This window comes from Aedes albopictus, chromosome 3 (assembly GCF_035046485.1).
Source record: "Aedes albopictus strain Foshan chromosome 3, AalbF5, whole genome shotgun sequence".
Classification (NCBI taxonomy): domain Eukaryota; kingdom Metazoa; phylum Arthropoda; class Insecta; order Diptera; family Culicidae; genus Aedes; species Aedes albopictus.
This window is the reverse complement of record NC_085138.1, coordinates 371,835,932-371,908,020: the sequence shown is the minus strand read 5'-3', so window position 1 is coordinate 371,908,020 and position 72,089 is coordinate 371,835,932. Positions and strand designations below refer to the sequence as shown.

Here is a 72,089-nt window from a genome sequence, read left to right as displayed (position 1 = left end):
GCATCGGGATCAACGGAGATGCTGCGTCCGAAGAAAACAGCTGGGAAGACTTCGAAGTAATATTTTTAAGTAAATTAAACACAACAAGTGTAATTGAGTATTTCGGCTCCGTCCTATTAAATAAACGAAATGGAAAAAATAGCTAGCACAAATGAGTTGCAACTGGTGCACTGGTGAGAGCACTACACTGCATCATAATCAAAATTTTGGAGGAGGAAGTATTACCGGAGGAGTGGATGGAAGGCATCGTGCGTCCCATCTATTATACAAAAAGGGCGACAAGTTGGATTGTGTGATTACACTACTGAGCGCTGCTTACAACCCAAGTAACAATTGGACAGCATTTTAGCATTTGATGGAATTTATAATGGTTTTATCGATGTAACGAGCATGCTAAAATGCTTACATGAAACATTTAACAATGCTTAAGCTAAAAAAATACAAATTTCATGTCAAGCTACTTTCGTAACCTTTTCTAGACAAACTGAATATCCATTATTTTTTGATTTTCATGACAAGTTTATTACGGCTTTCAAAACTTGCTCTAAACCGTGTTAAAATACACAATAGTATGATTTTATCAACGCTGTGACAAAAGCATCTTCTAACACTTTTGGTTATCACAAAAGCTACGTTTAAACCTATAATTTCGCTTGATAGCTCTTCCCAAACTCACTGACTACTCACAATTTTGAACCGTTATAAAACGACACTCCGATTTATTGCTTGGCAATTCACAATACACTTAGCAATTTTATCAGTAAGCAAGTCGATTTCAAGTGGTAAATTAAGAAAAAAAATCGCCATTCTGACTGATTTCAGGATGAATTCTATTTTACATCACGCTTCAGCTGTCAAATTTTGATGGTTGCCGTTTGACTACCATAAAAACTGAAAAATGGCAAAACGGTAATCAATCGGCATTGATAAATGCTGTTCGGCATTCATAAATTTCATTTTAAAGCAAAATGCTCTTTTTTCAAATTTTATGAAGGCCGAACAGCATTGATCACTGAAACTGTCACTTACGGGCTCCGCCATGTTTATTTTTCTCTTTTCAAGAATTTGTGCGAATTTTCAATTGTATTATTCTCGATTTTTCTGCCATAAAAGAGAAATGACCTGATTTAGAACATGATGCAATGTTGTTCGGAACATAAAAAGTGAACGAAAATAGCACCACCTGCAAAAATCATCAACTTGCTATTTTTTGTGTTTTTCAAAATAACTTTAAATATGTCACTTTCCGAAGGGGCATTTCAAATATACGTCTTTTTTTTACGTATTCCGCAGTAAATTTCACGCGGCACTATAAATTTCCCCTCTATAAGAGAGATATTTCACATTAAAAATCAGGAAATTACAGCTCTCGATTTTGTTTTCAATCTTGTGTTTTGGTTGAAATAAATCTGTCAAAATTGACGAACTGCACAAATTCAACTATGCAATGATAAAAGATAGTTGTAGTGGAACCAGCATTTGTCTAGAAAAAGTGGCATAGAGACGACAATCATAAATGCCAAACGGCATCCCTGGGGCAGCATTAATAATCTCTTCATAACCTTGAGATGGTTGGGCCAACTAGACATATTCTAGCCTCCAAGAGGTTTTGATAGATAGTTTGGAGGTTAAAATGCTTTAACTCCGGTTTTATTGATCACGATTTATGACACTCTTGCAGAGTTTTATAAAACTTAAATTGTTACTTGGGAGATACTCTATCAAATTTTATGCCACCGTCTATCACCGATTGCAAGAGAGTTCGTGGGGCAATATCAGGCTGGATTCATGGGTGAAGGCGCTACAACGGACCAGATGTTCGCAATCCGCCAGGTGTTGCAGAAATGCCGTGAATACAACGTGCCCACACATCACTTGCTCATCGATTTCAAATCGGCGTATGATACAATCGATTGAGACTAGCTATGGCAGATAATACACGAATACGGATTCGATTAATCAAGGCGACGATGGATCGAGTGATGTGCATAGTTCGAGTATCAGGGACACTCTCGAGTCCCTTCAAATCTCGCAGAGGGTTACGGCAATGTGATGGTCTTTCGTGTTTGGTGTTCAACATTGCTTTAGAGGGTGAAATAAGGAGAGCGGGGATAAACACGAGTGGAACGATGTTCACGAAGTCCGTTCAGATGCTTGATTTCGCAGATGATATTGATATTATAGCTCGCAAATTTGAGACGATGGCGGAAACGTACATCCGACTAAAGAGTGAAGCCAGGCGAATAGGATTAGTCATTAATGATGGCAAAGGACTCCAGGGAGGAATCACCGCGCCCGCCACCCCGAATTTATATCGACGGTGATGAAATCGAGCCGACAAGGAACTAGCTGAGAAATTCAGAGGCGCATTGTGGCAGGAAATTGTGCTTACTTTGGACTCCGCAGAACTCTACGATCGAACAAAGTTCGCCGTCACAGACCGCTGATCAGACCGGTAGTCCTCTATAGGCACGAAACATTGACTCTACGTGCAGAGGACCAACGCGTCCTTGCAGTTTTCGAACGGAAGGTGTTGCGTACGCAGATGGAAAACGAGACTTGGAGAAGGCGAATGAAACAAGTGCTGCATCTGCTGCTGAGAGAACCAACCATCGTCCACATCGCGACAATCGGGAAGCTATGGTGGGCGGGTCACGTCATCAGGATGTCGGATAGCAACCCGACCCGAATGGTTCTCAAGAGTTATCCAACCGGTACAAGAAGACGTGGCACGTAGCCAGCTAGGTGGGTCGATTAAGGCGAAACTGGAAACATTTCCTCATTTTTTTGGTTTTTGATTTTTAATAAAATAACGAAGCAATATTTTCAAAATCGGGTTTCGTGCACATGTAGAGTATGGATCAAGGTATCTCCTGAATTTTTCCCTGGTGGAAAAAGATTTTCGTTTTTGCAGAAACCTTTTTTTTGTGCAATTTTGTTTAAAAATGGTTTCTGCAAAAACGAAAACCTTTTTCCACCATTCAGGGAAAAATTCAGGAGATACCTTGATCCATATTCTACATGTGCACGAAAACCGATTTTGAAGATATTGCTGTGTTATTTTATTAAAAATCAAAAACCAAAAAGTGAGGAAATGGATCCAGTTTCGCCTTAAGTGGAGGACGATTTGCGGACCCTTCGCAGAGTGCGGAACTGGGAGACACAGAGCCATGGACCGAGTAGAATGGAGACGACTCTTACGTGCAGTAGAGGACTCTCAGGCCTTAGCCTGACTGGTAAGTAAGGTAAGTAACTTTAGATTGTATAAAGGAGTCAATAAAGAAAGATCGATAAAAATGATCAATGTTGCTCTGGATTACGGTAACTATTTTTCAACAGTATAAAAGATGACTTGATCATGACAAAAATCACAAATTTTCATTTGCGACTATTATAATGTACCGAGTTACATAGAGAGCATACCGAAATCTACTTCCTGGATTCAAACTGGAGTATTGCCATTAAACATTTATCATCGTCCTACAAGGCCGCATCGAAATTCAATAGCAACAAACATTAAAAATCAATTTTCTCCTTGAACCAATCAAAAGTCAATTAACTGGTCCAAAAACAAGAGCGCGTCACACTACTGATTGCGCTCTAATCTTTTTGCGCTGTTGGTTGGTTGGGTATCACCCCGGCGCAACTCGTTAGACGAGACCCGTTAACCAACAACGGAGCGAGCCGCGAGGAAATCTTTATTGCCCTCAATGAAACGCAATCTATTGAGTTTGCAAAAAATCTAACCCGATGCGATGGGTTGTGCTATATTAGATCCGCAGGCGACGCGCCGGCCGCCGCCTAGTTACCACTCCGGCCACCCCCAGCGATGACGATGACGTCGTCGCCACCGGCAGCCTCAGACATCGATCGTCGCGTGTAGCGACAGAAACTCCAATTTATGCATCGCGCAGCAGTTTTGGTGCGCGCTCAAATCACCCAGCTGACCCTACATAATGGCTCTAAATTGCTACTGCTGCTAGCTATCATATGGTCGGAACAGAGTGCTACCCCAGACAACCAGTCATCGTATAAGATGTTGCATAAGATGTTAAAGTGGAGGCGATATGCGTACATTTTACATGCGCCTAAATGGAGGCATGCACGCATAAGGCCTCCACTTTGTCATCTTATGCAACATCTTATACGATGACTGGTTGTCTGGGACCGAGTTGGGGACAGTCTGTTGACACTGACCGACCGTACCTAGTAGCGGAGGAAGATCCGTAAACTCACAAACTAATGCGCGAATCAATTGACGATCAGGTGACTAGTGGCGGCCGCACAGCTGATGCTCCATGCACTGGGGTTTGCACGGGAACATATGTTTGGACAAATGGCAGAGTGGTACATACTTGTTTAGCATAGTGGAACGATCACGAGGAACCCACTGATTGGGCATAAAAAGAGAGAGTTTTGTACATAAAATAAGCACCTAAGGGCATAAATAAGGAATCCTAGTTCGCGAGAACAGGTCTTGCTTCTGGTCATTTGAGATGGGGTCAAGGGGGTTTTCCCGAAGATTCCAAAAATGGGGCTTCTTTTGGGGGATATCCAGGAGCCTGTTAAGGGCATTTGAACAGGTTTTGTTAGCATTTGAATGTGATTACGGGGATTTCAGGGACGTTTCAAGGGGCTTGAGGGGTGATTCAAGGTATTTCAGAGAGTTTCAGGGGGTTTGTTTGATAGTATTTCGGGGGTGTTTCAACAGGTTTTCCAATGCCTTTCAGAGGGTTTCTGGAGCCTTTTAAATTGGTGTTTCAAGGGATTTCAATGTTTTTTTTTTTTTCGAAAAAGCCCTAAGAGTTTAAGGGTATTCAGGATATTGCAAACAGATAACAGAGGTTTCAGAAGTGTTTCAATAACATGTATGAAGCTTCCCAGTGACCCCCTGAAACTACCTGAGACCCTTTAAGGACATTTACTAGACGTCCAAGTACCACTGAGACTCTCTGAAATGCTCCTACGACCTCTAGGTAAACCCTGCAACTCCCTGGAATGCCCCTGAACCCCCTAAAACGTCCTTTAGCCCTGAGATCTCCTAGAATCCGCTTTGAGACCTTCTGGGATTTCCTGAAATCCCCTAAAACGCTCCTGAGGTCCCAGAAGTCGCCATGAAAATTTCGACACCCTGAAACCTCCTGGGACTCCCTCGAAATGACACATTTGTTTTTCTTCTAAGCCATGGGGGAATAATCTGCTCAACAGACACCTGAACAAGGAAGGTCCAGGTAGTGTGAGGTTAAGGACCGTCTTCTTCAACAAAAGTGAAAGCCAGGACTGCTCTTTTCTTGACCCACAAAACAACATTCCCATGGTCGCCAAATTCTTTGTCTCTCCGGTACCACCAAGAAGGCATTGCTAGAGAGAGGGGCTAGTGCGCACCCTCAAGGTTATCTGCATTGCCTAAAGCAACGAACATCGATGACTCGCTTTGGGGAGCTCACTAAGGTAGCATGCTGGCGCTTAGCCAGTTTCCCGAGTGGTATTTACCACTATACAGGCACCAAAATTTTCCCTCACTCACGCGAGTAACGATCTATCGCACAGCGATATTATCCGGATAAAGCAGCCTGTGATATTTTCCTTGCACCCATAGACGATTGAAAAGGCTCTCACTCCGATTCCTTGGCGTGATAAAAGTATGCTCTCTCCAACTAGCGCTCACTCACAAATCGTTTGTTCTCGCAGGAGAAAATGGTTGCTAAGTCTGCACCAACCCACGTTTTCACCCGGTTGACGTCTAAACGGTTCCGTGTTATCTAGATGGCCATGAAAACAAAAACAATTAATGTAAACACGGCAGTACTAAACGTCAAAACGTGCATCGGTGGAGACATTATGTGACTCGGAGACGGAGTGAAAAATTTGATGCTTTGTTGTTTATCCGTGAGTTGTGCATGGAGAGAAAGAGAATTATCGCGAGCGCTGGAGTGAGAGACTTTTATTTTTCATCCCATGCAGTGAAAAATCATGATCGCGGAGGTGGATAAATCCGAGGAATCCGATCACGTGAGTGAGAAATTTGATGCCTGCCACTATACGACTGTACCCTTGGTCATCGGATGACAAGCAGAATCGACACCAGGCCTGCTTCCAATTGCTTAGCAAGTATCAACAACTGATACCGCGTGCACAGCGATTTGACCTTCCCTAAAATGCCCCTGGGACCACCTCAAATGTCCCTGAAGCCCCCGTTAAACCCCCTGGGACTCCCTGAAAAGACCCCCCTCAGAACTCCAGATACTCCGTGAGCTGCTCCATGCTTCTGAGACCTCCAGGTAACTCTTGAAAACCACCTGGGACTTTCTAAAACGCCCTTAGACCTCCTGGAACGCCTTTGAGACCCTCTTAACTCATTAAAATACCCTGGTATCCACGGAGACCCACAGAATCGTCTCTGAAGCGCCCCCTGAGATGCCCCTGAGACCCCCTGAAGCACTTCTGAGACCTCTCGGTACCTTCTGAAATGCTCTTGAAGTTCCCCCGAGATCTCTGGGAATCCCTGGAATCCTCTGAAATGTTCCTGAGACCCTACTCTTGGAACTCCTCTCCCCTATAAACGCTCCCTGATAGCTGTTATCATAGTTACCGTCATTACTACATTTCCTTATACACAATATTGATTCTGATAGCTCTCTCTTTTTCTATGCAGGGTATGATAAGTAATGCATGAAGTAAAAGTTTATAAAAATACCCTGTCTAAAAGGAATTGCGTAAATTGGTGAGCTCGTTTTATGTTGATGAGTGACTGTGAGAACCGTTCAAAGCATCTGTGGAAGGTTTCCTAGTTTCTGTGAGAAGCATTTTCAGCTTCTTCGAAAAGCATTTCCAATATCTGTAAGAAGGTTTTCAGAATTATTTGACCCAACTTCTGTGAAAAAGTACTTTGAGAAGATTTTCCAGTTTCTATTTGAAGTTTTTCTAGTTTCTTTCAGACGTTTTCCCAACTTCAGGGGAAGTTATGAGAAACTTTTCCAGCTTTTGTGATATGTTTTCCCAGCTTCTTTGAGAAGGTTTTCCAGCTTAAATTTAAAAGCTTCTATGTAAAGTTTTCCCAGCCTCTTTGGAATGTTTCCCAATTTTTGGAGAGAAGTTTTTACAGTTTCTGTGAGAAGTTTTCGCAGTTTCTATAAAAAGCTTTCGTAGTTTTCACAACTTTTGTGAATAGTTTTTTCAGCTCTTCCGTGCGCATTATTTTTTTTAAAGTTACTTTTAGACCATATGTTTACTTTCAGAAACCGCTTTCGGTTGGTATACTTTTTTCGAAATCTCATCTCATCGAAACAACATAAAGTCAATTTTGTCAAGTAAGTAACGAGTGAGAAGTGTGCAGTTAGAAGTAAGGAGTGAGCAATGAAGAATAGGGAGTAACTGGGACGAGCTAGAAGCTGGAGTTAGCTGTGAGGAGTAACCTGTGCAGACTGTGGGGCAGTGAGGAGTAAATAGTGAGCAGTGTGGGGTGCCAAGTGATGTGTTTGAAGTGAGTAGTCAGCTGTGAATAGTTAGGATTCAAATTTATGCAGTGTACAGTGAGGGTTATGAAGTGAACAGTCAGGAATAAGTAGTAGGGAGGGTAAAGCAATTGGAAGTATACCTGAGGATTGAGCAGTGAAGAGTGTAGAGTGAAAAGTACGTAGTGCGAACTCCTCGCGCCACACTAGTGAAGTGCAGTGAAGATTAAGTAGTGAAAAGTGAGCTGTGTAAAGTGAGGAGTGAGAAGTAAAGAACAACTTAGAACAAATTACAGTAAAAACCTTAGTAACGAAAACGTAAACGCCCAATAATAAACATGTTGTGTTAGGCCGGGCAACCACAAGATGGCGGTAGTAAGTAAACGTCAAACAGGAGAAGAAACGAGTGGCACCAGTAATTAATCGACCAACTACCGAATATTTGAATCAATCTTTAAAAAGGTAGTCGATGGAGAGTAAGTAGAGTATGACGCCTGTTTCCCTGTGGAATCAGCATTGAAAAAAGAGGAGTGAGAAGTTAGCAGTGATGACTGAGCAGTATCGAAAGAGCAGTGAAAAGTGAATATATATGAATGAGAAGGGATGAATGAGAAGAAAAAAGTGAGGAGTAAGCTGTGAAGAATAAGAACTGCAAGATATGAGCTGTGAAAAATGAAGAATGAGGTGTGTAGAGTAAGAAGTGAGGAATGAGAAGTGAGCTGAGAAGATTGAGGGATTGGAAGTGAGTGAAAAGTAAGGAGTATTAATTAGTAAAGATTGAGGAACGTGAATCAGTGAGAAGGGAGCAGTCAAGCCTCAGAAATGAGAAGGCAGTGGAGAATGAGAAAATAAAAAGAAGGAACGAGTCGTGTGAAGCGTTGCGTAGGGAACGGAGAGAGTGGTAAGTGAACAACTAGTAATTCAAGTAATTAAACATCTTTCGTCAAGATCATTTCAAAAATACATTTTTTCTGCTTTTTCGGAAACTTTTTTATATTCCTTTTTACTATTTTAGACACATATCAATCAAAAATGAGCGGGTTGGAAGCAAAAAGCTGTCAGTGACAAAAACCTACTTTCGAGTAAATGAGGTTTAAAAGCTCCAATGTTAAGTATTTTTTTTATTCTTCAATCACTTAACCTAATTTACAGCTCTATTGTCCACTTGGCCACTGCGTGAGCGATTCCAATGGGAAGCTGTACATACATACACTTTGTTCAGCGCCTAATATATTCTATTTCTAATTGTACTACATCGAACTGTGTGGCCGTTGTGCTGCTTTCACCCTATCATGGTAGAATGATGAGCTCGAGGATGTTGATGGGGGTCCATTATGAGTTGTCAGTCGCCGATGGGCTCAGAAGAGGGTCAGTGTCTGCTGCTCTCGGGGGGAAAGCGCAACTAACGAAAGTGCAGGGCTGGGATCGAACTCATGACCATCTGCTTATGAAGCAAAAGTGTAGCCACTACGCCACGGGCCCCGGCAAGGTTTAGTATTGAAACAATACATTTTATTGCAAAAGACCTCTGTTAGAGAACAGTCATGAAGCAAACTATATGTTGATGTCATTTCTGTGAACTTTTTTTTTTCTTATATATCTCTGGTTTTGTCAAAATATTGAACTCGTTACTACAGCAATACTGTCCAAAATTGTGAGTTTCCTTCAACTGTGAAGAGATTTCTCTGTTATAATGAATAATTTATTTTGAAAACATTATGGAACGTGCTCACCAATTCTAACGTCCATTCGTTCAATTGCTACTTTATTCTGTGGCTAATGTTCCACTCTGATTCGACCCAACATAGCGCATATGCTGCTAAATCGTTGCGCGGGGCTTGTTCACCAATTGAGCGCGATGAGTCTGATTGGGCGCACACCAATCAAAGAGAATGGGGTTTCCTTTGCTACGACGGTTCTGACGATCGCCGCCGTTCTAACCATGGCCACGGTTGCCTATCTACAAAACGGGGGTCGTTTGTACGTACATATGTTTATCGTTTTATGGATGTTGTCGTCGTTGTTACTTCAAGCTGCATTGCTGCAAGTTGTGAAACTCATATTTACCTGTTTCTTAGTAGCACTCGTACTCGGACAGTCAGTCATCGAGCACGGTGAAGGCCGTTGCGGTTGATTATATTCATAATTAGTCATTTGAGTTTCCCACTACCCGACGTGCATATGACTAACTGTTTTATAGCAGCCGTCTGCATTTATCGGAGGGGTGTGCACAGAATCGGAGAGGTACAGCAATCGTAATTACAAGCGTGACTTTTGCTAGAATTCACCACTATAGCTCGAATCGTGTGGTCGAATCGAGCAGAATTGAGAACAGGGGGTTATGAGTGAAAAAACTATAGCAGAGCCAGAAACTTGCTTGTCGCTTGAATCTCAGTGGATTGAGATGTAGATGGCGTGAGAGCACGTGTTGTGAGCTTTAAGAGGTATAAAACATTGTCTCTGTATAACAATTTTGGAAAGTGCCACTTGAACAGATTATATGTACTATGCTGTAACAGATGGGCTTTTTTTTTATTATCGTACAAATTGGACCAAAAAGTCTCAGATTTTCATGATTTTTTTTTCCACAGGCTGGGCTAATGAATATATGAACAAAAAAAAATCAGGGTCGCCTATTTTCCCGGAAAACTCAGGTGGAAATTCTTTGTTTTCCCCTGACACTACTTACTTTGAAAAATCATAACTCAAGAACGAAGCATCATAGAAACATAATTTGTTTTTAGGAGATCAAAGCAAATTTTCTCAGAAAGCCAAAAAAAAAATATGATCTGGAAAAAGTTTTCCACAAAATTTTCCACAGATGAGAAAATTTGTAAAGAAAAGCCGGAAAAACAATGCCCGAACTCGTGGAAAATTTTCCAAAAAAAAAATTATTGAGAAGGTTATTTCATAAGCTTTAATCGCTGAAATTTTTTGTTTTTGAGTTATGGCCAATTTTGTTGAAAAATGCCCAAATGTTCCATATAAGCCTTTTCTTTGAAAAATTATAACTCAAGAACAAAGCTTCGTAGAAACAACGTTTTTTAATGAAAATGAAAGCAAATTTTCTCAGGATTAAAAAAAAATATGAAGTGGAAAAAGTTTTCCAGAAAATTTTCCACCGTTGAGAAAATTCAAAAAGAAAAGCCGGAAAAAATATTCCCGAAATCGCGGAAAATTTTCAAAAAAATATTATTGAGAAGGTAATTTCATAAGCTTTGATCGCTGAAATTTTTGGAATGGACTTTTCTTTTTCTTTTGTGCAAAATAACCATGTACGCATATATTATATGGTTATTTTTCACATAATTGGCCAAAACTCAAGAACGAAAAAAACGTAAAACAAGTGCATTCCAAAAATGCACTAATTTTGTACTTACCAGCTTTTATAACTAAACGCAATACGATGAAATTGAATATAATAACATTATATTCTACTAGCAGTTGTATTTTGTACAATACGTCAAAGAAATCTCGTCTGATCTACATAAATCAACGTGGTGCCAGTAGCGATGACCAATTTCTGGAACATTAAGGATTTTTATTCACTCGTGCATTATTTTCCTCTGACTTTTTTTTTCGATAATCTCTACAAAACATTCATAACAAATTATAGCGGAACTCTTTTGGAAATTACGAACTCTTTTGAGGACTTACCTAGAATTTTCTGGTTCCTGTATGAGTCTTTTTAAAATTATGTTCCAATACTATTCGCTGGAGGAATTCCTCCAGAAATTCTTGAACGAATTTAAAAATCATCAGGTAATCCTGGAGAAGTTCTTAGGTACATCCCTGAAAAGGTGATTGAAGGAATTTTCGCAAGAACTCCTGAATGAATTTTTTAAGAAAGCCTGAGAGGATTTTTTTTAAGAAATCATTGCAGGAAATTCTGGAGCAATCCCTAGAAGAATTCCCGGAAGATTTTCTGGATAAAACCCTGAATAAACACCAGGATGAAGTCCTGGAGCAATCCCTGGAAAAAAACCTGGAGGGATTTCTAGAGAAATCTCCAGAGGAATTCTGGGAGGAATTGCTGGAGAAATTTCTGAAAAAAAAAACATCAGAAATTCCAGGAGGAATTCCTGAAGAACACTTGGAGGAATTCCTGGAGGATTTCCTGGAGAAATTCGTGGAGAAATCCCTGAAGTAATTCTTGGACGAATCTCTGGAGGAATTCCTGGAGGAATCCCTGAAAAAATCGTGATAGTATTCTTGGAGAACTTTCTGAAAAAATCTCTGGAGAAATCCCTATAGGATTTCCTGAAGAAATTCCTGGAGGAATTGCTGACTTTGTTTCTTGAGGATATCTTGGAACCATTCCTGGAGAAATTCCTGGAGGAATTCCTGAAGAAATTTCAAGGGTATTTTCTGGAGGAATTCCTGGAAAAGTTCCTGATGAAGTTCCTGGAGGAGAGCCTGGAGGAATTCCTGGAGGTATTCCTGCGGGAATTGCTGGAGTAACCTCAAGAGGAACTCTTGAGAGAATTACTGGATGAATTTCTAGAGGAATTCTGGGAGATTTCTATTTCTATTTCTGTCATTTTTCTTTTTCTGAAAAAATCCCTGGGGAAATCCTTGAAGAAATTTGTGGAGAAATTCCTGGAAGAATTCCTAGAGGTGTTCCTGTGGGAATTGCTGGAGGAAGCAATGATGAAATTCCTGGAGGAATTTCTAGAGGAATTCTTGAAATAATTACTGCATACATTTCTAGAAAAATCTCTAGAGGAATTCTGGGAGATAACTATTATTTTTCTATTTCTGAAAAAAAAAAAACCTTCAGAAAATCTTGGAAGAATTTCTAACGGAATTTCTGGAGGAATTCCTGGAGAAATCTTCGAAGAAATTCCTGAAGGAATCTCTGGGGAATCTTTGAAGAAATTTGAGGAGAAATTCCTGGATAAAATCGTGGAGGAATGCCTGGAGGAATTCCTAGAGATATTCCTGTGGGAATTGCTAGAGGAAGCCATGATGAAATTCCTGGAGGAATTTGTAGAGGAATTCTTGAAATAATCTCTAGAGAAATCTCGAGCGAAATTCTTGGAGATTATTATTAGGGTGTTAACCGGATCCTTTGTAGAGCCTAATGAAGTCTTCAACTGATTGCTTCTGCTAGAAAATACTAAATCGATCCCGAAATTTCTGAGCTTAGATCGTAAATTCTTAGTGATGTGGGACTGATACTCGCTTCAAAGATTCTGAAATAGGGGTATGAGTTGTTAGGGAACCTCTCCTTTTTGATGATGATGGCCTGAATTGTCCTTTCCTTGTAGATTTAGTTTCCTATTATTTTTACCTAAGATGTATAAAACGTGTAGAATGTGATGGATCTCTTCAGTCGAGTCAAGTACAAGACACAGTAGACGACCTTACAGTTGAGGTCGAAATACGTATCTGTCAAAGGATGCAAATTCTTAGTGGAATTCAAAGGAACAGTACTTAACACGATTTTCTTTTTACTTATAGATATTCCCCTAACAAGCCCAGGTTAATCATCAAGATTATTATTATTTTTCTATTTCTGAAAAAATCCCTTGAGAAAATCCTGCAAAAAATTCTAGCGGAATTTCTGGAGGAATTCATTGAGAATTCTTGAAGGAATCTCTAGAGAAATACCTGGAAGAATCCCTGAAAAATTTCTGAATGTATTCCTGGAGAGTTTCCTAGGAGAATTTCTGAAGAAATCCCTTGAGGAGTTGCTGGAAGAATCCTTAGAGGAGCTTCTGGAGGAATCCCTGGGAAAATCCCTGGAGAAATTCCAGAAGAAATCCCTGGAGTTTCCCTGAAGCAATTCATGAAGGAATCTCAGGAGAAATTCCTGGACAAACGCCTGAAGGAATCACTGGAAAATTCCTAAAAGTATTCCTGGAGAATTTCCTGGAAGAATCCTTCTGGAAATAAAAATCCCAAGAAGATTTTCTGGAAAAATTTCTGGAGAAATTGCTGACATAATTTCTGAAAGATGTCCAGGAGCAAGTCCTGGATCAATTCCTAGAGAAATTGCTGGAGGAATTCCAGAAGAAATTCTTGGGGTAATTCCAGAGAATTTCCTGGAGGAGTTCCTAATTTCTGGAGGAATCCTTGAAGGAGTTCCTGCAGGAATCTTTGGAGGAATGCTTGAAACAAGTACTGGATGAATTTCTGGGGGAATCTCTAAAGAAACTCTGGGAGAAATTTCTGAAAAATCCCCTGATAAATTTCTGGAGAAATTTCTAAAAAAAATCTAGGGGAATTTCGGGAGATTTCTATTTCTGGTGGAATTCTTGGAGAAATTCTCGAAAGGAAAGGAGAAATACTGAAGGTATCCATAGGGAAATCTTTGGAGAAATCCATGGAGAAATTCATTGAAAAATCCCTGAAGAAGTTCATTGAAGAATTTTTAGCGGAATTCCTAGAGCAACTCCTGCAGCAATTCCTAGATGAAAATCTGGAAAAATTCATGGAGGCATTCCTAAAAAAAAATCTAGAAAGTATTCCTAGACACAATCCTGGAAGAACTTTTGAAGAATTTCCTGGAGAAATTCCAGCATGATTTGCTGACATAATTTATGATGGAATTCCTTGATTTCTTGGAGAAAGCAATTCCTGGAGGAATCTCTGCAAGAATCCAAGGAGGAATCCCTGTAAGAATGCCTGGAAAATTTCCTGGAAGAATGCCTGGAAGAATTCCTGGTGGAATTTTTGGAAGATTCCCTGAAGTAATTTCTGGAGAAATCTTTAGAGGAATTCCTGTAGGAGTCTCTGGAAAAAATTCCTTGAAGATTTCCTGGTTAAATTTCTGTAGGAATTCCTCGTGGAAATCTTAGAAGAATTGTGGAAGCAATTACTGAAGATTTTTTTTAGAGGAATCTCTTATACAATTACACAGCACAACATTTTTTTTGTCTCAAAAGCAAACTTCTGTGTCTCTGACAGATTTTGGGCTGCTCAATCCGAATCTGGACACAGATTTGCTCCAGCACGTCACAATTTTGAGCTGTACCTAAATTTATAAGGCATAATATGCGACTTTGGACACTTTTGATTGCCAGCCATTAAGCATGGAAATATTTTTTTAAGCAATCAAAGAGTAAATTGGTCAATTAACATCTAAATTAACGACTTATGCAACATATTTCGTTTTACCAAATCAAATTTGATAGTTTTAAGCGATTTATGTTAGGTACGATATTTCCCATACAAGTCATCCTCCAAAAGTTGCATGCAAGTATTGCAAGTTTTCTTACTATCATAAAATTCTTAAATCTATCAACCAAATCAAAGGTAGAACAAAATATTTTGCATGAGTCGTTAATTTAGATGTCCATTGACCAATTTACCTTTTGAATGCCTAAAACAAATATTTCCATGCTTAATTGCTGGCAGTCAAAAAAGCCCAAAATCCTGCAATCCTGAAATTTCCTGCAGGAATTCCCAGAGGAATCCCTGGAAAAATTCCTAGAGGAATTCCTGATGAAATAAGTGGATGAATCTCTTAAGGAATTCGTAGAGGAATACCAGGAATAATTCCAGAAGAAATCGCAGATGGAATTCTTTGAGAAATTCTAGAGGAATCCTTAAAGGAGTTCCTGAAGAAACTTCAGAAGGAATCCCGGAAGCAATTTCAAAAGGAAATCCTAAAGGAATCCCTAAACAGACCCAGAAGGAAGTACTGAAATAATTCCTGAAGAAGTTCCTTAAAGAATAGAAGGAAGAATTCCTGAAGAATTCCTAAGAAGAGTTCCTGGGGGGCTCATTGGAGGATTTTTTAAAATACGTTGTTCCAGAAAGAAACACAGAAGGAGTTATCGAGTTATGCCCTGCAGAAATTCTTGGAGGAATCCCTGGAGGATATCCTAGAGGATTGCCGATAGGGATTACCGGAGGATTCTCTAGAAATACTTCTGGAGGAGTAAGGAATCCCTGTAGCAGTTCTTGCAGGAATCCCTGCTGGAGTTCCTGATGAAACCTCAGGAGAAATCCCGGAAACAGTTCCTAGAGGCATTCCTAAGGAAATCCCTCTAAACAGTCCCTGGAGGTAGTACTGGATTGATTTCTGGAGGAGTTCCTGAAAGAATTCCAGGAGGAACTCCTGAAGGAATTCTAAAAATGTGTTCCTGGGGCAATCCTAGGAGGAATTTTTAAAATCATTCCTGGAGTTGTTCCTGAAAGAAACACAGAAGAAATTCCCGGGTGAATCCCTGGTGGAATTCTTGAAAGAAAACCTGGAGGAATTCCTAAAGAAATTTCATGAGGAATCTCGGAAGCAATCCCATGAGGAATTCCTTTGGAAATCCCAGGAAAGCTTTCTTAACAAATTCCTGGAAGAGTTTCTGTTGAAAAAAATATGAAGGAATCCATGTCTGCAATAATTTTGGACGCATAATTGTTGGAATCTTTGTATGGACTCCCAAAAGAATGTATTGTACAATGTTTTAAGGAACTCCTGGATTAATTTTTAGCTAATCTCTGGTAAGATTTCCTGTAAGGGTTTCTGGAAGATATTCCTGCTGAAATACTTCGAATTATTCCTGATTAAGTTATTGGAGCAATCTCTAGTGGAATTCTTGAAGGAATATTTGGAGTAATCCTTGAGTAAATCTCTGAAGGAACACTTGCAAAAATACCTGAAAGAATTTCTGTTGACATTCCTTTGGGGATCCCTGGAGGAACCCTCGAAAAAAAAAGCACTGGAACAATCACTGGAGGAACTTCTACACGCAGAAAAAAGCATGGTAAAATCAAAAATATTTCAGGTAAACTCAAATAAATTGTCAATTGGTTCTGGCAACAAAAATATAACTGTTTGGAGCAAATCGAACGTCAATTCAATTCATTTTTGAAACAAACATGCATCTTCTGACAGGTTATGATAGAAACAAATGTAAAAATTTTTGTTTTTAGAGGTGGGTCGGCCCTACGGAAATATTTGTTTTCCAATTAAATTTACAAAAACATTTCCTTCTCTAGGAAAACCCACTTCCCGCGTGGCACTTTCAATGCCAACATCATGTAGATAGCATTGGCTCCCGAAATCAATGGGATTTCGTGGAAACTTTTGGTGAAACTTGACTTTTTTTTTGCAAGAGGAAATCTTGTTTGGTGCTGCAGCTGAAGCTTGAGAGTTTTGTTTATGTTCTCGACGGCGGAACGGGGGGCTCTTCAATGGGTACTGTAGAAATCAATATGTAATTGAGTTAGTTTTAAAAATTAATATTTTAGTTTTAAATATTTTATCAGTTTACCGAATAAACATGAATATTTTTGTTTCAAACGAACGAAATTTGTCTCCGTGTAAGGCTTTGAAATTGGACGCAAATTGGCGGAGATATAAGCTTCTGATCGGGAGTATAAGTCTAGTTCAGCAGACGTCAATGCCATTCAACTCTAAACAAACTCCCAACACCTTCGACACCTACTGAAGTTCATTTCCAGATAGCATCCTTACAGTGCAGAAGTTGAACTATCATTGCTCATATTTCTCTTCACACTAGGTCCAGCATTTCCTCCCACCCCCACTGCCCATTCACAGAGACACACTTTTCCCAACGCAACATCTTCATTTATTTTCGCAAAGCCATACAACTATTTTCTTTGATATCAAATCTCACTTATACACATGTAAATGTATGATAATCGAGTGTAATCATAACACCTCCTTGAATCTTGGACTAGACTTTCTCAGCTGGCATCATCGTCACCGACGTCAGAGAAGTTGGCCCATCTACTATCGTTTTGGTTGTCGTCGTCGTCATCATCGCCGTCTTGATAGCTGGGCTCCTTGGGCTGCCCATCGACGGTTTCTTCTGTTGCTTCTTGCCGTCGTCATCATCGTCTTTGCCGTTGGCCTTGTGGCTTCGCCGGTGCTTGGTCAAGGCGTTGGATTGCACAAAAGTTTTCGCACACACGTCGCACTTGTGGGGCCTCAGGCCGGAGTGGATCAGGACGTGCCGGAAGAGGTCATACTTTTCCTTGAACGCCTTGCCACAGGTGTCGCAGCTGTACGGGCGCTCGTCGGTGTGCGTCTTGAGATGCCTGAAAATGGGGTGGTGGAACAAGGTGAAACGGGGTTGTTAGTGATGATGATGAATATATGCAGGAGAGCGTATTGCACAGAATATAAAATTATGGCTAGCAAGACGTAACTAAGAGAGAGTATGTGTTTATTATTGTAGGGCCCATATAGCCGAGGCGGTAAACGCACGGGTATTCAGCACGACCATGCTGAGGGTGACGGGTTCGATTCCCGGTCGGTCCAGGATCTTTTCGTAAAGGAAATTTTCTTGACTTCCTTGGGCATAGAGTATCTTCGTGCCTGCCACACGATATACGCATGCAAAATGGTCATTGGCAGAGGAAGCTCTCAGTTAATAACTGTGGAAGTGCTCATAGAACACTAAGCTGAGAAGCAGGCTTTGTCCCAATGAGGACGTTACGCCAAGAAGAGAGAGAGATGTGTTTATTATAGTCTGTAATAATATAAGGTCTTTACATGATGGATGCTCAAGTGGATGCTTAAATTGTTCAACAGCCTGTCGCTTTAAGCAGACAGTTCGCTTTAATTTTGTCATATTTGCTTCAGTAACACAAGAACGTTTTGAATCACTTCTTTGTATAATTTGTCTATAACTCAGTAGCTTTATTATCAAAATGTGAAATTTGGCAAACTTGTAGAGCAGTTCTTAGTTACACGGATTGAGTGTTATTAGATTTTTATCTTTTAACCCCGCCCTTCAAATTAGGGCTGACCCGACTGATGATAACTAACACTGTGGATGACGGTTTTACTAGCCCGAATACTAAAAGCCCGAATCTGACAAGCACAGCCACACATTCTTAGTAAATTATAATATTATAAAAGACCTAAGTGGCTACACGTTCGCTTCATAAGCGGATGGTCATGGGTTCGATGCCAGCCCCGGCACTTCGTCAGTTGCTCTTACCCCCGAGTGCGGCTGACACTTGACCCTCTTCTGAGCTCTCATAGCTCAAATGGACCCGGATAATTGGATATCGGCGAACGTCGTCAACCCATAATGGACGACCCCCAATCAGACTGGAAAAGGAACAACAGCCACACATCATTTCATCATCGTGCTCATCATTCTACCAAGGACAGGGTAGAAAAGTGAAAGCAGCACAAAGGCATACCAGTTCGATATAGTAGAATAAGAATATAATAGAACACATTTAGGCGCTGTACAAAGTGTAAGTACAGCTGTCAATTAGAATCGCTCACGTAGTGCCCTAGTGGACAAAAGAGCTGTAAAATAGGTTAAGTTGTTAAGAATTAAAAAAAAAGTCACTTAATTCCCGTGTGAAGAATTAGCAATAAGTTAAAATTCACAAATACAAAGAAATTAAAAAAAAAAAAAAAATCACTTAATTCCCATTACGATGCACATAATTTCGACTAAACGTCAATACGACTTAAGGTGAAACATCAAGAAATCCCATTGCAATTTCGAACGAAGCATCGAACCAAGCCACACTTGCTTATCTTAACTTTGCTTACTTACTAAATTTGAAATCTACATTCTGAAAACTTTAACCCTCTAATACCCAACCCCACCTTTAGACATGTTTGAGCATTTTTGTAATTTTTGTTTCGTGGAAAATCAAAATTTTTATATTTTTGGCTGATGTTTAGGACTGTTTTGTATGTTTAAAAACAATTTTTGGGGTATTTAAAAAAAAAAAGACACTACACCGTCTTCAACCAGAGGTTGTACAGACTGAACAAGCACTAACATATGACAACGGACAACACACATAACACCCAGTGGCCCAGTGGAGAATTTTCCGTTTGACGAAAAGTTTTCCCCGACTGGAGAGGGAATCGAACCCACACTCCCAGGCTTACGAAACGTCTAGATGACTGACGCCTCTAGCCGCACGGCCACGAAGCCCACAATTTTAAAGCGTATTTACATTTTTTAAAAATCATTGAAAAATATATGTTCTAGTCACTTTTTAGAAGTCATTGTTTATTTTGTATTTAATCGGTACAATTAACATATTTTAAAATTTTCCCAAATCATTCTACCCTAGGGAATCGAATACACTGTAAAATTATTTTCCTTAAAATTACACGGAAAAAAAATTTTCTATGAAAAAAAAATAAAAATAAAAATATTCCAACAATAATCATAAAATCTCAAAATGTTTTCGTCTAAAAAAATCCGTACCCCAAATGGGCTTCCAGGAAAAAATATAAAAAAGTGGGGATGTTCAAAAATAAAAATTAGAAAAATCAAGAACTGAAATTCACGAAATCGAGAATTAAAAAGAATCATCTTCCAAAACATGTTAAAATCAAAAATTTTGGTATTAGAGAGTTAAAGCACGTTTCAACTTTACTTGATGCAAATTTACGCGATCATAGACTCTCAGCTGTGCATCCGTCGCAGGCTTAAACCAAAGTATGCCTTCAAGCGCCACCGATTTTGAGAAGTACGTCGCTTAAAATCCAAAAATCATGAATATTAAGTGTTAAATTTGTGAAACATCACCGCTTACATCAAACATATTCGAATCCGCCGATATTATAAAAGTTTCGGGTGTTTTTTTTTCTCTGGGGATTTCGACTTTCAGTCAAAGGAAAGCGTTGATTTACTTATCTCATCGCCAACAGTTGACTGCAAGCCGAAATCCCCAGAGAAAGAAGTCAATTTCGAGTGTTTGTTCGACAGAAAAGTGGTTTACAAATTGTTCATTGCATTTTGGAAGCGCCTCCGGCAGCGTAATTTTGCGATTGGTTGCAAGTTTGACACCATCGAGTTCAAAGTGATGACGAAACATGCGACGCAACACATATACTTCGGAGATCCCATTGCCAGGGTCAAATTGATCAGTTTAAAACAACTTTTGTAGAACAATTGCTACATTTCAAATATTGGAAAACTCATTTCTTGATTTTGCAGAGAAAATCACTATGAGACTACGTGACAGAATTTTGTTCAAAAAATTTAAACCTATAGTTAAATAACTCCAAAAAAAAAAGCCACTTTGGGACGCAATTGATTGATTGACGCATACAATTGGACTTCGGTTAGAATAGAGAAGAGCCTTCTATTGATATATTGATCTTCTAATAACGAATAACGTGTCTAAACTCTTACAACTAAAGATTTCGGCTGTTAAATGGCAAAATGAAATTTATAAATTGACCATTAAACCCTGAAGATATGCAATTTTGTTTTGAAATAAAATAGTTCAACCACATTATATCGCTTTTTAACTAAAACTGCAACTTTTGAAACTGTTCCATGTCCAGAATAGCTACATCACATTACAATCAAGCTTTCAAAAAAAAAATGTGAATGTTTACAGGTACTCCTAGTGGCACTATCGGCTATCTTAGAAAGACGTTGGAAAAACTCTAACAAATAACTAAGACTCACTATTTCTAAAAACTGAAAAGTCCACACTCATCTGTAGACATCTTTGTACTAGATGCCGTAAGAATTTTATGATCATAACGATATGTAGATGTTGCTAATATGGAATTACAATTCAGACCTCGAATGACCAATTTGACCCCGGTTTCCGGTACTGGCAAACCCTGTGTCACACAAAACAATAAGAATACACAATATGTATTATCATCGGGTGATTTCAGAGAACTGACATATAAAATAATCTTTATTGTCACGGATGGAAGGACATTTCTTCAAAGAATTTATAAATGAAGGAAAAGAAGAAAAGTCTTTGAGTGAAATCTTCAAGCCGGTTGAAAAGTTATGTGGAAATCTGTTTTTTTTACCCTTCTTACAACCATAAGAAAGGTATAAATATCGCTCGAAAAAAACGACTTTCGATCCGAGGCCCGGACGGCTGAGTCTCATATACCAATGAACTCAGCTCGACGAACTGAGCAAATGTCTGTATGTGTGTGTGTGTGTATGTGCGTTACAAAAAAAAATGCGCACGTTTCTCAGCCGTCTGTCAACCGATTTGAGTTCTATTGGAAGCAAATGAAAGCTACTACATCCTAGTAGAAAGCTATTGATTTTTTTTTTCGATTGGACGTTTGGTTACCTAGATGTTTCTCGAAGAGTACTTATGAGTCATACATCTAAACTTTTTAAGATTTTTGACCAAGTGTATCATAATAAATATTTTGGTCGTTTGTCAATCGATTTGGGTTCTTTTGGTACCAAATGAAAGCTACAGCATCCTAGTAGATCGCCCAGAAATTTTATTTCGATTGGACATTTGGTTACAGAGATATCTTTCGAAGAGTACTTAGGATTTATACAACTAAACCTTTTTGAGGTTTTTGACCAAGTGTATCAAATAAATATCTTCGCCATCTGTCAACCGATTTCGGTTCTCCTGGCACTAAATGAAAACTACAACGTTCTAGTAGAACCCTATACAATTTCATTAGGATTGGACATTTGGTTACCGAGATATCTTTCAAAGAGTACTTGGGAGTAATACAGGTTAACTTTTTGATAGATTATTGACCAAGGGTACCATAATAAATATCTGAGCCGTCTGTCAACCGATTTGGGTTCTCTAAGCACCAAATGAAAGATACAATATCCTTGTCAAAGGCCGTGAAATTTTATTTCGATTCGACATTTGATTACTGAGAGTATTTCAATAAATTATTTTAATATTATTATATTCACTTGTTATCTTGCATGAGTTTGCTGAAAGTCTCTTTAATAAAGACAAATCAATCAATCAATCAATTGCATGAGTTTTTGACCAGTCTATGGGAAATTATTTTTCAATAAATGATGCTGACCTCATACAGCTGTATGTACACTCTAGAGTGTATACTAGCAGGTTATTGTTTTCAACAAAATTATTAATAACAAATTACAAATACAAAGGAATTTTATGAATACTAACAATATGTTAAATGAAAGCTTTGAATTTATATACACTCAAACCTCCATTTAACCATTAAAGTTAATTCCATTAGAGCCCCTCCATTTAAGTAACGCAACTTAAATGGAATTTGACTGTATTCACAGCAAAACAAATGTAAATATGCTACGGTTTCGAAAACATCTGTTCTTCGAAAAGGTCATTAGGCTGAATAGGTCAAATAGGGTCTTTTTCGGCCAGTCATGAGGCTGAATACGTCATTAGGCCGAACAAGTCAATAGGCCGAATAGGTCATTAGACTGAATACGTCATTAGTCCGCAAACATCAGTAGGCTGCAAAGGGCTTTAGGCCGAAAAGGTCTTTATGCTGAAAAAGTCTGTACAGGTCGGACTCGATTATCCGGGTGACTCCAAAAAAAATTCACCCCGGATAATCGAATTTCCGGATAATTGAGCCATATTTGTTTTATTTTATTTTTAAGATTTATCAATCAAAAACAGTTCGATAAACCTAGAAGCAAGCTTGTATGAAATTATAGTCCTTAAACTCAACGGCTGGCACGATTATAACCATAGTTGTTGAGAATGGAATTTTAGTCGAAAAAACTGCACAATTAAAATAATTCTCAAATAGGCTGAATCGGATTTATGGGTGTTGTATTTGACATTTGCTACATCTTTTGACATTTTGCCATCTAAAATTATGCAAACAAAACGAACAATTTTTTGGTCCCCGGATAATCGGGCCCCCGGTTAATTGAACCCCCGGATAATCGAGTCCGACCTGTACATATATCGGAAAGGTCTTCAGGCCGAAAAATTCATTAGGCCGAAAAGGGCATAAGGTCGAAAAGGTCTTTAGGCCCATTTGTTATTCGATTCAAGATCTTTTGGCAGTTAACAAAAGATACAATATTCCAGAATATATGAGCTATTTTTTAAACATTCCATACAATATTCTACGAGGTGTCTGGCATTTCCGGTAGTTTAGTCCATGGTCCATGATGCTGTTTTGGAAACCAATCCACTAGATGCCAAATCCACAATATTTTCTAGAACTTTTGATCAATTACACAAAATAAATATGTTAAATACAAATAATATTTACAACAATAATTTTAATAAGTGTAAGAAGGGTTCTGTTCACCATAAGTGGATTAGATCGGGTTTTTTGAAATTGATTTCGCAGAGTCATGTTACGGAAACCATTGTGCAAAAGTTCGTTGTCGCGTTAGAAGAGGTCGCAGTTGCCCAAAACATATTTTGGAAAACCAGTTGTGTCTCTCTGAGAAAGCACTACGTGAGATAATTAATGCTACGACCATATAAATGTACTGAAAACACCACTGCGACCAAAACACCACTTTACATTACATTATTGAATATTTATAAAGTTTCTTGGACCCTTAATGAGTACTGTACATTGTTTTGCAAACGAAAACACGTTTTTTTTCAAGCGAGCGTTGAAAAGCACCCCCACAGTGTGTCTGAAACCGTTATTAACAAAATAAAATACTCATCTAAGCGGTAGCCACCATTTGAAAGATATAGTATCCAGGTATCATCTCTGAAATTTTGGAAATGTTTCATCGAGGGAATTGAGCATTTCTGGTAAGCATTGTTACAGATCCGCTAGACGTCCTTTGACCATTCATACGTTGATTGCAAAGTTTGTATCAATTTCCTTAAAGTTTTATATTTAGCGGTTCCACGTTAAGCAGTTCTGAGAATGCACTGCACTGAGAAATCTCTTGGTGTGTTTGGAGAGCAAGCTATTGAGAGGGTTCCCAGCGATTTTGCCGAAACATGGGGGAGTTATTATACACCTTATACATCGAAATCCTATTTTATTCAACTATTGAATGCTGTGATTGACTACAATAGCGAACTGATTCTGGTTATTTGTAGTAAATGGTAACCGTTTATTTGCCATGAATACTGTAGAAACCTATGGATATGGATTATAAATTCATTCGATTTCGTAGATAAACTGTTCTCAAATTTTCAGTAAGAATACTCGAATACCATACGTTTCGAATGTTGAATTCCAAATTTATTAGGGATAGGTCGATGGCCACGATCGTGATACAGCCAAGTTTGAATATTAATAGTTCAAAGAGAATTTCATTGAAAATCGCCCTAAAATTTCAAATCGCTCAAACTTGACTGATATCGCTACCAGCACAGTGCCTCTCCTTTATTCAATCAAGGTATAACAAGCTGTGTGATGCACCTCCAAGAATGTACCTACAATCCAACAGAAACATTTTTAAAATTTCAGAGATGATACCTGGAAACTATATCTTTCGAATGGTGGGTATCGCTTAGATGGGTATTTTATTTTGTTAATAACGGTTTTAGACACACCGTGACCCCTAAACTTCAAAAACGTTACACAATTTTGTGTGGAGCTACACCAATACTACCAGTCATTGTTGTCCACGAGGAATAAACAGCTTGGAATTTTTTTTTTGATGAAACATATATCGAAACAGAAACTTAGAAAAGAGAACTTTTTTCTCGGTGACAAAAAAGCCCACAATATTCACGAAAAAGGATTGCTGTTACGTGAAAATGTTGTGGGAATCCCTGTGCACTGTGTGCTTGTGTATGTCAACCTTCGGCTGTTTTCTGTTTTGCACCCGTGCTGTCAATATGTATTGAGTTGTCCAAAAAAGTCTCACGAAACCTACTGCAAGCCTATCCATATACGGGAGAACAAAAGATGTTTACAAAGTTCTCACAAATAGATTAATACGGGGAATTTGAACACAAATCACTACCACACAGGCATTTGGATTTGTCAATAGATCAATGAATAAATGATCAAAATAAAGCAACAGCACAGGCGCAGAGGATCAAATTTATCCGTTCTTATGTATAAAATACCGAAGTTGTAAGTATTTATTTTATATGTTCTGTGATACTTGTGCTAATTAAATTAATAAAATAAAGCTTTACAGCATAGGCTGAATGTACCAACCATGTGTTCTCATTGCCTTGCTAGAAGATCGGTACCCGAAAGCTGGCGTTTGTAACAGATGGCAGATCCATGACATCAGAGACATTATTAATATTACTCCACTAAGTTGCTACATCAACGATGGTCATCAGTATCTGTTCACTAAGCACGCTATAGCACTCATGAAGTTAACAAACGTCATAAAAGCAACTGTCATAATTTGTGACTCATCAAGATAGCTGTTCTGTTCATAGTTCTTGCCTACACTACTATACAAAGCTCATACAAAGCCAAGGTCTTCATCATTGTCTAAATTCGACAGTAACTTAGACAGTGTCAGAAAGCGAACGATGCCAACTCATTACATACATTTTATTGGAGTTCTTCAAAGACACTGTTCTGATGCCTTTTACCTAGGCGCATCTTGGGTTCCAATGAACGCCAACATCGACTCCAACCTGTTGATGGTCAAAACTCTCCGTCATCAACAATGTACGGTAACGGCGACAGCCACGATACAACCCTAAGCGACTAAAGCAACCGGATGTCGCCTCAGCATTCGCGCAGAATCTCGAGGCCGCGTGGCCAGACGAGGGCGAGCTCGATGAGGCCCCTCTAGAGGACTACTGGAGTACATTGAAAGCAACCATCAACGGCGCAGCCGAGAGCACCATCGGATACGTGGAACGGAATCGACGGTACGAATGGTTCGACGAAGAGTGCAGAACGGTTTTGGAAGAGAAGAACGTAGCGAGGGCGGTAATGCTGCAGCAAGGGACCCGACAGGACGTGGAACGTTATAAAACAGAAGCGGAAACAGCAGACCTGCCTCTTTCGGGAGAAAAAGCGTCGCCTGGAAGAAGCGGAGTGCGAAGAAATGGAACTGATGTGCCGTTCCCAAGAAACACGGAAGTTCTATCTAAACGCAACGGCTTCGTGCCGCGAGTCGAAATATGCAGGGATAAAGACGGAGGGCTCTTGACGGACAGACGTGAGGTGTTCGAAAGGTGAAAGCAGCACTTCGATCAGCACCTGAACGGATGGATAACGTGGGCACGGGAGACCACGGCAACGGAGGAAAGGACGACACCAGTGCAGCGGAGGACGGAAATGAATCAACTCCCACGCTGAGGGAAGTTAAGGATGCCATGCCATTCACCAGCTGAAAACCAACAAAGCAGCTGGAAAGGATGGTATCGCAGCTGAACTCTTCAAGATGGGCTCAGAAAAGTTGGCCACATGTCTGCATCGGCTGATAGTCAGGATCTGCGAAACCGAACAGCTACCGGAGGAGTGGAAGGAAGGGGTAATCTGCGCCATTCACAAGAAAGGCGACCATTTGGAATGTGAGAACTTCAGGGCGATCACAATTTTGAATGCTGCCTACAAAGTGCTATCCCAGATCATCTTCCGTCGTCTGTCACCGAAAACGAATGAGTTCGTGGGAAGGGCTTCATTGACGGCCGGTCGACAACGGACCAGATCTTTACCGTACGGCAAATCCTCCAGAAATGCCGTGAATACCAGGTCCCAACGCATCACCTGTTCATCGACTTCAAGGCGGCATACGACAGTATCGACCGCGCAGAGCTATGGAGAATCATGGACGAAAACGACTTTCCTGGGAAGCTTACTAGACTGATTAAAGCAACGATGGACGGTGTGCAAAACTGCGTAAGGGTTTCGAGTGAACTATCCAGTTCATTCGTATCTCGCCGGGGACTGCGACAAGGTGACGGACTCTCATGTCTACTCTTCAACATCGCTCTGGAAGGTGTGATGCGACGAGCTGGGCTCAACAGCCGGGGAACGATTTTCACAAAATCTGGTCAATTTGTGTGCTTTGCGGACGACATGGACATTATCGCCAGAACATTTGGATCAGTGGCAGAGCTGTACACCCGCCTGAAACGCGAAGCAGCAAAGGTTGGACTGGTGGTAAATGCCTCAAAAACAAAGTACATGCTGGTAGGCGTAACTGAACACGACGGGATCCGTCTGGGTAGTAATGTTACGATAGACGGGGATACTTTCGAGGTGGTGAAAGAATTTATCTACCTCGGATCCTTACTGACGGTTGACAACAACTTGAGCCGTGAAATTCGGAGGCGCATCATCAGCGGATGTCGGGCTCCACAAGAAACTGCAGTCGAACCACGAGCTCGCTGCATTTTACGGTGAACCCAGTGTCCAGAAGGTGGCCAAAGCCGGAAGGCAGGGCATGTTGCAAGAATGCCGGACAACAACCCTGCAAAGCTGGTGTTTGCAACTGATCCGCAAACGCAACGGAGCGCAGAGCGCACGATGGGCGGATCAGGTGGAGCGTGACCTGGCGAGCATCGGACGTGACCGAGGATGGAGAGCGGCAGCCATACAAACCGAGTATTGTGGCGTACTATTGTTGATTATGTCTTGTCTTAAATGTGATGTAGAACAAATAAATGTATGTATGTATGCATGTATGTAGGGGGGAGGGGGTTGAAAAAATGACTATTTTAGCATTATGTAATAAATGGATGCTGAGATATTAAAGCCAATCAACTTACCTAATCAGCACGTGCTTCTCGAGGAACGTTTTCGGGCAAAGCTCACATCGATGGGGCCGTTCGTTCGAGTGCGTCCGAATGTGAATCTTGAGCGCGTGCAGCCGAATGAACCGTTTCCCACACAAATCACAACTGTGTGGCCGAACTTCCGTATGCAGATGCTTGTGCGTTGACAGTGCACTGGCTTGCGTGAAAATTCTCCCGCAGGTCTCGCACTGCAGGGCCGGTTTCTCACCGTGGAGTTTCTTGTGCGAGGACAGCGTGGACGAAAGGGTGAAGCTTTTGTGGCAAATGTCGCACGTGAAGGGCTTTTCCCCGGTGTGAACCCGCAGATGACACTTCAAACTGATTTTCTTCGCAAATTCCCTATCACAGATCGAACACTTGTACGGACTAAATTGTTGGTGCCACTTTTTGTGAGCTTTGTACGCGTGCAGCAGGACGAACGTTTTCTTGCATTGCTTGCACTTGTAGGGACGCTCCCCGTAGTGGACCGCGGTTTTGTGCGCCACCAGCAGATCCTCGGTCATGAAGCTCTTCCCGCAGAGGTCACACCGATGTTCGCCGCTGGCCAAATGCAGCTTCCGGTGCGAGGACAGCGAACTGGCGTACGCGAAGCTCTTGCTGCACACTTCACACTGATACGGTCGCTCCCGGGTATGCTGGACGTAGTGACGCATCAGATACAGCTTCCGGGTGTAGCTTTTGCCACATTCGGCGCACTTGTACGGACGGATCTCCTCGGGAGCATCGTTTTCCGCGTCGCTACCGTTGGTGGATTCCTCCGAGGGGATTGCCTGGTAGGGGGAAGATGTGGAAAAAGCGTGATTTATTAGTCAAGTTTTATAGATTTAGTTACTTCTCTTATTTATTTATTCTGATTTGAGTCCTGGGTTCAAATTAACTATTTCATGATGATTAAAGTTTGAAACACGTGAGTTTTAGTTAGATGGAAAAGCTATTGACAAGTTAATTAAAATATGTAATTGCGTGGAACCAAGAATCCATGTTTCAATTAGGAAGTGTAACATTACTCACCTCTGAAAACGACTCCTCCGAATCCAGCGATGACGACCCGTCGGAGTTTCCTGAATCGTGCTCCACACTCAACTTGTCATCCTCCGTGTCCGATGGTCCGACTGACCTGGAATCAAAAACCAAAAGTGGGTACTCCATTAGCCCCAGCTGCTCGTGATTGTGCATTATTCACTTGTTTCGCTGTTGTAACCTGAAACCCCCCAACAGCAGTGGAAGAGTGGAAAAATGCTTTTCATGTACATATTCAATGGCGACATTCCAAGGGTTTCCCTCGTCGTCGTTTAGTAACAACCGGTGGTGCGCCATCCAATGGCAACTGCCGAGGAAAACCTCGCTCTGAATGAGGATGAGGATGGCGTGTTGGATATGGATGAGGATTCGCCATTAATCGATTCACGGCGCATACACGGGTTCTCCCCTCTATATATGGACGAGCGAACAAAAGAGGGAGAGAGAAAAAGTGATGGCTCAATTGAGCTGTGCCTTAATTTGTATCATCATCATCATCATCCATCGCATCATCGGTCGGATGATTGCACCCTTCCTTCGCGGTTTGTATGGCAACGCCTTTTTTGCTGCTGTTGGGAAGGACCACACCCTCTGGGGAATTGCACGAGGTATGATTTTATTTGATTAGGTACATGGTTATGATTTTTGTTCTGTTTGATTAAAAACGGATATGGTTTTCAGATTTTGAGCGATAGGCGAACGATGATAATTCTTCCTCTACTCGCTATAGTCCAACCATAATTATACTAGCAATATTTCACTCACAACATTGTGATCTAACAATTTCAGCAATTCCGGATTCCGCCTTGAAATATTTATAGAGAAAATGCGCCAAGTAAAAAATAACGAGAAACGAGCTCACCACTTTATTCTATTCTCCATACACACAATGAAATAACATAAAAAAAGACAATACTGTGGAGCGGACCTGGTGTGGTGATTAGAACACTTGACTATCACGCCGAGGACCTGGGATCGAATCCCACTCCCGACATATTCACAAAATGTGGGTTCTTCATTCGGAAGGGAAGTAAAACGTGGGTCCCGAGATGAACTAGCCTAGGGTTAAGAATCTCGTTAATACATATAGACAAAACAAGACAATACTAAAGCGATTTCAATTCTTGATCAAAGTACACATTCACTGTAGTAGAGTGTTCAACTTTAGAATGAAATAGCCAATGTTGTTGTCGATGAAATTTTAATTTCTAATCGATGGCAAATTCTCAATTTTCCTCTCAACTTAATTTGAAATAGCCACAAACAATTGATCATAAATTCAAATACCACTACCTGTTTTCCAACCGGTATCCATTTAATTTTGAGCTACCACTAACAGATTTATGGATGGATGTTTAACCGTGCGAAATGATGATTATTATTTTCGACACAGCCAGTTCCACATCTCATTCCACTGGTTCTTTATTATTTTATACGAATAGCTAGCGGAAATTCCTTCCGCGTTTTGGGGTTGGCGATTGCAGTGATTTCCCTTGCTTAATCAAACAACGGCGCGTCACAATTCGGCACGGTTTTTATTTGGGAGAAACAGGCTTCCTCTGCGGTCTACTGTCAAAGTAAATCCTCCAAAAGTTCACATTCGAGTGGTTGATGAAACAAATTTCATATAATAAAAATCAGACACCTCTGCGGAAAACTGTCGTCTGTAACACGTTTTTGTCAATGAGAGTTTTACCTGTTATCATAATAATGTTCAAAAAATTTCAATGTTAATCCTGTCCCAATTTGTTTACCCATATATTCTGTAAAGGACGAAGTAAATCTGTCATGTCATAATCATTAAACTATATATCAGAGGCGAATGACTCAAGTTAAAACCTCTTTAATAAATAATAATAATAATAATAATAATTAAACTATATGTGGATGCTTCAAAAACATTCATGTATTGGAATTTTTGAAGAATATTTTTTCAGAAACAATGGGTCATCCACTTTCATTTCAGTGAAACTCTGACGAAAACTCCTTGACGTAAATCGATTCGAGAAAACTACTAAAACTTTTAACTGCAGAACTCTTGAAGCACTTTGTTATGTTAAATCTGAAATTGTTTGGCAGAAGTCCCAGTCCCAGAGTATAATGCTGCATATTAAAACGGCAAAAGAAGCTCTTAGGTAATAAAGCCGAAGCAGAGCCTTCTTTAGTGATAATGACAAAATAATATCTTCTGCTATTCTGCTATTTTTCTGCTATTGCTTTGGCATATTGCAGTATTTATTGTGGGATTTACTGCTAAATTTTTTGGTGACTCTATTTGTTAAGATGATCTTAATCAATGTCCTTTGGAAATGGCGTTTTAGAGCATTTCAGAGGTTGTCAGGTGAATTTCACGAAGGTTTCATGGGGGTTTTAGAGGCGTTTTAAAGCGTTTCAGGGCGTTTCAGAAGGTTTCAAAGGGGTTTTAGGGAACCTCAGAGGCTCTTATGTAGATTTCACGGAGATTTCATAGCGTTTTAAGAGGAGTTTCAAAGTGTTTCAAGGCGTTTCAATGCATTTCAGGAGGTATCCGGGGTGTTCAAGGGGGCATCAAAGGCTCGCAGATGAATTTCACGGTGTTTCATTAGGGTTTCAGATGTGTTTAAACCGTGCTAAGGCGTTTCAATGCGATTCAGGACGTTTCAGGAGGTTTCAGAGGGGGTTTAGGGGGCTTTGGATGAATTTCACGGAGATTTCATGGAGGTTTAAGAGGCGTTTTAACCCTTTGGAGACGGACTGTTATGCGTCGCTGCCGCAACCTCGCTGGCCTCGAACGCGTTTCCTATGCTCGGTTTCACGCCGGGGTCATATTGACCCTTCCGGCTCCAAAGGGTTAAAGCGTTTCAATGCGTTTCAGAGGCTCTCAGGTGAATTTCACCGAGATTTTATGGGGCTTTAAGAGGCGTTTTAAATCGATTCGAGGTGTTTCAATACGTTTCAGGGTGCTTCATGTGATTTTCGGGTGGTTTAAGGGAGCTCCAGAGGTTCTTAGATGAATTTGACGGAGGTTTCATGGGGGTTTCAGAAGCGGTTTAAAGCGTTTCAAAGCGTTTTAAGGTGTTTCAGAACGTTTAAGGAGGTTTCAAAGGGATTTTAGGGGGCTTTATAGCCTTCCAGGTGAATTTCACGGATATTTCATGGGGTTTATGAGGCTTTTCAAAGCATTTCAAAGCGTTTCAAGACGTTTAAATGCGTTTTGGGACGCTTCATGAGGTTTCCGGGGTATTCAGAGGCACGCAGAGGCATTTCAAGAAGGTTCCATGAGAGGTTTAGAGACGTTTAAGGCGTTTCAATGCGTTTCAGAGGCTTTCAGGTAAATTTCACCGAAGTTTCATGGGGCTTCAAGAGGCATTTCAAGGTGTTTCATGAGAATTACAGGTGATTTAAGGGAGCTTCAGAGGCTCTTAGATTAATTTGACGGAGGTTTTATGCGGGTTTCAGAGGCATTTTGAAGCGTTTCAAGGCGATTCAATGCCTTTTAGAAGGTTTCAGATTGATTTTAGGTGGTTTCTGAGGCTCTTAGATGAATTTCACGGAGACTTCATGGGGTTCCAGAGGCGTTAAAAAGCGTTTCAAGCCGTTTTAATGGGTTTCAGAACGATTTCAGGGGAACATAGAGGGAGTCCTCGGATACTCTTATACAATCATAGAAACTACCATTTGATAGAACATATGTAGGTGCTTGAGGCTGTATTAGTATGAATCTTATTTATAATGCTTTTATATATTCTTCTTCTTCTACTTTATGCCTCTACATTCCCACTGCAACTTGGCCTGCCTCTCTTAAACTTAGTGTCTTTGAGCACTTATTAATTGAAGGGCTTTTCTTTGCCTGCCAATGCATGAATTTATATGGCAGGTACCTACAATGATATACTATGCCCAAGGAAGTCGAGAAAAGTTTCCGACTGGAACGGTAATCGAGCCTGACGTCTCCAGATTGGAGATCCAGAGCATTAACCACTAGGCTAACTGGAGACCTAATGCTTTTATTTACAACTAGTAGTTCTCGTAGATTTGATGATTCTCAAATATAGAAGCTCTTAGAGACCCTTAAAAAAATTATCATAGTTACCTACGGCTGTGTGTGTATAAACCCTAGATATAAAGCTCTCAGATACAACCAAATACCTTAGTAGATCCGATGACCTTTATTCAATAGAGATCTTGGAGATCTTTAAACAGATAATGAACTCACCACTTGACAGCACATGGTTGCATGAGGCTGTGTAAGCATACATTTCATTCATAATGCTCCAATAGATCACTAATTACGCTTGTAGATCCGATGACACGGCAGTAACTTCCCAGCGAGTTCTCGTATACTTCTATACAATCATTGAACCCACCACCTGATACAACATAGATACCTGTGGATGTGTGATGTAGATACAACTAGTAGCTCTCGCTTGATGACCTTTACTCAAGGGATTTTTTTTGGAGACCATTAAAGAATCATCGAAATCACTACTTGATAGATCATATCTATGTGATGCTATGTGCGTATGAAATTTAGTCGTAAACCTGTAAGAGACAACCAACTAAATATGTTGGTAGATCCAATGACTCATATTCAAGGAAGTTCTTCGAGTTCCTCAAATTGACAGTGAACTCACCTCTTGACAACGCATAGTTACATAAGGCTATGTAAGCGTAAATTTCATTCACAATGCACCTGTTGATTACTGGTTACACTTGTAGATCAGATGCCTAAACTCCAGGGAGTTCTAGGATACTACTATACAATCATACAACTAAAGACTTGATAGAACATAGCTGTCAGAGGCTGTGAGAGTATGAACCTTATCAATAATCCTAATAGATACTACTTTTAGCTATCGCGGATTCGATGATCTTTACTCAAGAGAGACCCTTAAATAATCATTGAACTCATCACTTAATAGATCATAGCTACCTGAGGCTGTGTGAGTATGATCCCGAGCAAAGTACAATAACTGACCACTAACAAACTGATAACTAGTGCTCGCTCCATAACTCATTTTACAATTTGGTGTTATCAATTTGATAATTCATATTACCACACCTGTCAAACTGGGGGGCATCATCGTCGATGACAACAGTGGAAGTTAGTTATCCATGACCGTTGCAAATATCTTTTAGATAACAAAATGAGTTTTCATTTGGATACAATTGATTGATTTACAGAAATTGTTATCAGGGTGCCTTTGACGATAACAAAATGAGCTATTTGAATGGTATCTCACGTATATTTGGTTGTTATCATGCTTGTTATGTTTCCTGCTTATTTAGCCAAAATGAGAACAAATTTAGTTTATTTTTTTGATATCAGATAACTTATTATATTATCCGATGGTTATGAAACTTTGCTTGGGATGTCACATAAATCTACAATAGATTACTGATTACACTAGAGGCTCAGATGGCTTAAACTCCATGGAGTACTCGGATAAAATTTTAACCCTTAAAGGCCCCGTAACTCTTAACTCTGGTTTTTCCCCGTAAACCAACGATTTTATCCTTAATATTTAGCTCACCAACTGCTCTGAACTTAATCAAATTCTATTAAGGTAACGTGCTACTTAAATGGAGGGACCCAAATAAATTTTACCTAAATAGATGCTACCCGGGCAAAACTCGCGGTAACACTGTAGCAGCAAGTAACCTTAGAGCAGTGACCAAGGCCGGCTTACTACTGGGCAATCGGAGGGGCTTCAGGATCAACGTGCAGGCAGACTCTGTCACCTGACTTTGGTTATTAAGAATTACAAATATGGAACTATGAAATTGAAACTATTGGTTTCATTGAAAATCTACTACATTAAGGTGAAACATCAAGAAATCCCATTGCTATTTTGCATACAAACTTTAGAGGCACAAATCTGTCAAATTTGGTGGTCGTAATAGCTTGAGCTCGTGTGAACAGATCGTCTTGGTTTGATGGTGCGATCTGTCTGTCTCGCTTGCGTCTTCCCTCTTTGGCGACGATCGACAGAGCCCAGGACAAGCCTCTGTAATATGACTGGATTTACGTGAAACTTGGTATTTTTTGGATATCAGTCACAGAATGTAACCAACGCTTTTCTGCGACTGAAAGCCGAAAATTACCAAGTTTTACCAAAAACATTACTTGAGCGATCCTCCCAGTGATTCTACCAGAAAATTCTACATAAATTCTATCTGGAGGACTGACTAGGAGTAAACCTGAAACCCATTGAAACCCACTGAGACCTCCTGGAACATCTCCTGAAGTTCCCTTTAACGGCCCCTCAACTCCTTGCAAACTCCTGAAATGCTCCTGAAACCAACTGGAACCCACTTGAACATCTTATACTAGTGGTGCACAATATTTGATTAGAATTCAATAAAAACTGAAGGGATATGTGACAAATTAATGCTTACTTCAAAGCGTAGTTGTCATGATTCACGTTATGTTGGTCATTTGTTGGGCTTGTTTGGCCAAATATTTGTCATGTGTAATTGTACCTTAAGCTTCAGTTTGAGAACAAATTTGCTGGTCACTTATGTGGATTTCAAAAAGTTCCAAGCAATTTTGTTGCTGAAATGCGCAAAGTGCTCTTGAAACATCCCTGAAACCTCATGACATGCCCTGGAACTTCTTGGAACACTCTCAAAACCTCTTGAAACACGCTGGAACATCTCTTAAACCCCATGGAACGCCCTTAAAGCCCCCTGCACGGTAACTGTAACAGAAAAATGTTTACGAAAAAATCGCTTGGGGTCTCCTCTTTGGTGCTAAGAGGGAAATGTTCTTCTTCTTCTTCTTTATGGCTCTACGTCCCCACTGGGACTTGGCCTGCCTCGCTTCAACTTAGTGTTCTTTTAGCACTTCCCCAGTTATAGTTGTTGCTATATAAAAAAAATTACACTGGCCATGTTTTATAGAACGAGATTTTTTTGCATAAAACGACAGATCTATGCATACTGAACCCTCATAACATGCCATCTTCATAGACTGTGGAAAACTGTACCTAGGGATGGGGTCGAGCAAAAATTAGCTCTACCGAACAAATAGAGCCAATCAGCTACGGTGTGGTTTCGTCGCGGTTTCTGTCTGCCTATGGAAACATTTATTTAGGATTGCAGCGTTCCAGGCTTTTTCCTGGTTGGCGGTTATTGTACAACGCAACGTCGAACCCCATAGCCTTACCTTCGTCTCGGGTCGCGATGGTTGTTGTTGTTTCATTATCATGCCGTTTAGCGAAAAATATTCAATTATTTATGTGGCATGCCGGCTGTGTGGTTCGTGGGCTTCTCTCAAGTTTTTTTTAGGAACCCCATTCCAAATCACCGATAAAATAAGATGAAAATTAAATACTGAATCTGAAGAACCTCATCCGAGCGTCGGAGAGAAGCGAAAAAAAAAGACGCAAAGAATTTTGCTCGCTCAATTTAACACAGAGAAAAGCAGGAGAGGGAAATTTTAATTACAAATCGTAAAGAGCAGTGCAAAAAGGAAACCCTGCGGGGGAAATGTGCGGGCAAATTTGCTACACTTTTAAAAAGAAAATTTACACCTGGAGGTGTTTGGTTGCGTTGGATGATGATGATGATGATGTATAAAAGCGCAAAAGAAAATCGGTATGAATAGAAAGGTTTCGAAGAGGAAAGAAATGTTTTTATGTAGAATTTATTACGTTGTGAAATTATTTTTTACAACAATGACATCATCATAGAAAACTAAGAAAAAATCAGCTATTAATATTACCTACCATTCCGTACCATATTCTCGAGCTAGGCGGGTCAACTTACTCAACATGAATTGAAAGATCTCCTTCCTGGGCGATTGCCAGCCATGGCCTAGATCTGTGACCAGCTTAAATTTCCGGTGACTTCCTTTATTTCCTTGTTTAAGCTGCGTCGCCACAAGCCTCTAGGTCTGCCTCTGTCGCGATGTCCTGCTGGGATCCACTCTTACGCTTGATTGAAGATTTCGTTCCCACTCCTCACACTTAGAATAAATTACAGTATTCGGCGAAAAAAAACACCGAAACTGGTCTGTAAACAAGCAAACTACACGGTAAAAATTCTGCACGCTGGATGTAAGGGAAAAATCCTTTAACTATTCAACATCCCAATCAACATGATTAGAAATTCTTTTCCTTTTAAATCGCAATGCTGTCAGTTTTAATTTGAGAACCAAAACAAACCCACCGAAGAAATTAACTGAAAATCACTTAGATTTGCACTTATGTACGAAGCAATACAATCCAAAGTGAAAAACTGTTGATTTGGTAATGACTGTTTGATTTGCGTTAAACACAATGTCGGAAGTGGGGCGCTGTATTGTACAGCTGGTGCTCTATGCAGCGCCCCACTTCCGACATTGTGTTTAACGCAAGGCAAAATCAGCGGAAGTCAAAGAAAAAATGTCGCTAATTCGGTTTTGAACTGGAAACATAATAAATAAAAATGACAGGTGGTAGAAAGTGTTTCACTTCGATTCGCCCCTCATTATCAGATGTGTAGTAGTGCAGTGGTAATGTAGAAGACTGTGACTCTCAAGGTCCTGGTATCGAATCTTGGTGTTGCGGTGGTACACTTTTTTATTTTTTATTTTGAAATCAAAACATTATCAACAGTGAATTGAAGTGCACTTCCAGTAAAACTGAAGAGGCATTGGATGTTCTTTTCAACTGATATTTAGATGATAACAAACTGTTCGGACAGTAGTGCGAATTCAAGTGCCAATCTGTTCATACCAGAGTGCAGATTTTTTACCGTGTACAGTATTACGGCGAAATCGATGAAATCACCGAAGAACCGGTGAAACCAGACCAATTTACAGGAGATCTGTGAATATTTTACCGAACAGACCGGTGATGGGACCATTTTACCGTACTACTGTAAAATCTTTCATTGGTAAAATGCGTTTGACAGCCACGCCGGCAGCTTTGAGCATCAGTTCTATTAGAATTTGCGCATCATCTCCAAGCAAGACTCACTTGTACAGTGGCAGCAAGTGTGGTTCCTGATCAGAAGGCCGTGCATTCAATCCCATGATCGACCTTTTTATGAAAATAGAGGTTTTTTTTTGTGCTCGCATAAAATCACCGTAATTTTGTGAAAAACTACCGTACGGGCGGTAATACTCACGGATCATTTGTAAAGTTTACCGTACGTTCAGTGATATTGGCAGTCCATTCGTAAACAAACATACCGAACGTTCTGCGATTTTTATGGTAAATTTGTAAAAAGTACCGAACGTTCCGGTGATTTTGACAGATGCATTTTGCTGAGATTCACAGTATGTTCGGTGATATGAAAAATCACCGAACTTTTTACCGTACGTTGAGCTGTTGAGATTACGGTAAAATTTTACCGTAATCCGTCATTTTTTCTACACTCTATAGAATGTGGCCGACCCACCTCCACTTTCACAACCGAATTTCTGTCGCTATCGGCCTTTGATAACATCAACGATGGAGCTTCAAGTTGAAGATCCAATGGTGAGTCCACTATGCAGGAATTATATACCGCAGGCATTCATTGATGTAGATCTGCAGCCGTTGAGCGTTCTCCGCTGATACACACCAAGTTTCATTGGCATACAGCAGTACAGATTTCACGTTCGAGTTCAAAATTCGGATTTTATTGCGTCGACTAATCTGGTTGTTTTTCCATACATTTCTTAAACTCGCAAAAGCAAACCTCGCCTTCTTTTTTTTTTTTTGTCTGTATTAACGAGATTTTTAACCCTAGGCTAGTTCATCTCGGGACCCACGTTTTACTTCCCTTCCGAAGGAAGAACCCACATTTTGTGAGTATGTCGGGAGTGGGATTCGATCCCAGGTCCTCGGCGTGATAGTCAAGTGTTCTAACCACCACACCAGGTCCGCTCCACCACCTCGCCTTCTTGATCCGTGTACTTATTTCGATCTTGGTGCCGCCATCGGCCGCCATTTGGCTACACTTAGAATAAGTTACAGTATTCGGTGAAAAAAATCACCGAAACTGGTCTGTAAACAAGCAAACTACAGTATTACGGCGAAATCGACGAAATTGCAGGAGAAAATCGGTGAAATCTAAGAAATTACCGAAGTACCGGTGAAATCAGACAAATTTACAGGAGATCTGTGAATATTTTACCGAACAGATTGGTGATGGAACTATTTTACCGTACTACTGTAAAATGCGTTTGACAGCCACGCCGGCAGCTTCGAGCATCAGTTCTATTAGAATTTGCGCATCATCTCCATGCAAGACTCTCTTGTACAGTGCCAGAAAGTGTGGTTCCTGATCAGAAGGTCATGTATTCAATCCCATCATCGACGTTTTTTATGAAAATATTGTTTTTTTTTTTGCTCGCATAAAATCGCCGTAAATTTGTAAAATTTACCGTACGTTCAGTGATATTGAGAATTCATTTGTTAACAAACATACCGAACGTTCTGCGTTTTTACGGTAAATTTGTAAAAAGTACCGAACGTTCTGGTAATTTTGACAGATGTATTTTCCTGAGATTCACAGTACGTTGGGTGGTTTGAAAAATCACCGAACTTTTTACCGTATGTTCAGCTGTTGAGATTACGGTAAAATTTCACCGTAATCCGTCATTTTATCTAAGTGTGTGATATTGAAAGCTTTCAACATTCCCCACTGATTGCCCAGCTAACCGTGAAGCCTTCCAGGTTGACCGTGTTTACATCCAACGATTTGGTCTTGTTGACGTTGATGGTAAGACCTGCCGCCGAGGAGCGATCGGCAAGATCATCGAGCTTACTCTGCATATCAGAGCACCGTTGAGCTAGGAAAGCAACGCCATCCGCCAGTTCGAAGTCATTTAGGTGCTCCATGATAATGGGCTGCCGCAGCAACCCACGATTTGGGTCACGATCAATTGCATCTACCAGGATCTCGTTGATTACGATGCGGAACAGTTGCGGTAGTAGGATACGTCCTTGCCTCACTCCAGGTACGACCCGGATGGGATCGGATAAAACACCGTTGAGCAGTACTCTGCACGAAAATGCCCTGTACTGTGCTTCAATGAGGCCGATGATTTTCTCAGGGATTTTCTCTCTTGCGCCTGAGGGCTTCCCACATGTTGTTAAAATTGAGACGGTCGAGGTGAGCTTTTTCGTAATCAATAAACAAAATGTAGAGAGATTCTAGGAATTCATTGATTTACTTCAAGATGATACGGAGCGTGACAATATGGCCCATGCAGGATCGTCCGGCACGGAATCCTGCTTGCTGCCGCCGGAGAGTTGCGTCAATCTTCTCCTGTATCCGGTTAAGGATCACTTTGCAGAGGACTTTGAGAATGATACACAGTAACATGATGCCCCGCCAATTTTCGCATACAGTCAGGTCACCCTTTTTGGGCACCTTCACTAAGATGCCTTGCATCCAGTCGGCCGGAAATTTCGCGGTTTCCCATACTTAATACTTGATACTTGATGGGCTACAACTCGTAGCGGTGAGTCTACGCCGAATGAAGTATCCGCCTCCACTGGCCTAGGTCCTGGGCCAATCGCTTCCAGTCGCCCTGAACGTTTAGAGTCCTTAGGTCCTCCCAACTGCCAACGTGTACGCGGCCTTCCACGAAGCCGACGACCCCTTTCTGGTTCTCTGCTGAATATAATTTTGGCTTGTCGTTTCTCCGGCATACGAGATACATGTCCAGCCCACCGCAGCCTGCCGTGTTGTATTCGCTTCACTATATCCATCTCTTTATATACCTGGTACAATTCGTAGTTCATGTGACGCCGCCAGATGCCGTCCTCCAGTATTGTTCGCAGCACTTTACGTTCGAAGACTCCAAAAGCTCTCCGATCAACTTCTTTCAACGTCCACGTTTCATGACCGTATAAAGCGGTCGGAAGAATCAGAGACTTGTACAACGCGAGTTTTGTCTTCGTTTGCAGCCTGCGGGACTTCAGATGGTTTCGCAGACCGAAAAAAGCCCGATTCGCAGCCGCAATCCGTCTTTTCACCTCGCGGGTAACATCATTATCGCACGTTACCAGAGTACCAAGATAAACAAATTCATCCACAACTTCAAACTTTTCTCCACATAGCACCACTTCGTCACCACTACCACGGCCAGACCGACGTTGACCACCAGCATTCATGTAGTTAGTCTTTGTGGTGTTATTCGTAAGTCCAATCCTTGCAGTCTCCCTCTTGAAAGGTACGAAAGCCTCTTCCACGGCCCGACCGTCGATACCGATGATGTCGATATCGTCCGCGAAGCCCAGGAGCATATGCGACTTCGTGACAATGGCTCCGCTCTTGTGCACACCAGCTCTCCTTCCAGTGCTATGTTGAACAGGAAGTTCGAAAGAGCATCGCCCTGCTTCAGTCCGTCAAAGGTTACGAACAATGACGAAATTTCATCCGCAACCCGTACACTTGATTTCGATCCGTCAAGCGTCGTATGAATCAGTCTAATCAGCTTCGCCAGAAATCCATGTTCGATCATAATCTGCCATAACTCGTTTCTCTTCACTGAATCGTACGACACCTTAAAATCAATAAACAGATGATGGGTCTGCAAGTTGTACTCCCGAAATCTATCGAGAATCTGCCGCAGGGTGAACATCTGATCCGTCGTTGATCGGCCTTCACGAAATCCTGCCTGATATTCGCCGACGAAAGACTCCTCAATCGACCTCAGGCTGTGGAACAGAACTCCGGACAGAATTTTGTACGCTGAATAGGGGAGTGTTATTCCTCTGTAATTCGCGCACTCCAGTCGATGCCCTTTCTTGAAAAGAGGGCAAATGAGACCATCCAACCAACTAGCAGGCAGTTCTTCCTCCTCCCATACCTTCAATATAATACGGTGTAAGAGTTGATACAGCTGCTCACTACCGTGCTCGAGAAGCTCAGCCGGGAGTTCGTCCTTCCCTCGTCTTGACCTCGTCTAGCGTTGGAGGTTCCACAGCTTGTCCGTCGTCGTCGATTCGGTTTCCCATATGTTGCAGAATAATTGATGCAGTAGTTGTGCGGATACTACGGGGTCAGCTTTGAGCATCTCAGCTGATATGCGATCGACCCCTGGGGCCCTGTTCGATTTCATGCTACGGATGGCTGTTTCTATCTCCTGCGCTGATGGAGCTTCGGTGTTGACACGGGTAATGCGTCGAACCCTTGGCGGATCATGCTGATGTGTTGATGGCGTGGCAGATACTTGAAAAAGGTTTCCAAAGCTGGTCAGCCGGGTCTGTCAATAGCAGTCCAGATGTGTCTTTCATGGGCATCGTAGCATTCAACTTGGTCCCACTAAAGCGACGTGAGACATCGTAGAGGAGACAAGGGCGTAGCCAGCTTTTCGGCCAGGGGGGGGGGGGGGGGGGCGAGCACCCTTACACTGAAAACCACTTTGCAGTAACAAGGAGTTCAAATACTTCATCATTCAAAAAAAAAATAAAAGTGAAGTATGAAATATGGGTGATTAACAGGAATGGTGCAATGGAAGAATCGTATATGATTATAATCCTGAGGAATTCCTCAAGATATTGCTTAAGGAATTTCTTAACAAATGCCATCATGAAATTGAATTTATCCAGCAGTTTCTCCAGAAATTTCTTTAACATTTTTCCAGGTTATTTTAATGTAGATATTCCAGCAGAAATTACCTTCGGAAAACTTGCAGTAATTCCGTTGGGAATACCTTCAGAAATTTCTTCAATAATTCCTCCAGAAGATTTATTACGAATTTCACCATGCATTCTTTTGAGAATTTCCCCAGTAATTCTTTACAAATATCATTCTCAATTCCACCAGAAATCCGTTTGAGAAGCTCTAGAAAATACTTTAAGAATTTCTCCGGGAATTCTTTCAAAAATTCCAATCAAACTAAGATTCCTTTCCTTGAGGAATGCCCTAAGAAATTTTTGGAGAAATTTCTTCGAAAAATCCTTTAATGAATTCCTTCGAAATTACCGGAAAAAATTCTTTGAAAATTTCTAAAGGAATTCCTTTGGAAATTCCTGGAGGAATGTCTTTGGAAGTTGCTAGAGGAATGAATTCGGAAATTTTTGAAGGAATCAATTAAAAAATAATTTCAGGTATTTATTTCGAAAATCCTTGAGGAATTCAACCGGAAATTCCTTGACAAATTCTTCAGAAATTTCTGGAGGAATTCCTTCATTTCTAAACCTCCTTGAGAAATTCCATAAGACATTCCTTCGAGAGTTCTTCTACGATTTCCTTTAGAAGATTCTTCGGGAATTCCTTGAGGAATTTCTTTGAAATAGATTTAGAATATTCCTTGAGGAACTCCATCGGAGTTTTCGTGAGGAATTCTTCCGAAAATTCTTTGAGGAATACCTTCAAAAATTCTTGGAGGAATTCATCCGGAAATTTCTGTGAGAATTCCTTCCCAAATTCCTGAAGCAATTCTTTCGAAAATATTGAAAAAAATCCACTAAAAGTCTCATGAGATATCCCTTCTGAAATTCCATAAGAAATTTCTTTAAAAATCTTTCAAAACTTCCTTGAAAAAATATTTCGGAAATTCCTGAAGAAATGCTTTTTGTGATTTTTTATTTCCTAGAGGAACTTATTCGGAAATTCTTTGAAGAATTCCTTTAAAAATGCCTTGATAAGGAAAATTCGGAAATTGTTAAAGGAGTTCGTTTGGAAAATTTTTTGACATATGTCTGAAATGTCTTATGGAATATCTTCGGAAATTTCGTGAGCAATTGTTTGATAAGTTCGTTGAGGAATTTTTTCGTTTTTTTATAAATCTTTACGAAATTCCTCAAGGAATTCCAGCGAAAGATCCTTGAGAAGTTTCTTCGGAAATTCCTCAAGAAATTCCTTCAAAAATGTATTGCGGAACTCCTACGAAAACTTGAGAAACTTCTTCGAACATTCCTTCAGAAACACGTTTGGGGATTATGTGAGAAAATCCTAAGGAATTTTTTTTGAGGACAACCGTCAACAATTTTTGGAGGAATTCATTCGGAAATTTTTGGAGGTATTTCAAGGAAAATCCATAAGAAATGTCTTTGGAAATTCCGGGAGGGATTTCTTTGGAAATTCGTAGAGGAATTCCTTCGGAAATTCAGGAGAAAATCCTTTGAAAATTCCAGAAGAAATTCCTTTGAAAATTCCTGGAGGAATTCCTACGGAAATTCCTGGACAAACTCCTCCGGAAAATCATGGAAGAATTCTTCGGGAAAATCCTGGAGGAATTCCCTCGGAAATTCTTGGAGGAATTCTTTCGAGAATTCGTGGAGGATTTCCTTTGGGAATTCCTGGAGGATTTTTTTCGGAAATTCCTGGAGTAATTCCTTCGGAAATACCTGGAGAAATTCCTTCCTGAAATTTCTGGAGGAATTCCTTCGAAAATTCATGAAGGAATTTCTTCAGAAAATCCTTGAGCGATTCCTTCGCAAAAGTCCTGGAGGAATTCCTTCCGAAATTTATGGAGGAACTCTTTCGGAAATTCGTGAAGGAATTCCTGGAGGAATTCATTCGAAAATTCATGGAGGAATTCCTTCGGACATTCATAGAGGAATTCCTTCGGAAATTCCAGGAGGACATCCTTTAAAAATTCCAAGAGGAATTCCTTTGAAAATTCCTAGATGAATTTCTTCTGAAATTCTTGGAGGAATTCCTCCGGAAATTCCTTGAGGAATTTCTTCGGAAATTCGTAGAGGAATTCCGTCGGAAAATTTCAGGAGGAATTCTTTCGGAAATTCATGGAGGCATTCCTTCGGAAAATCCTTTAGAAATTCCTTGGCAAAATTCCTGGAGGAGTTTGTTCGGCAATTCATGGAGGAATTCCTTCGCAAATTCATGGATGGACATTCATGAAGGAATTCCTTCGGAATTCTGGAGGAAATCTTTTGAAAATTCCAGGAGGAATTCCCTTGAAAATTCCTGGAAGAATTCCTGCGGAAATTCCTGGAGGAATTCCTCCGGAAATTCCTCCAGAAATTTGTGGAGGAATTTTTCCGAAATTTCCTGGAGGAATTTCTCCGGAAGTTCCTGGAGGATTCACCTCGGAAATACCTGGAGGAATTTTCTCGGAAATACATGGAGGAATTCATTCGGAAAATCCTGAAGGAATTCCTCCAGGAATTTCTGAAATAATTGCTCCACGAATTTCAGAAGGAATGCATCCAAGAGATTCCGGAGGGATTTCTCCAGGAATTTCCGAAGAAATTCTCCTAAGAATTTCCGAAAGAATTCCTGCAGGAATTTCCAAAGGAATTCCTCCATGAATCTTCAAACGAATTCGTCCAGCAATTTCCGAAGGAATTCCTTCCGGAATTTCCGAAAGATTTCCTCCAGGAATTTTTGAAGGAATTCCTAACGGAACTTGTAAAGGAATTCCTCCATGAATTTTCGAGGGAATTCCTCTTAGAATTTCCAAAAATAAAATCCAATAAGACTTCGAAAAAATTTCTCCAGGAATTTCCGAAGGAATACCTCCAGGAATTTCTGAAGGAATTCTTCCAGTAATTTCGGAAGAAATTATTCCAGCAAATTCCGAAGGAATCCCTCCTGGAATTTTCAAAGGAATTCGTCCAGTAATTTCCAAAGGAATTCCTCCATGAATCTTCAAACGAATTCGTCCAGCAATTTCCGAAGGAATTCCTCCCGGAATTTCCGAAAGAATGCCTCCAGGAATTTTTGAAGGAATTCCTAACGGAATTTGTAAAGGAATTCCTCCATGAATTTTTGAGGGAATTCCTCTTGGAATTTCCAAAAATAAAATCCAAAAAGACTTCGAAAAAATTTCTCGAGGAATTTCCGAAGAAATACCTCCAGGAATTTCCGAAGGAATTCTTCCAGTAATTTCCGAAGAAATTATTCCAGCAATTTCCGAAGGAATCCCTCCTGGAATTTTCAAAGGAATTCGTCCAGTAATTTCCGAAGGAATTCCTCCAGGAATCATAAAAAGCATTTCTTTAAGATGTTTAGAATGATTTTTTCCAGGAAGGTCCTAAGGAATTCATCCAAGGATTTTCTCAGGAACTTCTCTATAGATTTCTGAAAGAATTCCTCCAGAAATTTCCAGAGGTATTCATCCAAGATTTTTCGAGGGAACTCCCTAAGGAATTTTCGAAGGAATTCCTCCAGAAATTTCCGAAGGAATTCCTTCAGGAATTTCCGAACGAATTCCTTCAGGAATTTTCGAAGGAATTTCTTCAGGAATTTCCGAAGGAATTCTTCCAGAAATTTGTGAAGGGATTCCTCCAAGAATTTTGGAAGGAATTTCTTCTGGAATTTTTTAAGGAATTCCTCCAGGATTTTTTGAAGGAATTGCTTCAGGAATTTCCGAACCAATACCTCCCGGAATTTCCGAAAGAATTCCTACAGGAATTCCTAAAGAAACTCCGTCTGGAATTTTGGAATGAATTCCTTCAGGAATTTTCAAAGGAATGCGTCCAGCAATTTCCGAAAGTATACATCCAAGATTTTTCGAAGGACCTCGCCAAGGAATTTTCGATGGAATTCCTCTAGTAATTTCCGAACGAAGTCCTTCAGGAATTTTCGATGGAATTTCTCCAGAAATTTCCGAAGGGCAAGGTTGCAACCATTCATTTGCAAAGATTTACATTCATTTGCTATTATCTCAGTTCAGAAGCATGCTATCGAAAAACAATGTATGGATGAATTTAACCTTGTAGTTTTATCTGAAAGTTTGCCAAATAACACTGGGGTCGCACACGCATTCCAAAGTCGTGAGCGAACTGTGAAGACAACTTTCCACAGCGTGAATGAAATTTACATTCACCGCGTGGAGAGTTGCCTTCACAGCTCGCTCACGACTTTGGTATACGTTTGCGACCCCAATGTTATTCGACAAACTTTCAGATAAAACTACAAGGTTAAATTCATCCATACATTGTTTTTCGATAGCATGCTTCTGAACTGAGATAATAGCAAATGAATGTAAATCTTTGCAAATGAATGGTCGCAACCTTGCCGAAGGGATTCTTCCAGGATTTTTCGAAGGGATTCCTCCAAGAATTTTGAAAAGAATTCCTCCAGGAATTTCCAATGGAATACGTCCAGCAATTTCCGATTGAATTCCTTCAGGAATTTCCGAAAGAATTCCTCCAGGAATTCCTGAAAGAATTTCTCCTGGAATTTCCGAATGAATTCCTCCAGGAATCTCCAAAGGAATTCGTCCAGCAATTTCCGAAGGAATTCCTCCCGAAATTTCTGAAAGAATTCCTCCAGGAATTTTTTGAATGAATTCCTAATGGAATTTCCGAAGGAATTCCTCCCGGAATTTCCGAAAGAATTCCTTCAGAAATTTTCCGAAGGAGTTCTGCTAAGAATTTCCGACGGTATTCCTCCTAGAATTTCCAAAAAAAAAAAAATCTAAAAAGAATTTCCGAAAAAAATCCTCTAGGAATTTCTGAAGGAATTCCTCGAGGAATTTCCGAAGGAATTCCTCCAGGAATTTTCAAAAGAATTCGTCCAGCAATTTCCGAAGGAATTCCTCCAGTAATTGCCGAACAAATTATTGCAGGAATTTCTGATGCAATTCCTCTTGGAATTTCCAATGAAATTCGTCCAGCAATTTCCGAAGGAATTCCTCCCGGAATTTCCAAAAGTATTCCTCAAGGAATTTCGAAAGAATTCCTCCTGGAATTTCCGAAGGAATTCCTCCAGGAATTCCGCTAGGAATTTCCGAAGGGATTCCTGCAAGAATTTCCAAAAAAAATCCAAAAAGTATTTCCGAAAAAAATCCTCCACGACTTTCCGAAGGAATTCCTCCAGGACTTTCCGGAGGAATTCCTCCAGAAATTTTCAATGACATTCGTCCAGCAATTTCCGAAGGAATTCTTCCAGGAATGTCCAAAAGCATTCCTCCAGGAAGTTTGGAATCATTTTGTCCAGGAATTTCGTAAGGAATTCACCTAAGGATTTCCTCACGAATTTCGTTATGGATTTCTGAGAGAATTCCTCCAGGAATCTCCAAAGGTATTCATCCAAGATTTTCCCAAGGAACTGCCCAAGAAATTTCCGAAGGAATTCCTCCAGGAATTTCCGAAGGAATTGCTCCAGGAATTTCCGAAGGAATTCCTTCAGGAATTTCCGATGGAATTCTTCCAGGAATTTTCGAAGGGATTCCTCCAGGAATTTTGGATGGAATTCCTTCAGGAATTTCCAAGGGAATTCCTCCAGGTATTTCCGAAGGAATACCCTCAGGAATTTTCGAAGATATTCCTCCAAGAATTTCCGAAGGAATTCCTGCATACATTAAAAAAAATACGAGAATGCAGGAGAATTTTATTTTTACTAGTCAAAAACAGCTCTGATCATTTAAGTTTTTCGGTTAAGTTAGAATATAGTTGCTCGGTCAGGGGGGGGGGGGCACGGCCCCCTCCTGCCCCCTTCTGGCTACGCCCTTGAGAGGAGACGAATGTCACCGGTGTTTGTGGCTTCCTCGCCTTCGTCGGCTAGGGAGTCCGTCCACGCTCTTTTGTCCCGTCTACATGAGCGTTTCAATTCCTTCTCGAGAGCCGAATAGCGCTGACGGCCTACGGCTTTGGCTCCTCGTGTTTTCGCTCGCTCTATCGCGGTATTAACGTTCCTTCGCTTCTCTATCTTCCTCCAGGTATCATCTGTGATCCACTGCTTTCTCCGGGTGTGTAGCTCACTCAAATTATTCTCGCCGGTGGCGATGAAGGCATTCTTGATGGATGGCGCTCCATTGATCTTCTACGCTTCCACCTTCCGGAGTATCCGCAGCACGGTTCTCTAGATCCTTGACGAAGGATCTTTTCATTGCAGCAGAGTCTTCTAGTCGGCGTGTGTTGAACCGGCGCCCGATTTTCTCCTCCTGTCGATGAATCCTAGCAATGCGCTGTGGGATCTCGGCGATAAGGAAATAATGGTCGGACGCAAGTCGGCGCTACGTTTGTTCCGCACATCAAGAAGGTTCCGTCTCCATTTTCGGCTGATGCAGATGTGGCCGATTTGATTTTCCGTGACGCCATCACGGGAGACCCATGTAACTTTGTGCACTGGTCGATGAGGCAAGAGCAATCCCCCAATCACCATGTCATTGTTGTCACAAAACTCTGCAAGCAGCTCTCCGTTTTCACAATTATCCTCTAAATAATAGGTTCCCACTTCATGAGCGCAGCGTGGGCGTGAGCGCTGAGCAGTAAACCAACTCCACGGTGGCGAGGAGCGTGTTCACCTCGTAGGCCAGAGTATAGCAGAATATGACCCGACGCCAATCTGTGTTCTCCAAAGTTCGGCCAACGGACTTCGCTCAGTCCTAGGATCTCAAGCTTCATACGGCATGCCTCATTGGCTAGTTGTGCCAGTTTGGGCTAGGGATAAAAATTTCAAATTTTAATTCTTGTCCGTTATTTCGCGCTAAAAAACGTTGCCGTTGAATCAGTTCGTAATCTTTCATTTTAGGTTTCTGTAACGGTTTTTGGGTTCCGAGAACAGTAGGTTGATGGCCTAAGGGCCCCTATCCACCGTGATGGAACTGCCACCATAGGTATAGCTTCCGGTGCAGTAGCATTTCATACTGAGCCGCTGGGTGCCAGAACAGACACTGTTTGAGCTGCACCACCTTGGTGAACAGGACGCTCGAGACGTACCTCCTCAATCTAGCTGAAGTCAGAAGGACAACAGTGCCCAGGCTGCACTACCAGCTAAGCACACAACTCTTAGCTGGCGGTCTTTGTCATCGCTTGACCCGTGGATGCATGAGGTAGGAACTTGTGAGGACCAGAACTATGTTGGACGCTCTCCTTTTTGATTCATCGTTTTGCAGACTGGTCTGACTGAACACGTAATTTATTTCCTTTATTAGGAGCCATTGTCTCAATTGAAGTTCAAGAAATTTCGTTTTCATTGTTACAGTTTGCTTGCTGGTCGTTTCACCACACCCTTAGCACATAACATAAGTGGAACTCCATGGTCAGAGCGAAGGAAAAAGTTGTATCCTTTTCCAGCACGCGAATCTGTTATATCTTTCATAAAAGGCGTCGAACTGTCACTTATTTTGGTAAACAAAAAACATCTGATCCAACCAGTATTCCTGTTTTGGCAAAGAATACAGGAACGAAGATTGGCATCTGAGATATGCGCAAAACTAGCTGCTGGAAATCCACTTATTCATGTTGTCATAAATTCATTGAAATCTTCGAAATAACACATCCACGTTCCACATATCGATCTCCCTTTATATTTAAAGCCATAAAACGTACTTTCGACATGAGTTTACAAAGTTTATTACAATTTATGCCCTATTTTAGATCTCCACGTGCTGCCAGTCTAGATCTATGAGGTCTTTGTTTTACTTCACAGCAATGAAAAATGGTATACATGTTGAAAAATAGTATGGCAATAATGTTATAATGCATTTGACATTTCGATGCCCTGTATACCAGCGTACGAACTCGGAAAGGCATCAACTTTTTGAGCCAGAGTTCCACTTATGTTATGTGCCCTTAGCTTCTACCGGACCAAATAAACACCAGTCCATTGTAAAATTTTCTTAGCAAAACACGGCCAAGTAAACTTTCTTGTCTTAATTGAAAACTTCGACTTCTTTCCGAGAGCCCCGAACAAATCTTGATCCAGTTTGCTCAGCTTTCAACTTGAGACGGTTGGTCTGTTTGCTCGGTTTCCATCAATCGGATAAAATTTTAATGAACCAGAAGAAAACTTTCCGACGGAAATCGATTTCATCCATTGTTTCCCGTCAAAGTTATTCCGCAACTATTGATTGAAACTCTGCCGTAGACTATTTGAGTTTGCTGTGGTGGCGGCGGCAACATACGCACTACCCACCCTTGTGAATTTTTGATTCGTTACCAAGTTTCAATGAGCTGGTTTGCGTCGTTCGAATACAAGAAGAGGACGAACATACTGCGGTAACTTCCGAACAAGGGAAACCCCGAGTTCACAGACCCTATTCAAAAGTTAATCCTTGGGAGAATCGGTTACAAAGCAAATAATTACATCAACCATTCCCATCAGCCAGTCAGTTGTTGGGCTCGAACTCCGTCCCCGGCTCCAGGATTAATAATGGCAGGGTATTTATCAACTGGAAATCGTTTGTAAGTAATTTCCTAATCCTTCATGACACACATGATGGTAGGAAACTACTATAAACGATTCGACACAAGCGGTACCATATTTCCTAGTTCTGGTTGGTTGGCAAAACTTACGTGCATTTGTGCGGTTTCAGGATCATCGTTGCCGTCGTCGTCTGCGTTGCCGTCGTCGACATCATTGTTGCCGGATGAAGCTGAAGCAATGAATCCAGTTGTGGTGATATAATGGACGGCGATGATGTGGATTCTGACTCCGAACAACAGGACGAGAATGAGCTCGTGGACGAGAAGGATGTTTGCTCATTGTCGGTAATGTTGCTTGCGGACTGTAGCAGCAAGGTGCTAAAAATGGAGTCGTCCGATATGATGGACCGGATGCTGTAGTCCAGTGCGTGCTCGTCGATGTCCAGGTTGAATCTGTTGGTGGGTATAGATGGAGAGCTTTTAGAAATTTGAAGCTGGCTTCTGGGCGAGGGACAATTGGGTTTTTGGAGCAAGGTCGAAAATGTGTGGTGTTAGCGTTTCACCTTCTTTAAAGGACAATGCAATAGTCTTTCACTCTGGGTCAAAGCCAAAAAAACTATTAAGATAAGCGTAATGATGTACCGCACCTGAAATCCGCACCTAAAAAAGCACCTGAAATGTCCAACAACAATGCGAAATTGAAATTGGTGTCAAGCGGCTTAAGAAAACTCGTTTGTATGGAAACTGTTGATATCCAATATTTTTTTATGAACACCTCGAAGGCAAAAATGAATTGAAAAATGAACAAATTGAACAAAACAAAGGTGACCAAAATTCTGTTGGTTCTGGTGAGGTTTGAACTCGCGACTCACCAATTGATTAGACTCTAGAGTACTGTGTTAAACAACTCCACCATAGAATAGGTAAAAATTGTGCGGAGTGGAAGTCAATCTGAATGCACTTTCAACACGTACAAACAACAGTTATATGTTATATTTAGTATACAGATAATGTAGTATTTCTATTTCTATACACTGCAAAATATTTATGCTGGTAATCAGCAAACTTTGCTGATTTTTAGCGTGCTGATTGCATTCAGCAATACAAATTACTGAATATCAGCAATTATTTTTCAACTTGCTGAACCATTCAGCAAATTTGACAGTTGATCAGCAACTTTTTGCTGAAATTCAGCAATTTCTTTTGATGATTTTTGGCGTGCTGGAAGCGTTTCAAAAATTTTGGTGTGTATAAACAATTTATTTTCTTTTGTTAACACAATTCATTCACTTGGGCCTGAAAATACGTTTAAAGCAATTTTTTGTTTAGGCGTAAACATTTTCTTCTGTATGGCTCTACGTTCCCACTGGAACGTGACCTGCCTCTCTCCAACTTAGTGTTCTTCGAGCATTTTCACGATTTTTAATTTGAGGGCTTTCTTTGCCAGCCATTGCATGAATTTGTATATTGTGAGGCAAGCACAATGATACTCTATGCCCAGGGAGTCGATAAAATTACACACTCACGGGAAGAAGTTTTTGTTTGTGGGGTGCCCAATCACATGATCTGGTTTCACTTTGGTAAGTAATGTGATTCGTACAACCTTATTATCATTTTGATTAAATATTACACATGTCAAATGGATATTATACGTGTCATGGATTTGTCAAATGGCTGAAAGTGATTATTTCGTGTGTTATTGTGTTTGAGAGGCTCCCGCAGAACCTGTTTTTAGGTGTTCCGGAGCGGCCACATCAGTTGCTACACACTTCAGCCATTTTTTTTTCGGCCCGCATCTCTTGAAATCATGAAGTTTGATACGTCGCACGGCATGTTTGGTTGCAAACCAGAAATGTCCTCGATGTCACCCCCGTGGAACCTATGCTAGATGTTCCGGGGAGGCCTAGTTGATACATACTTCAGGGTATCGGTTCTGACTCAGTCATTCGAAATCATGAAGCTTGATATGTCGCACGACATGTTTTGGATGAAAACCAGAAGTGTCCCCAATGAAGTCCCCGCGGAACCTGTCACCGTGATCCGGATGGGTCAACTTATTCAAATCTGATTATCGCAGTTGTATTTTATTGTTCGCAATGAAAATTCAGCTGAAAATCGATGGGTAAAACGCAATAACACACGAAATAATCATATTTAGCTATTTCGGCACCCTCCCAGGTCCCAGTACAATCCGGAATATCTCCGAAATTGCATGGCCACTTGGGTATAATAAACTTGCACCAATTTATGATCGATTGAGGGCGACTTCAAAAAAAAATGGGATGAAAATCGACGAAATGCCAGCATTTTGAAAATGAGATGTTGGGGGTCGGGTATGTGAAGGTTAACAAAGGGTGGTTCGGGAACTTGTGCGGACACTTGACGTAACGAACCTTTCAACATTTGTGGAGTTTATACACGAAAAATATGGTTCAGTTCTAGGTTTAGGTTATATACATCACTAGCTGTACCCGGAAAACTTTGTCATGCCTACTGAGTTTTTTGTCGTTTCAAGTTTCTAGCCAAGACCAAGTCCCCGGTTAAAATGTATGGAAGAACGATTTTCAAAAACTCTCAATTTTTCTATGTTTTTTTGCCTCATCAACCTTCCTTGGGTGGAAACTAACAGAACAAAACTAAGACACCCAAAATCGGACCTTCCGTTCGCAAGTTATGCGCGGTCCCACGTATGCCACTACATTTTTATATACACTCCCGTTCAAAAGTTTGGGGTCACCCCCTCAGAAACATGTCATTTTTTTAGGCCCATATCTCCGCCAATTTGCGTCCGATTTCAATACCCTAGGTTTCATTCAAAAGATAATAAGTCAAAGAAACTTTGAACATGATTTAAAAGAAACTTTTTCAAAAAATTTTGTATGTAAACTTAACCCAAAGTTGCCAAATTTTCTAAAAAATGAATATAAATTTACGGCAGTGTCGCTGGAAGTTGGGTCGACCAAATTTTAAGATGAGAGCGGTAATATGACCCATTTTCTATTAGCTTTCAACTGCTTTTTACAGAACTTAGCTAAAAAATCTAGAAAAAAAGTTATTAAGTAAATTAATCCTTGATGTCATCGACCAAAAGTTTGGGGTCACCCCTCAAAATGCTGTATCGGCCAAAAGTTTGGGGTCACTATCGTAAAACATGGAAAAGTGATTTGTTGATATCTTTGTCATCTTTCATTCAATTTTAATTCTTCTTGGCTTGATTGAAACAAAATGAATGATACTTACTGCATAGACATTGAACCACACATATTTGTTGAAATTTACATACTAAAACTTAACGTAAAGTTGCCTCATTTTTTGAAGCGTGGTAAAATGTGCTAACTTTACATAACATTTTTATATACAAAAATCGTTAAACACGTTAAGTTAAAGACATCACACGTACATTTAGTTAATAATCTTTGAAATGAGCCAAAAATATTTAAAATTGAACTATAGATGACGAAGATATCACCAAATCACTTTTCCATGTTTTACGATAGTGACCCCAAACTTTTGGCCGATACATCATATTGAGGGGTGACCCCAAACTTTTGGTCGATGACATCAAGGATTAATTTACTTAATAACTTTTTTTCTAGATTTTTTAGCTAAGCTCTGTAAAAAGCAGTTGAAAGCTAATAGAAAATGGGTCATATTACCGCTGTCATCTTAAAATTTGGTCGACCCAACTTCCAGCGACACTGCCGTAAATTTATATTCATTTTTTAGAAAATTTGGCAACTTTGGGTTAAGTTTACATACAAAATTTTTTGAAAAAGTTTCTTTTAAATCATGTTCAAAGTTTCTTTGAATGAAACCTAGGGTTTTGAAATCGGACGCAAATTGGCGGAGATATGGGCCTAAAAAAATGACATGTTTTTGAGGGGGTGACCCCAAACTTTTGAACGGGAGTGTATAGACTAGCTGTCCCGGCAAACTTTGTCTTGCCTACTGCGTTTTTTGACGTTTCAAGTCCCTAGCCAAGCGCCCAAGTCCCCGTTCAAAATGTATGAAAACCCGATTTTCAAAAACTCTCAATTTTCCCATATTTTAGGCCTCATAAACCTTCCTCGGGTGAAAACTAACAGAACAAAACTTAGACGACCCAAATCAGACCACCCGTTCGCAAGTTATGCGCGTTCCCACGTATACCACTGCATTTTTATATATATGTAGATATCAAATAATTATATTAATGATAATATGGAAAGAGCTCACCGATAAATATCCATCGCAGTCCTACGTCAAAACTCTGAACAAAGTCTGGATGCATCTATAAAAACCCGAATGGATGCAGACGAAACCTGGACGACGCCCTGACGCTTTCGGTCGAGGCTCGGGACTTCCAAATGAAGCTTGAAGGCCTACGGACGATACCCGGGCACTTTCTGACAAAGCCGGGTCGCTTCTGGACGAGTCGAAGGACTCCAGGACGAAGCCCAGAAGACTCTGGACGAAATCTGGTTGCATACACGCCTCTGAACGAGGAACGAACACTACTATTTAATACCATTGGCCGAAACACAGACGTTTCTGAACAAGATCCGGATGCTTCAAGATGTAGCTTGTACATTTACGGACGAAGCCCGGTCACTTTCGGACTCAACCTGGACGCTTCTGAACGAAGCACGGGCAGCTCCAGACGAAGCACAGGAGCCTCTGGATGAAATCTTCATGCCTAAACACTTCTGGATAAAGTTTTAATAGTACATACTGGTCGAAGCCCGGACGTTTATGGGCAAGATCCGGACGTTAAATGATGAATCCTGTAAACATGCAGACGAGGCCGGTTTTTTTTCGGCAAACCTGGACGTAGCTGTACAAGGCCTGGAGACAAAGCCCGGATACCTCTGGACGTTGCCCAGGAAGAAGCCTCTGTGCAAGCCCATAATCCTTTGGACGAAGGGCCCATAAGCCTCTGGACGTAGAGCCTAGATGCCTTTCCAGGAAGCCCAGAAGTCTATAAACAAAGCCGAGCAGCCTTCAAAAGACTCTGGACGACACCCAGAAGCCTCTGGGCGAAGCTCAGAAGCTTCTGGACGAAGCCCAGAAGTCTTTGAAGCCTGGACATCTTCTGAACGTGCACAGCCCACACTCCGGAAGTACTGATAATGACAAGGACGCATTTTACGCGCAGCTCGAACGCGAGTACGACCGCTGCCCAAGCCATGACGTCAAGATTATCATAGGAGATTTGAACGCTCAGGTAGGCCAGGAGGCGGAATTCAGACCGACGATTGGTAAGTTTAGCGCCCACCAGCAAACGAACGAAAACGGCCTACGACTCATTGATTTCGCCGCCTCCAAAAATATGGCCATACGTAGCACCCTTTTCCAACACAGCCTCCCTTATCGTTACACCTGGAGATCACCACAGCAGACGGAATCTCAAATCGACCACGTTCTGATTGACGGACGGCACTTCTCCGACATTATCGACGTCAGGACCTATCGTGGCGCCAACATCAACTCCGACCACTATCTGGTGATGGTCAAACTGCGCCCAAAACTCTCCGTCATCAACAATGTACGGTACCGGCGACCGCCACGGTACAACCTAGAGCGACTGAAGCAACCGGATGTCGCCTCAGCATACGCGCAGAATCTCGAAGCCGCGTTGCCAGACGAGGGCGAGCTCGATGAGGCCCCTCTAGAGGACTGCTGGAGTACAGTGAAAGCAGCCATCAACGACGCAGCCGAGAGCACCATCGGGTACGTGGAACGGAATCGACGGAACGAATGGTTCGACGAAGAGTGCAGAACGGTTTTGGAGGAGAAAAACGCAGCGAGGGCGGTAATGCTGCAGCAAGGGACTCGACAGAACGTGGAACGTTACAAACAGAAGCGGAAACAGCAGACCCGCCTCTTTCGGGAGAAAAAGCGCCGCCTGGAAGAAGCGGAGTGTGAAGAAATGGAACTGCTGTGCCGTTCCCAAGAAACACGGAAGTTCTATCAGAAGCTCAACGCATCCCGCAACGGCTTCGTGCCGCGAGCCGAAATATGCAGTGATAAAGACGGAGGCCTCTTGACGGACGGACGTGAGGTGATCGAAAGGTGGAAGCAGCACTTCGATCAGCACCTGAACGGCGTGGAGAACGTAGGCACGGGAGCCCACGGCAACGGAAGGAACGACGACGCCAGTGCAGCGGAGGACGGAAATGAACCAACTCCCACGATGAGGGAAGTTAAGGATGCCATTCACCAGCTCAAAACCAACAAAGCAGCTGGTAAGGATGGTATCGCAGCTGAACTCATCAAGATGGGCCCAGAAAAGTTGGCCACCTGTCTGCATCGGCTGATAGTCAGGATCTGGGAAACCGAACAGCTACCGGAGGAGTGGAAGGAAGGGGTAATCTGCCCCATTCACAAGAAAGGCGACCATTTGGAATGTGAGAACTTCAGAGCGATCACTATTTTGAATGCTGCCTACAAAGTGCTATCCCAGATCATCTTCCGTCGTCTGTCACCCAAAACAAATGAGTTCGTGGGAAGTTATCAAGCCGGCTTCATCGACGGCCGGTCGACAACGGACCAGATCTTTACCGTACGGCAAATCCTCCAGAAATGCCGTGAATACCAGGTCCCAACGCACCACCTGTTCATCGACTTCAAAGCGGCATATGACAGTATCGACCGCGCAGAGCTATGGAGAATCATGGACGAAAACGGCTTTCCTGGGAAGCTGGCTAGACTGATTAAAGCAACGATGGACGGTGTGCAAAACTGCGTAAGGGTTTCGGGTGAACTATCCAGTTCATTCGTATCTCGCCGGGGACTGCGACAAGGTGATGGACTCTCATGCCTACTCTTCAACATCGCTCTGGAAGGTGTGAAGCGACGAGCCGGGACAACACTCGGGGAACGATTTTCACAAAATCCGGTCAATTTGTGTGCTTTGCGGACGACATGGACATTATCGCTAGAACATTTGGAACGGTGGCAGAACTGTACACCCGCCTGAAACGCGAAGCAGCAAAGGTCGGACTGGTGGTGAATGCCTCAAAAACAAAGTACATGCTGGTAGGCGGAACCGAACACGACCGGATCCGTCTGGGTAGTAATGTTACGATAGACGGCGATACTTTCGAGGTGGTGGAGGAATTCGTCTACCTCGGATCCTTACTGACGGCTGACAACAACTTGAGCCGTGAAATTCGGAGGCGCATCATCAGCGGAAGTCGGGCCTACTACGGGCTCCAGAAGAAACTGCGGTCGAAAAAGATTCACCCACGCACCAAATGCACCATGTACAAAACGCTAATAAGACCGGTGATCCTCTACGGGCACGAGACATGGACCATGCTCGAGGAGGACCTACAAGCACTCGGAGTTTTCGAGCGACGCGTGCTAAGGACGATCTTCGGCGGTGTGCAGGAGAACGGTGTATGGCGGAGAAGGATGAACCACGAGCTCGCTGCACTTAACGGCGAACCCAGCATCCATAAGGTGGCCAAAGCCGGAAGGATACGGTGGGCAGGGCATGTTGCAAGAATGCCGGACAACAACCCTGCAAAGCTGGTGTTTGCAACGGATCCGGTTGGCACAAGAAGGCGTGGAGCGCAGAGAGCACGATGGGCGGACCAGGTGGAGCGTGACTTGGCGAGCATTGGGCGCGACCGAGGATGGAGAGCGGCAGCCACAAACCGAGTGTTGTGGCGTACTATTGTTGATTATGTCTTGTCTTAATGATGTTGAACAAATAAATGTATGTATGTATGTATGTACATCTTCTGAACGAAACATTTGTGTTTCTGGACTATGCCCGGATGCTTCCAGATGGAGTCTTGACGCTTACAAATGAAACCCAAATGCTCCTGGTCGAAGCCTCGATGTTTTCCAATGAAGTCCGAACGAAGCCTGTACGCGTGCGGATGGATGCTTCTGAACAAATCCCAGTCATTTCTGGATGAGGCGTAAGGTAAAACAGAGCTCGGATGCTTCTGGACGAAGCCTTGATGCCTAAACGCATCTTAACGGCGCCCAGAAGCCTCTAGCTCTGTGTACAGCTAATATTTTAGTTTTAGATTGTGTTTGAATCGTTTTTTTTTTAATGAATTCGCTAGAGATTCTTTGTCAAATATTACATATTAGTTTTGCTCTTAAATAGTTAATACCTTAAATTTTGTTGGATTTTTTATAGAACCTCTTTGGGAGTTCGCAAATTGCCTTTTCCATGACGATTGGTATACCATATTGAAGGGCGACCTCAAACTTCTTGGCGATGACATTAACGTTTGCTATATAACTTTTTTATAGATGTTTCCGTCAAGTTTTACAGTAAAGTGCAAAATAGGTTGTATTCAGAGGCACGACCACCATATTGTATGGGTAGGACAAATGTGTGAAATCAAATTAACTTTTATTGCAAAAGTTCTTGAACTACCTTTAGATCTTCCAAATTGTTGGGTGACAAAACGTCTGAGTTGATTCTCGGAGAAATTGTTTGAGACATTACTTACACAGCGCAACATTTTTTTGTCTCAAGACCAAATTTTTGTGTCTCTGACAGATTTTGGGCCGCTGAGTCCGAATCCGGGCTTAGATTTGCTCCAGCACATCACAATTTTGAGCTATACCTCAATTTATAGGGCAAAATATGCGATTTTGGGCTTTTTTTTATTGGAATCCATTAAGCATGGAATTTTTTTTGGAATCACAACATGATACAAACTTGATATTACTTGATTCTTAGTCAGGAAGTGCATCACAAACTTCTGAACGTTTTCATTCATTAATAGCTTAGTATCTCTTTCAAAAGATACTAAATAAAGCAATTGAATCACAACATGAGTAATTTACAAACCCGCTTGCTTTAGAGTCACTCATAACTTTGTCAGCAAAGCCTTTTAGGGGAAGCTACCAAAGCCACTTTTCAGTAGTGTGCAAATACTTCCACATAGAATCTGGAGCGAGTCTTGCATGGAATTTTCAAAAAAAAATTCTCACACCAAGTAATGGTTTATAGAAAAGATCTAGCACAAATAGTTCTATAAATTCTTACCAGAAGCTTGCCAATAAGTTTTCAAGAATTTTATAAGAAATCTTCTAAGGAAAATTTCTGAAGAACTCGTAAATTTCCAATTATCAATATCACTGGCTAAGAACGTCGCATGCCAAATAATAATTCTACTCGTATATACTACGCCATATCAGCAATTTTTTCTTAATTTATGCATTTTGAAGTTAAATTAAAATTAATTTGAGGCACTAGCCTTAAGCCCATAGTCACAAATGTTTAAAAAAATGGACAAAAATTGGAAATTTCGAAAAAAAATTAAGATTGTTCTGGTGGGATTTGAACCCACGTCTCCCCCGTTTCGCCAGACAGGGTAGGTTAACCAACTTCGCCACAGAACAAGTAACGATTCGGTGGAGCCAACCCACCTCAGATCCTATCTGTCCGAAGTTGAGCATAAGTAGGAGAAATACAGAGGATAGACAAAACGATCGAAACAGGCAAAATTCATACTTTTCAGAAAATGTTCAACTCACTGTAACTTTTCGAAAAGTTCATCAAATATTCTCAACTTTTCACTGTAAATTGATCAACTAGTGTATCAGTGGTCAAAATTTGGAAAAGATCGGGCCATTCTGTACGAAAGTGTGAAGATTCTAGAAAAAAGTATCAATACCCGATAGCCAACTTTGAGTTGTTATATATTCGGATTCAATGAACCGAATGCAATGAAATTTTGACCATTTATGACTTATATAATGAACTCTTAAAAGGTTTGGCTCAACATGAAATTATTAACATATAACAGCTCAAAGTTGGCTATCGGATAATTATACCTTTTACTAGATTTTTTATAACTTCCTGCAGAATAGCCCCATCTTTTCCAAATGTTGTCCCACTGATACACAACTAGTCGATCAACTTACAGTGAAAATTGAGAATATTTGATGCACTTTTCGAAAAGTTACAGCTACTTGAAAAAAATTTGAGAAGGGAAAATTTTACCTGTCCCGATCATTTTGTCTATCCTCTGTAATTAGTAAATTATTCAAAGACATATTTATAAGTATGTGCATCGCAGTTCATCTCATATTATTCAAATCCACTTAGTTTCAATTGCAAATTTCGCTGCGACAAGTCACATCTGCCGTTGTTGCCTATCTCTCCGAGACGGCTTCGACCCTACTTGTCTCGCTAATTGTTTACCTTTTCGCTTCCCTAATCCAAACAGAAATCACACACTTCACTTAATTGATACAACACACCGCGCGGAAATCAAAATAAACAATAATCCTCGATACTTACATGTCAATGTCCCAGTCCATCATCGTCGCCGAAGCCGTTGCCGTCGCCGTCGTCATCATCGTTTCCTCTAGGTTTATGGGTATACCTGAGCAGAGATTTTGTCACCGGGCCCAGAACACTGGCACTGTTCCCTTTTCGTTTCACTGTTTCACTCCGGATCACACTTCTACCTAACGTCTATCTTCCTCTTCTCTGACCCACTGGCACTCAAGTGCGGTTTCGTATTTCGTCTTCCGGACTGTCTCGATGTCCTCCCTTGGCGAAACCGTTTGAAGTTATATCTATTATTGTTGCTAATTCGATGATAGGTTTTTTTTTTGTCGGGATTCGAGCCCAAAGGGGACAAATGGCAATCTGTACGGTTCACTCTGGCTTGTTGACAAAGCAATCAATTAGACGGTTTTCGAATTTAATTCCTCGTTGCCCTTGGAAGGTCTCTCACTCTTAATGGTTCACTGCGTTTTGTAAGATACTTTTTTTGTAAAATTTTCCATCCACTGCTGTGTGCAGCATAGTTGTCCCATGTTCTATGGGAATCCCTATTAACATGGGACAACTATACTGCACACAGCAGTTCAGTGCTTAACTATTTTATTCGTACCGAAGAATTCAATTAAATAATTTAAAGATCTTATGATTTTGATAGATTTAAAGAATAAGTTAAGAGTTTCTATCCTTTTTTTCAGGAACTTAATCGATCTAAATATTATTTTTCGTCATCTAAAATCGATTTAAACAGGTTTTGGAAGATGATTCTTTTCAATTCTCGATTTCTTGAATTTCAGTTTTTGATTCTTCTAATTTTTATTTTTGAACATCCCCACACTTTTATATTTTTCCTGGAAGCCTATTTGGGGTACATATTTTTTGAGAAGAAAACATTTTGAGATTTTATGATTATAGTTGAAATATTTTTATTTATTTTTTCATAGAAAGTTTTATTTTCCGTGTAATTTTAAGGAAAATAATTTTAGAGTGTATTCTATTCCCTTAAACTATCAAACAAGGATAGAATGATTTGGGAAAAATTTAAAATATGTTAATTGTAGCGATTCAATACAAAATAAACAATAACTTCTAAATGGTGACTGAAACATCAATTTTTCAATGATTTTCAAAAAATGTAAATACGCTTTAAAATACACCAAAAACTATTTTGAGATATACAAAACAGTCCTAAATATCAGCCAAAAATATAAAAACTTTAATTTTCCACGAAACAAAAATTACAAAAATGCTCAAACTATACCCCGTCTTAAGGCGGGGTTGGGTATTAGAGGGTTAAAAAGATTATTATAGTCGGGCTCCAAAACACAGCTGCCAGTCATTTTATGGACATTTAGTAAGATTTAACTTAAAAAAAATGTTGTTTAAACTTTAAATACTTAAAAATGACTATGTATGTTGCATGAGGAGTGGACCTGGTGTGATGGTTAGAACACTTGACTATAACGCCGAGGACCTTGGATCGAATACCACTCCCGACAAACTCGCAAAATGTAAGTTCTTCCTTCGGAACGGAAGTAAAGCGTGAGTCCCGAGATGAACAACTAGCCTAGGGCTAAAACCTCGTTAATACAGATAAAAAAAAACTATGTTACATATAGTATAGTCTATAGACTATAGTCGCATTTATCGAGAATTTTTTTGGGATATTTTCCGTATAGCACCACATGCCGTTTTCCACAATAAATCTTTTTTTTTTCTTATTTCTGGAAATGTTCAAACAATTCGGATTGGTGCTGTGCATAGAGAAGGTCATCTCCGGAGTCAGAAATTGATTAAAATTTCATGCTGTTGGTCGCAACACCTAGCGGTTTAAATCACACTTCTTACACGGAAAATTTCAACCGTGTTGACACGATAGAGCAAAGTATTTTGAAGGCAGATATCATAAATTGAAAACTGACTCTCTAAAAGATTGTGTTCAACTAAGTAGGAAGCGGAGCGGACCTGGCGTGATGGTTTGAACACTTGACTATCACGCCGAGGACCTGGGATCGAATCCCACTCCCGACAAACTCACAAAATGTGGGTTCTTCTTTCGGAAGGGAAGTAAAGCGTGGGTCCCGAGATGAACTAGCCTAGGGCTAAAAATCTCGTTAATACAGATAAAAAAAAATAAATAAAAAAAAACTAAGTAGAATGTATTTCTGGGACATAATCAAAGTTGCTTATTCAGTAAAACCGTACGCGATACAAAAATAGTGAGACTAAAATGGTAAAAACCGTTATCGTCTACCCCCGTTGCACATTGGGTAAAATCAAGCCTTAAGGTGAAAAAAAAATAATAACTTTCTTAAGGAGAATATTTCTCAACAGAGAATACAAATATGGCTGCCACAATGGCCGACTTGGACCCCTACTCACGATTTCCAGAGCTCCAATCTCAAAAATTCGTAAACAAATGCGCTCAATTTTGAAAAGCTGCCTCTTTTTGCAAGTGAGCAAAGCCAGGATAAACATGTGCAGCTTGGTTCGATGCTACGTTCGTCAGATTTGTGCCTCTAAAGTTTGTTTATTTTGTTTATTTTACGGCATTTGTTATGATTTTAATGATTATTTCGCTGGGATACCATCGCCCCAATTCCATTGAGTAACGTTACATACAAAAAGTCATTAAAATGTTGGAATTTTAGGGCATTGTGGGGTCAATTAGGCAATGGTATATTTTCAAGGTAAAAATTCATTTTTGCCTTTCTCGTACACTAAGTGTACTGGAAAGGCTATATGTTCACTCCAAAAATGACTTTTTGATAGAAAGCCCGGAGGGTCGAGTCACATATACCAATCAACTCAGCTCGACGAATTGAGGTGATGTCTGTGTGTGTATGTGTGTGTACAAATAAACTCAAATCACTTTTTGGCCATAAACCTCAATCGATTTTATTGACCAACGGTTAATTCGACGCGGAATCTGGTCTCATTGTTTCCTATTGAAAATGGTTCGGATCGGTCCAGCCGGTACCCTAGGCAGAAGCCAGATATGAAGACGCTACATACCCATCCATGCGACACATCAATCTATGGCATTTTCGATAACTTGGTGAATGGTAACCATGAAAATGGTCTCAGACCATATCGGTTCCGGGTGTCCCGCCGGAATTGGCCAAACATAAAAGTGAATTAAACCCATGCATGCGACATATCCAAATGCGGCTCGTTTGATAACCAGATGAACGGTAGGCAGGAAAATGATCTCAGACCATATCTGAACTGGTTGTGTTCCGGAACCGGTTCCGGATGTCCCGCCGGAATTGGCCAAACATAAAAGTGAACTAAACCCATCAATGCGACACAATAAATCGTGGCTTTTTAGGTATCTTTATTTATCAAAAACTAATGTTCATATTTGGGACTACCGGTAGTGTTCCGCAACCGATTACGGATGTACTACAGAAAATGATCAAACGTAAAGGAGAACTAACCCATGAATGCGACACATTAAATGACTTTTTAGGTAACCTGATGAACGGTTAACAAGAAAAAATCATAGACCATACTTTGCAAAACCAATAGTGTGCCTAAACCGGTTCCTGGTGACCCACCGGAAGTAGTAAATGTAAAATGTAACCAAACATATGCATGCAGCATATTAAATAACGTCTTCTTCGATAACGCGTAGAACGGTCAGCAAACGTAGTATCAAGGTATGTTCTGAATTTTGAAAAACCATTTCTTGATCAAAATTTCGAAAAAATGGTTTTTGAAAAACTGATTAATATTTCCCTCAAGGAAAAAAAAATGGGAGTTACCTTCATATTTCCTGTACTTCCAATTTTGAAAATACTGCTCCGTTATTTAATAAAAAAATCAAAACCCAATAAATGAAGAAATGGATCCAGTTTCGCCTTTAAGAAGTTCTTAAGGCTTAAGCATCTGTCATTATTTTTTCGAAAAACGAAAAGCAGTTTTTTCGATGTAAACCAAAGCAATGACCACGAAAATGTATTAACTGTAATCCATTCCTCAAGCGGAATGCAGTGAATACATTTTCATGGCAAAATCTCTTGTTTTGAACGAAAAAACTGCTTTCAAATGTTTGATGATGACGATGATTTTAATGACGAATTGTTCAACGTTAAGGAATTCTCAGAGGAACCTTTGGAAGCACTTCCGGAGGAATTCCTGGAAGCTTTGCAAATGCATTCCTAGAGGAATTTGTTAAAAACATGGATAAGCATCAGAAGAAATCACTTGAAGAAACTCCTGAATACAGCCTTCAAATACCGTGTATTTCTCTGAAGGAATCATTGAAGAAATTTCAGAACGAATGCGTGAAGGAAAGCGGAATGAATTTCGGAGGAAGCCCCAGTCGAATTTCTGTAAAAATAGCAGGAGGTCCTTGAACTTAAATTAATCCCATTAGCAATATCTGAGGGGATACCAGGGAAATTCCAGAAGGAATCCTAGGAGCAATTTCTAAAGAAACCCATTGGGAAACTCTTGGAAGAACTCCTGGAAGAATTTATTGAGAAAATTTCAGAAGTGCCTCTAGAGAAATCCTTGTATAAAATTTCAAGATTTTTTTCTAAAATTATTTCTGAAGAAACATGTGTACGTATACGGTGGTACATAATTGATCGGACAAACGCCGATTTTCGTACAAAATGGCCAATTTTGAGATGCTGTGATCATGGTTTGCTTTGATGGATTGAGTTAAAGTTTTGACACGGAGCTACAAATATGCTGAATTTTACTACCCATACGATTATGGTGTTCAAATTGTGCAAAAATTGTCGGACAGCGGTACCCTTTTTGATTTATACGCGTGCCGCTGTCCGATCCCTGGTTAAATTCGGATCAGAATCTCTATACCGTCAGTGGGGGTGTCATTGGGCCAAAATTGCCTATTCCATCGCTTTGTAGGTCATTACAACAATATTTTAGCTCTATTTAAATCTTAATTCGGTAGACACGTTCATTATCTAGGATTATTTAAAGTATAAATGCATCAACTTTAATTTTTACAATGGTAGAGTTCAATTGAAATTGGCCTAATTTAACCCCTTCTGGGGTGACATTGGGCCAAACACTTGAATTCGAACAAAACAGTTCAATGTGAGAAGATATCGCTTGCAAATCAAAACTATTGAATATATAGATGCTTGCGCACAACCTATCAGCATCTAGTCACTTTACCCAAGTAACACACTTGTCACAGAAGAGTCACGGCGGCGCAGGTTTTTGTTGCGCAGAAGTCACTGTCACTTACTTTTAGCAAGATAGTATTTATTTGTTAGAAGTAAGTCACACTAACTCCTGCGCAACAAAAACCTGCACCGCCGTGACTCTTCTGTGACAAGTATGTTACTTGGGTGAAATAACGTCACAGACAAACAAACGTGAAAGTTTGGCCACATTCACTGTAAACGATCAATGTTCGAACAATAAATCCGCTATCTCTTAAACATAATCCCAACTACAGGGTGCGTGCGGTAATTTTGCACTAACCTTCAAACAGGAATATTTCATCAAAGGGTTGCAATAAAAATATAAATCCCACATCATCAAATGCACCATATTTCTAGTGAACTGTGAAATATATAAAACCATTAATAATCAAAAACGTGGTGGTATGAGAAAATATTTTCAGATCCTATGTTTTACACTAGCGCGCCCAATAACATTTCGGGTTCTACTATTTGTTGTGTAAATAAGACGAAATCAGTAAAATGTAATGTGTAAAAGCCCGATAATGATACACGAGACGTAATGATACAGATATGCTTCAAAAAATATAATTTTAATAATTTTGACGTGGTGATTTTAACACATTATCGAATAGCATCAATAAAAACTGGTTGTTTTTTCGATACACTAAGTCTAGGGTACAACTTTTTTTTTTAGCAAGCATCCGATCACTTAGTGGTCTTCAACAAAGATGTTCCGCATAGAATTCCCAATAATACTAAAAATAAGGGTTATTGAACGCTTCCAGTGCCATCTAGTGGCAGAAAACTAAAACTATGCCATTCCTGCACAAATTTGTACCAGTTTTACCATATAAACTTCAGACTAGTCGAGCGATACCTAAGACCTTATCAATTCAGCTCAAATTTGTGCTGTAGCTTATGGGAGTCTTAAACAGCAAATTGAGGTGGCCAGACTTACGATATTTTAGTTTTAAATTTTCTCATAAATGTTTGAGCAACCCTAGTAGAATACCATTGCTCAAATTAGAATTTCCGACTTCTTCCAGTTATTTCTCCGCTATCTTCCATTTCAGCGATGTAGTTTTTTGTAGGTAACAAGCCTATGGAATCCCCCAACTACATTGAAAAAATCAGCTTCATAGCGTTCTTGACAGCTGAGAAAATGCAGATAGTATGCAGCTGCTCCATATATTTATACTCAAGTTGTTCGCATTTTCGTCTTCTAGAAACCTCTTTTTTCAAATTTATGGGATATTTTTTGAACGACACACATAACGATGATACCATTGGAGCTCCTCGTACAAAAAAATATTCTAGTTTTACCTAAAATAACACAATTGTTGACCAAAATATAGAGAACAACACTAAAACGGACTTGCAGCGGTTCTCAGGATCGTTCAAAAAAGGTTATCGATATTAGGACCACTTTTTTCTTCCTAAATCATTGAAATAAACAAAATTGTTCGCGAAAAAATGGTTTAGTATAGATCTATTGTCGCATTATTTTTAAAACGTGTTTTATGATTACGATATGATTTAGTGCAAAAATATCGCACCCACCCTGTAGTGTCATGCATCTAGGGAGAATCCATTAAGTACGTCACGCTAAAATTAGGAATTTTCGACCCCCTCCCCCTTTCGTACGGGGTTTTCCTATACTTAATACATTGCTTGTCACACTTCTGCATCAAAGAAACGTTGAAAAGTTCAGAAATATCGAATTCCTTCACTTATCTTTACCTGTCAAAAAAATTGAGTAGTCCACTCTCACTGAACGCTGCCCATATAATAGGGTGACAAACAATCAAAATTTGAGAATTTTTGATGCACTCTTTGAAAAGTTACAGCATGTTGAACTTTTTTATGAGAGAAAAAAAGTTGCCTATCCCAAACATTTTGGCCACCCCCTGTATGATGTTCGGCTAACTTATAGGGTAGTTTTTTTTCAACACTTATCGTATTCAGGTATTCTATTTTCGATAAAAAATAAGATTACCGAATGTTCAGCAACACTTTACCGAAGTTAGGCAAAAAATGCCGAACTTCGGTAAAACTATGCTGAACATCGGTAATCTGAACTTCTACCGAAAATAGATCAGCCGAACAAGCGATGCTAAAATAAGTGCATATTGTAAATGAGAGTTTGAGTTTACAACGTGAGAGTACTAGCATTACCTACTCACACTACATAAATGGTCGAAAAATTTGATTGTTTATTATCACGTGTAGGAGTAGGCGATACTACCACACGCTTACCCAGTCAATAGGGCACAGCATGAAATTATCTCCTTCTCTTTCACTCTTACAGAAATCTTGTAAACAACAAGGCCAAGAAACGTCAAAACCCCATATGAAATCAAAACAGTGCAGTGCCCTTATAGAGCTAGAATATGGGGTAATTATTGTAAAAATAAAACTACTGTACAAACATGGCAATTTTGAAATAAACTTCTGAACTGAGTTACATGTAACTGCAGGTAAACGAGTCAAACGAAATGAACCAAATGAGCGAAAACATCCTTAAACGAGATGAAAGAGGAGGCAAGTGCCCCCTGTTCCATCCTTCTCTTTCTAGTTTTTATATAGGAGAGGGAGTGAGAAAAAAGGAAAAACTGACTACACCAACGCTGATATCGGAAAAGGGGCGTGTGCGCCATATGGTTGGTCAGATTAAAAATAAATAAATAAAACATAACAAAAAACACCCTTGAAAAAGGCCAAATAAATTAGGCCGAAACGTCGGGGACTGCTAATTCAATCGTTTGGATTCCCTAGACTGAGAAAGCCAAATACTCCAAAACATACCATTTCCGGTCGAAAATCTTCAGCAATAAATAAAATATAAAAAATGCAAAAAAAAAAACATAAAAAATGATAACTGAATGTACTGCGCTTATGGTGTCGAAAGACTCTTTGTCACGAATGTGGAGTTATTATTGTAAAAACAAACCATGCTTGGTTTTATCTTGCGAGCTATCGATAAAACCGGAACTGTCGTTGATCAAGACTAAAGCGACGAATATTTCATATATTCAAATGAGTGGATCGTATCACCTACCATATGTGATTCACACTCGCGATTTGTACTCACGAATTATGCACATGGTGTTGGTTATGCTCAAGCATCATTCATTGGTTCTCTGTTAAACTTCGATGGTTCTGTTCAATCACGAAGTAGCTACTTCGATGTGTACACGAGCAAAGTCTGATAGCAAACTGAAAACTAATTTTGATGTTGTGATATTGCAAATTTTGATAACTCAGGTTGTTGTCGTTTTGGTCGTTTTAATAATTAAAACATCAAGAATGAGAGCAGAAAAATGTTCCTGTGACAGCAAATTGAAAACAATTCCCCGCTATCGATGATAGCAAATTGATAACTATTTTTGTTATCAGTGCAAGAAAAATGAAAAATCGTTAAATGTAGAGTTTTTCGGTTGATGTCAAATCATAAATGCAATAATATAATTGCATTAATGATATAGGGTATTGTACCATTTGGGCAGGTGTACCTATTTTGGGCACTTGCCGCTATAACTAAGTCAATTTCAAACCGATTGATTTGAATTATTGTACAGAGTTAGATACTGTACGTGCCTAACTCTATACAACATTTGAAATCAATCGGGTTGAAATTGACTTAGTTATAGCGGCAAATGCCCAAAATAGGTACACCTGCCCAAATGGCACAAGACCCTATTCCTTGAATTACTTTACATAGTTTACTTTAAGATTTAAAACTTTTCCAACATTACATATTTACATTAATTTAAAAGAACAGCAAACCGAAAACAAAATTTGAAATCCAATTGAGTAAAGATGAACTGATATCAAAATGTGATATCAATTTGTTACTGAATACAAAATATGCTTTTGATTTGCTGTAATTTTGTTGTTGGACTTTGCTCGGGTATGCATCCTTATCTTTGCTTTGGAATTTCAAAAAAATCACCGTAAAGTGGTCCTGTTGTGATGGTTAAAGCTTGTGATTATCACGCCGAGGACTTGGGATCAAATCCCACTCCCGACAAAACTCACAAAATGAGAGTTCTCCCTTCGGAAGGGAAGCAAAGCGTGCCCGACTACATGTGAAAAACAAAATTATTACAGGTGGTGTTATTTTGTTACAATGATTTTTGTAACAACGATTGTAATAAAACATGTACCGTTAGTAGTTAAAATAATAAAAAAATCTATCAAAACTCGTTCCAATAAAAACAAATGTGCTGAGATATAATCATAACAAGATAATATCAAATTTTGATAACTAAACTTGCGAAATCATAACAAAATTATAACAAGTATTGTTATATATTTCAGAACGAATTTGCTACAAGTTTTGTTTTAAATCTCTTCGCTCGAGCAACCAAAATAACAAAAATTTTCAATCTTTTTTCGCGACAACACAAAAAATCTTATAAAATAATTTTGTTACAGAAAATATAACAAAGACTGTAATAAACGTGACTGCAATACGAAATTATGTTAGAGGTAATTATATTATAATGCATATTATAACAAATGTTGTTGTACATCCGTTTGAATAAACAAAACCAATTTTTGTTATAATTTTGTTACTAAAACTATAACTAGTATTAATATAATTTTGTTATGGATATTCGCATGGAGAAATTTTTATAACAGAATTATATCAACTATTGTTATTTCTACCAACAGTTGTCATAATTTTGTTATGACCTTGTTATGTTCTTCTAGTCGGGTGGGTCACGAGATGAACCAGCCTAGGGATAAAAATCTAGTTAATTCAGATAAAAACAAAAAGCACCTAAAATTTGTTCAACTTTTTGAAATTAGGTTTACCGGAGCAAGTTCAACCGGATGGTGTAAGATGAAATAGCTGGCTTACGTGATGTTATCTAATCATAATAAACAATGTGGTGTAATATCACATGGTTTCTGAATAAAACAATATATTGGTAAAGGATATTTTTTCAAATTGTATTGAAATCATTTTCAAAAGTTCGCGTTTAATCTTATCCAACCCGTTTGAACTTGACCCGGTGTACCTTATTTGCTAAAAATCGGCTCAAGTTAATCTACCATATATTTTATTCAACTTATCAGTGAAATGTTGGCAGGCTTAACTGCTGGTAAATGTCTTAAAATCAATCATTGTACTCATTCAAAAAAATGGAAATTTTAGAAATACTCACGAATAAAATTTAAATTATTAAAAGTTTTGGATAAACTATAGAGAACTCATAGGGTACAAAACACTAGACTTCGCACCCCTAAAATTCTGCTCTAATCTTCGCCACTTCATACATAAAAAATGGGACTTGTATGGAGGGGGCGAAGACTAGAGCAGTGGTGAAGTCTAGAGCTTTTACGCTACTAAAATTCCGAAAGAAAAAAAATCAATGTCTGAGTGTTGTGAAAACTTTTGCCAAACATTTTCAAATTTTGACGTTGAGTTAGGTGCTAACCAATGGCGCCAAGGAATTAAGCTGCAGCTCTAGGTGCATAAGTCTAATTTTTCAATTGATTTAGAATTTTTATGTGGGATCCCAGGATTTCAAAGTGATTTTCTGTGTATGAATTCCAAGAAACCTTCATAATTTCTAAAGAAAATCTTCTAACAATTCTGTGGCAAATCCTTCAAAATTTATTCGAAAGTTTCCAGCAGCAACGCACAAAAATATTCGTGCAATTATTTGAAGAACTCCGTGGAGAAATCTTAAAGTATCTTCGTGAGTTTTCGACCGAACAAAATAAACACAAATATTCAACGTTTGACTCTTCATTCTACTGGGTTTTGGACATCCTCCAGATTTGAGACGAAGATTTTCTGCAGTCTTGTCTGCAGTATTCCCGGTAAAATATATTGTACTTTTGACAAAGGCTAGCTAGCTATTGT

General features: G+C 40.2%; 1 protein-coding gene across 1 annotated transcript; it reads right to left on the bottom strand.

The window, feature by feature from the left end:
• Window positions 1-16,755: 16,755 nt before the first annotated feature.
• Window positions 16,756-61,528, bottom strand: LOC109397151 (zinc finger protein ZFP2). Its single transcript, XM_062860002.1, has 5 exons — window positions 61,056-61,528; window positions 50,948-51,250; window positions 28,821-28,926; window positions 27,783-28,579; window positions 16,756-17,465 (listed from the first exon to the last, which is right to left on the bottom strand). Exons 1-5 carry the CDS (start codon window positions 61,112-61,114, stop codon window positions 17,102-17,104), a joined length of 1,629 nt encoding a protein of 542 aa, XP_062715986.1. The 5' UTR covers window positions 61,115-61,528; the 3' UTR covers window positions 16,756-17,101.
• Window positions 61,529-72,089: the final 10,561 nt, after the last annotated feature.

What these genes read in the sequence shown, in the direction of transcription:
- LOC109397151 (XM_062860002.1), bottom strand. Translation starts at nt 61,114, where the DNA reads ATGATGACGACGGCGACGGCAACGGCTTCGGCGACGATGATGGACTGG. An exon ending in ATGGACTGGGACATTGACAT is followed by an intron (nt 51,251 to 61,055) that starts GTAAGTATCGAG and finishes ACCCACCAACAG; the next exon opens with ATTCAACCTGGACATCGACG. An exon ending in GAGAAGCACGTGCTGATTAG is followed by an intron (nt 17,466 to 27,782) that starts GTAAGTTGATTG and finishes CCCCATTTTCAG; the next exon opens with GCATCTCAAGACGCACACCG.